At 48.0% G+C, this 72,089-nt stretch overlaps 1 protein-coding gene across 1 annotated transcript; it reads left to right on the forward strand.

Moving 5' to 3' along the window:
• Positions 1-5,221: 5,221 nt before the first annotated feature.
• Positions 5,222-58,347, forward strand: LOC149428602 (dachshund homolog 2-like; the record flags this gene model as incomplete). The annotated part of the gene is made up of 4 exons (XM_089667212.1): positions 5,222-5,369; positions 12,113-12,256; positions 18,669-18,734; positions 57,521-58,347. Coding segments are annotated over 4 exons (396 nt in total), but the record flags the coding sequence as incomplete, so codon positions are not given.
• Positions 58,348-72,089: the final 13,742 nt, after the last annotated feature.

Consider the following 72,089-nt stretch of genomic DNA (forward strand, 5'->3'; position numbering starts at 1 on the left):
TGGTTAATATTTAGGTCATTCTTGGTGAAGGTTTAGGTCATTCTTGGTGATATTTAGGTCATTCTTGGTAAATATTTAGGTCATTCTGGTGAAGGTTTAGGTCATTCTTGGTGAAGGTTTAGGCATTCTTGGTGAATATTTAGGTCATTCTTGGTGAATGTTTAGGTCATTCTTGGTGAAGGTTTAGGTCATTCTTGTAAATTATTTAGGTCATTCTTGGTAAATATTTAGGTCATTCTTGGTGAAGGTTTAGGTCATTCTTGGTGAAGGTTTAGGTCATTCTTGGTGAAGGTTTAGGTCATTCTTGGTGAAGGTTTAGGTCACTCTTGGTAAATATTTAGGTCATTCTTGGTGAAGGTTTAGGTCATTCTTGGTGAAGGTTTAGGTCATTCTTGGTAAATATTTAGGTCATTCTTGGTGAAGGTTTAGGTCATTCTTGGTTAATATTTAGGTCATTCTTGGTTAATATTTAGGTCATTCTTGGTGAAGGTTTAGGTCATTCTTGGTGAATATTTAGGTCATTCTTGGTAAATATTTAGGTCATTCTTGGTGAAGGTTTAGGTCATTCTTGGTGAAGGTTTAGGCCATTCTTGGTGAATATTTAGGTCATTCTTGGTGAATGTTTAGGTCATTCTTGGTGAAGGTTTTAGGTCATTCTTGGTAAATATTTAGGTCATTCTTGGTAAATATTTAGGTCATTCTTGGTGAAGGTTTAGGTCATTCTTGGTGAAGGTTTAGGTCATTCTTGGTGAAGGTTTAGGTCACTCTTGGTGAAGGTTTAGGTCATTCTTGGTGAAGGTTTAGGTCATTCTTGGTAAATATTTAGGTCATTCTTGGTGAAGGTTTAGGTCATTCTTGGTTAATATTTAGGTCATTCTTGGTTAATATTTAGGTCATTCTTGGTGAAGGTTTAGGTCATTCTTGGTGAAGGTTTAGGTCATTCTTGGTGAAGGTTTAGGTCATTCTTGGTGAATGTTTAGGTCATTCTTGGTGAAGGTTTAGGTCATTCTTGGTAAATATTTAGGTCATTCTTGGTAAATATTTAGGTCATTCTTGGTGAAGGTTTAGGTCATTCTTGGTGAAGGTTTAGGTCATTCTTGGTGAAGGTTTAGGTCATTCTTGGTGAAGGTTTAGGTCACTCTTGGTGAAGGTTTAGGTCATTCTTGGTGAAGGTTTAGGTCATTCTTGGTAAATATTTAGGTCATTCTTGTGAAGGTTTAGGTCATTCTTGGTTAATATTTAGGTCATTCTTGGTTAATATTTAGGTCATTCTTGGTGAAGGTTTAGGTCATTCTTGGTGAAGGTTTAGGTCATTCTTGGTGAAGGTTTAGGTCATTCTTGGTGAGGTTTAGGTCATTCTTGGTGAAGGTTTAGGTCACTCTTGGTAAATATTTAGGTCATTCTTGGTGAAGGTTTAGGTCATTCTTGGTGAAGGTTTAGGTCATTCTTGGTAAATATTTAGGTCATTCTTGGTGAAGGTTTAGGTCATTCTTGGTTAATATTTAGGTCATTCTTGGTTAATATTTAGGTCATTCTTGGTGAAGGTTTAGGTCATTCTTGGTGAAGGTTTAGGTCATTCTTGGTGAAGGTTTAGGTCATTCTTGGTGAAGGTTTAGGTCATTCTTGGTGAAGGTTTAGGTCATTCTTGGTGAAGGTTTAGGTCATTCTTGGTGAAGGTTTAGGTCATTCTTGGTGAAGGTTTAGGTCATTCTTGGTGAAGGTTTAGGTCATTCTTGGTGAAGGTTTAGGTCATTCTTGGTAAATATTTAGGTCATTCTTGGTGAAGGTTTAGGTCATTCTTGGTTAATATTTAGGTCATTCTTGGTTAATATTTAGGTCATTCTTGGTGAAGGTTTAGGTCATTCTTGGTGAAGGTTTAGGTCATTCTTGGTGAAGGTTTAGGTCATTCTTGGTGAATGTTTAGGTCATTCTTGGTGAAGGTTTAGGTCATTCTTGGTAAATATTTAGGTCATTCTTGGTAAATATTTAGGTCATTCTTGGTGAAGGTTTAGGTCATTCTTGGTGAAGGTTTAGGTCATTCTTGGTGAAGGTTTAGGTCATTCTTGGTGAAGGTTTAGGTCACTCTTGGTGAAGGTTTAGGTCATTCTTGGTGAAGGTTTAGGTCATTCTTGGTAAATATTTAGGTCATTCTTGGTGAAGGTTTAGGTCATTCTTGGTTAATATTTAGGTCATTCTTGGTTAATATTTAGGTCATTCTTGGTGAAGGTTTAGGTCATTCTTGGTGAAGGTTTAGGTCATTCTTGGTGAAGGTTTAGGTCATTCTTGGTGAAGGTTTAGGTCATTCTTGGTGAAGGTTTAGGTCACTCTTGGTAAATATTTAGGTCATTCTTGGTGAAGGTTTAGGTCATTCTTGGTGAAGGTTTAGGTCATTCTTGGTAAATATTTAGGTCATTCTTGGTGAAGGTTTAGGTCATTCTTGGTTAATATTTAGGTCATTCTTGGTTAATATTTAGGTCATTCTTGGTGAAGGTTTAGGTCATTCTTGGTGAAGGTTTAGGTCATTCTTGGTGAAGGTTTAGGTCATTCTTGGTGAAGGTTTAGGTCATTCTTGGTGAAGGTTTAGGTCATTCTTGGTGAAGGTTTAGGTCATTCTTGGTGAAGGTTTAGGTCATTCTTGGTGAAGGTTTAGGTCATTCTTGGTGAAGGTTTAGGTCATTCTTGGTGAAGGTTTAGGTCATTCTTGGTGAATGTTTAGGTCATTCTTGGTGAATGTTTAGGTCATTCTTGGTAAATGTTTAGGTCATTCTTGGTAAATGTTTAGGTCATCTTGGTGAAGGTTTAGATCATTCTTGGTGAAGGTTTAAGTCATTCTTGGTGAAGGTTTAGGCCATTCTTGGTGAACGTTTAGGCCATTCTTGGTGAACGTTTAGGTCATTCTTGGTGAACGTTTAGGTCATTCTTGTGAAGGTTTAGGTCATTCTTGGTGAAGGTTTAGGTCATTCTTGGTGAATGTTTAGGTAATGTTTGCTGTACAGCTGGAAAATGCAGAGAGCGTCGTGGGGTGCTACACAGAACAAAAGAAAAAAAAAGAAGGAAAAATCCTCCAGCATGTAGGGAGCCGTAGAGGTTAATTATCAGCTGTATTATTTTATCTTTGAACAATTAAAAAGTTTCGGAACGTCTTCCTCGCAATGTACACACTGCAGAATCAGGCGGTAAGGAGGTGAACTACACAATGGGGACCTGTTGTTGTTAGCTGGAGCCTTGAGACCATTCAGGATGATTTTATCAGGGTAAGATGTTCTAAACCTATAAATACACCTCACAGACCAGCAATTCTGAGTTATTACCGGCTTGTGAAAAATGAAATCATGATTGCCGAGTTGTTTCAGTTGTTAAACTTAAAGGGAAGAAAGAAGAGTGAGATCCCACTATACCTGAACTGCTCATGTATCATGGAAGGGGGGGGCATTGCACACCGGGTGATACCAGAAGACCCTTTAAATGAAAACGCTTTGTGTCGTTATCTGGGTTCCCTATCACTGTACACCAGCCTTTCTCAACCATAGAGGAACCCTTGAAATACATTTCTGGTCTCAAGAAACCCCCACTAATAATTACTAGATCTTCAGCTCATTGAGTATTGATGTGATGGTTGGTGGGATTAACACCCCTTATGTTGGCGGCCAATAGGAAGAACGCTACTTACATTGGCCGTCGGTGACAAGAACGCTGTTTACGGTGGCAGTCAGTGGCAAGAACGCTCTTTAGGTTGGTGGCCATTGAGAAAAAGGCCCCTTACATTGGGGGTCGGTGGGAAGAATGCTCTTTACATTGGCGGTTGGTGGCAAGAATGCCCCTTATGTTGGCGGTTGGTGGCAAGAATGCCCCTTACGTTGGCGGTTATAGGGAAGAATGGCACTTATGTTTGGTGGTCGGTGGCAAGGATGACCCTTATGTTGGCGATCAGTGGCAAGGACACCCCTTATGTTGGCGATTGGTGGCAAGGACACCCCTTATGTTGGCGGTTGGTGACAAGGATGCCCCTTATATGCTGGCGTTCGGTCGTAAGGACGCCCCTTATGTTGGTGGTCGGTGGCAAGGATACCCATTATGTTGGCGGTTGGTGACAAGGATGCCCCTTATGTTGGCGGTTGGTGGCAAGGACGCCCTTTATGTTGGTGGTTGGTGGCAAGGAAACCCCTTATGTTGGCAGTCAGTGGCAAGGACACCCCTTATGTTGGCGGTTGGTGGCAAGGACGCCCCTTATGTTTGCAGTTGGTGGCAAGGATGCCCCTTATGTTGGCAGTTGGTGGCAAAGATGCCCCTTATGTTTGCAGTTGGTGGTAAGGACGCACCTTATGTTGGTAGCAAGGATGTCCCTTATGTCGGTGGCAAGGATGCCCCTTATGTTGGCAGTTGGTGGCAAGCACACCCCTAATGTTAGCGGCTGGTGGCAAGCACGCCCCTTATGTTGGCGGTTGGTGGCAAGCACACTCCTAATGTTAGCGGCTGGTGGCAAGCACGCACCTTATGTTGGCGGTCAGTTGCAAGGATTACCCTTATGTTGGTGGTCGGTGGCAAGGATTCCCCTTATGTTGGCGGTTGCTGACCAGGACACCCCTTATTTTGTTAGTTGCTGATCAGTACACTCCTTATGTTGGCGGTCATTGGCAAGGACACCCCTTATGTTGGCAGTCGGTGGCAAGGACGCACCTTACATTGGCTGTCATTAAGAATAATGCCCCTTACATTGGCAGTTAGTGGCAAGAATGCAGCTTACGTTGGTGCTCATCAAGAGGAATGCCCCTTACATTGGTGGCCAATGGGAAATGCCCCGGCACCAGTGCCTAATCATGGACTTCAATGGGAGGAATCGTGCCCCATTGTTGATATCAGTGAGAAGAATGGTGCCCCATTGATGGTGTCAGTGGGGGAATGGTGTTCTATCATTGGTGACAGTTGGTGGAATAGTGCCCCAACCCAAGGGCCAGATAAAGGCAAGCAAAGGGCCACATCTGGCCCCAAAGCCACAGTTTGGAGACCACTGCTCTAGAGGAAACTTTGGTTTCCACTGAACCCTGGTTGAGAGAGGCTGATATCGACTCTTTAAGATCTGCGTATGTGCAGTGTGTGCCAAGCATTGTCAACAATTTGGATCTTCTGTTGACTTGTAGTCTGCAGCTAACTGTTCATCTTCATATCCAGCAATCCTGAGGTCATTGCTAAGTGTCTTTTTTTATTTTTTTATTTTTTTTAGGGCCTTCTAAAAGTTGCCGTGGACAATGCCAGGGTGCAGGAGAAGCAGATCCAACAAGAAAAGAAGGAGCTAAAGCTGGAGCTGTGCCGGGAAAGGGAGTTACGGGAAAATCTAGAAAGGCAACTGACCGCCGAACTTCAGAGCCGAGGTAACCATCAGCATCATATGATCTCACGTACAGGGATGGGTGTGTTGGACAGGCATCACTCTAGTGCATTGAGTTAAAAAATGAAATACAGGCCTGGGACCCCCTATGCTTATGAGCCCTCAAATTGTCCATCTCTATAAAGATCTTTCTTGCTTCTTCATCCTGTATACCGTCAGTCCAATCTGGCTGAAGGCAGGTGCAGACAAATCTCTTGTGCAGCCTGTTTATGTCCGATTGTGGAGCAGAATGAAGCTAGGACCACTATTGTGGTCAGGTAGACCTGGACAGTGCTCATTTCTAGGTCAAGGTGGCAGATCAAATACGGGAGACGCTTGCAATGCCCTAACCATGCTATGAACGGTAGTAAAATGGGGCAATCTACAATGATCTGGAGCAAGGGCACTCTGGTGACCTCTGGCTGAAGGTGCTGGGGAAATGGCCCCTTGGATCCGACCCACAGTTGTGACCATATGGGTTCACCTCTAGTGCAGTGAACTTCACTCATGAGAATGGTACCCTGACTACTGGCAGTACAATGCAGGAACAATGAGACTCTTCCCTTCTACCCACACTGCTGACTTCCTATATGTGCTCAGTAGGCAGTATAGCACCATGACCTTGGCGGGATTGGTAAAGCCATAATGGAAAACAATTTCACCCATCTTATGACACAAATTTTTGTAGTGTTTTTATGTGCTTGTGCTGTGCAGGCAACCCCGTTCACATTGAGAGCCACCCAGCACACCTTTAGGCCATCCAGTACACACAAATGCGCCACCTAGCACAGAATTTTGGGCCACCCAGTATACACTTGTGGACCATCAAGCACATATCTCCCTCCAAGGACTTGTACTGATGTGCGGTATTCAGAGGAAGGAGGATTTGTGCTGGAGAAGATTGGTGTGGGGGGGGGGGGGTTTGGGCAGCGGGATTTGTGTCAGTATAGAGGGGGCATACAACCATAGGCTACCCAATGCACACCTACAGCCCACCCATCACAGAATCACGGTAAACCCAGCATACACTTGCAGGGCACTCAGCACACAGCAAGAGGCATCCCACTACACATGCAACAATCCAGTCCACACCGGGAACCACCCAGTACACCTTCATGCCACCCAGTACATAGGTTTGGACCACCAAGCACATATTCTGCAAGGGTCCTACCACAAAACCATTCCAACCAATAACTGGAAACCCAGCACACACTTGCAGGATACCCAACACACAAACATGGGCATCCCGGTAGACATGCCTTCAACCCAGTTCACACTTGGAGCCACCCAACATGCAGCCATGGGCCACCCAGTACACACCTGTGGACCACCAAGCATGTATTCAACCATGGAACCAGCACACAATCATAGGCTATCCAGCACTCACCCAAAGCCTATCCATCACACATTGAGGGAAACCCAACACACACTTGCAGGGTACTCCGCACACAGACATGGGCATCCCAGTACACATGCTGTCAACCCAGTTCACACTGGAAGCCAACCAGCATGTGCCCATGGGCCACCCAATACACACCTGTGGACCACCAAGCACATATTCAGCCATGGACCTAGCACACAATCATAGGCTATCCATCACTCACCCAAAGCCTATCCATCACACATTGAGATAAACCCAACACACACTTGAATGGTACCCAGAACACAGGCGTGGGCATCCCGGGGCACATGCAGGCAACCCAGTTAACACCAGGAACCACACAGCACATAACCATGGACCCCCTTTTAAGCACCTGTGGACCACCAAGCGCATACAGTGGGGCAAAAAAGTATTTAGTCAGCCTCCAATTGTGCAAGTTCTCCCACTTACAAAGATGAGAGAGGCCTGTAATTGGCATCATAGGTAGACCTCAACTATGAGAGACAAAATGAGAAAACAAATCCAGACAATCTCATTGGCTGATCTGGAAAGAATTTATTTGCAAATTATGGTGGAAAATAAGTATTTGGTCACCTACAAACAAGCAAGATTTCTGGCTCTCCCAGACCTGTACCTTCTTCTTTAAGAGGCTCCTCTGTCCTGCACTCATTACCTGTATCAATGGCACCTGTTTGAACTTGTTATCAGTATAAAAGACACCTGTCCACAACCTCAAACAGTCACACTCCAAACTCCACTATGGTGAAGACCAAAGAGCTGTCGAAGGACACCAGAAACAAAATTGTAGACCTGCACCAGGCTGGGAAGACTGAATCTGCAATAGGCAAGCAGCTTGGTGTGAACAAATCAACTGTGGGAGCAATAATTAGAAAATGGAAGATATACAAGACCACTGATAATCTCCCTCCATCTGGGGCTCCACACAAGATCTCACCCCGTGGGGTCAAAATGATCACAAGAACGGTGAGCAAAAATCCCAGGACCACACGGGGGGACCTAGTGAATGACCTGCAGAGAGCTGGGACCAACGTAACAAAGGCTACCATCAGTAACACACTACACCGCCAGGGTCTCAGATCCTGCAGTGCCAGGCGTGTCCCCCTGCTTAAGCCAGTACATGTCCGGGCCCGTCTGAAGTTTGCTAGAGAGCATTTGGATAATCCAGAAGAGGATTGGGAGAATGTCAAATGGTCAGATGAAACCAAATCAGAACTGTTTGGTAGAAACACAACTCGTCGTGTTTGGAGGAGAGAGAATGCTGAGTTGCATCCAAAGAACACCATACCTACTGTGAAGCATGGGGGTGGTAACATCATGCTTTGGGGCTGTTTCTCCGCAAAGGGACCAGGACGACTGATCCATGTACAGGACAGAATGAATGGGGCCATGTATCGTGAGATTTTGAGTGCAAACCTCCTTCCATCAGCAAGGGCATTGTAGATGAAACGTGGCTGGGTCTTCCAACATGACAATGATCCCAAACATACCGCCCGGGCAACGAAGGAGTGGCTTCGTAAGAAGCATTTCAAGGTCCTGGAGTGGCCTAGCCAGTCTCCAGATCTCAGCCCCATAGAAAACCTTTGGAGGGAGTTGAAAGTCCGTGTTGCCCAGCGACAGCCCCAAAACATCACTGCTGTAGAGGAGATCTGCATGGAGGATGGGCCAACATACCAGCAACAATGTGTGCCAACCTTGTGAAGACTGAAACGTCTGACCTCTGTCATTGCCAACAAAGGATATATAACAAAGTATTGACATGAACTTTTCATATTCACCAAATACTTATTTTCCACCATAATTTGCAAATAAATTCTTTCCAGATCAGCCAATGTGATTGTCTGGATTTGTTTTCTCATTTTGTCTCTCATAGTTGAGGTCTCCCTATGATGCCAATTACAGGCCTCTCTCATCTTTGTAAGTGGGAGAACTTGCACAATTGGTGGCTGACTAAATACTTTTTTGCCCCACTGTATATCCCCCCAGGGACCTAGCAGACATGCACAGCCCACCCATCGCACGGTTACGGGAAACCCATTATTCTCTTGCAGGGTACTCAGCACACAGCTATGGGCATCCCAGTCCACATCATTGAACACCACATCACACACCCACAGCCCACCCAGAATGCACTTGTCCACCCAGCACATGCCAGCCGGCCATCTAACGCACACCAATGGGCCAACCAGTGCACGTCCACCGACCTCCCATCACACACCCACAGCTTACCCAGTATGCACTCATGGGCCACCCAGCACATGCCAGCCGGCCATCTAACGCACACCAGTGGGCCACCCAGTGCATGCCCTCCAACCTCCCAGCACACACCAGTCAGGAGAATGTAAAATAGTGTCCATAATTCCTACAGATCTTTGCATCGGTGTCACTGCTTCTCTCCATTCACAAAAATCTACGAGAGAGAAAAAAAAATAATTGTTGTATAATTCACCCGCGAAGATGAATCCGAATCTCCCATTGATGATAAAACAAAGTCGTTGGATTTATAGCGGGTTGGCGGGCCGGCTCTCTTTTCTGCAAATTAACAAGATTTAAATAGTTCCATTCCGCTCATCAAATCCCGAGGATTAGCTGAATAACGCCGAATATATCATCTGCGAGTTGGCCGGGTGAGTTGGGCTAGTTTGCGGCGGAGCAGGATGAAATATCTGAGCAGCGCGGGCGGGTTTCATCAGGGGAGCATTACTCTTAATTAAGCGCACTTAGTCACCGGGAGAAACCTATTTATATCCGGATAAGGGTGCTGGAGATGGATCAAATACAAATAGATCATCCGCCACCTGCAAAATACCACCACGGCGAATGAACGCCACATACGCAACTTGTGGGTGTAATACGGCGCTGGCAGGGCTTGTACCACCATGAACAATGTTCCATCATCTTCCTGATACACTGCCCTCCCCTATTACATCCACAATCCGCTTCAATGGCCGACTGCAGTGCAAAGCCTGGAAGGCATTTAACCTGTGAACTGAAAAATGAACAAAGAATATCCTTCTGTAGTGTATACTTACCTCAGTCCAAAGCACCTAGTGTGATTTCTGTCTGCCGTCTCCCCCACTCTGCTCCCTGCCAGTGTATGCAAAAACCGGCCAATCCCAGGAAATGGCCCCGTCCCCCCTTCAGCAACACAACGGGTGATTGGCAACCTCCGCTGTGCATGTTTCCCTATGAGACTGTAGAGGAGGGGGGTGGTGTCCATTGCCTCCACTCAGGTCTCAGATTACACTCTGCTCCATGCCAGTGTATGCAGAAACCGGACAATCCCAGGAAATGGCCCCGTCCCCCCATCAGCAACACAACGGGTGATTGGCAACCTCCGCTGTGCATGTTTCCCTATGAGACTGTAGAGGAGGGGGGTGGTGTCCATTGCCTCCACTCAGGTCTCAGATTACACTCTGCTCCATGCCAGTGTATGCAGAAACTGGACAATCCCAGGAAATGGCCCCGTCCCCCCATCAGCAACACAACAGGTGATTGGCAACCTCCGCTATGCATGTTTCCCTATGAGACTGTAGAGAAGAGTGGGTGTCCATTGCCTCCACTCGGGTCTTAGATTACACTCACTCCCTGCTCTATGCTTTGTACTGTGCAACATCAGATTCCTGCCCCCTGCCTTCTGAAGCTCAGAAATGCTGTGTAAATTTTGGACTTTGAACATATGTAGAGGAGAGAGGGCTTCAGATAAACAGGTACAACCTATGTAGGAGGATTTATTTCATCACCTGAGGCCAGTCACTTCACTGGGGATATGGGAAGTTTACATCCATTTTAAGGGCCCTTCTGTTGTAATTTCCTCAGTCTCCCCTCCCCCAGTGATCAGGCTGAACATTGTAACTTTGTAGAAGGAAGAGGAAGCATTTCCTCAGTCTCCCCTTCCCCAGTGATCAGACTGTACATTGTAACTTTGTAGGAGGAGGAGGAGTCATTTCCTCACTCTCCCCTCCCCCAGTGATCAGACTATACAATAATAGTATAAAAAAAAAAAGTTTAAAAATTTTTACTAAAAAGATACGGAATAAATTTTGGCCAAGATTTATGATGAAATATTATTTATTTGCAAAATTTATAAGAAAAACACTTTTTTTCAAAATTTTTGGACTTTTTCATTTACATAGCAAAAAGACGAATAAATACCACCAAAATAAAGCTTTATCTGTCTCAAACAAATGCTAATAAATTCATATGGGTACAGTGTTGCATGACCGCGCAATTGTCATTGAAAGTGTGATAGCGCTGAAAGCTGAAAATTGACCTGGACTGGAAGGGGGGGAAAGTGTCCGGACTGGAAGGGGGGGAAAGTGTCCAGACTGGAAGGGGGGGAAAGTGTCCGGACTGGAAGGGGGGGAAAGTGTCCGGACTGGAAGGGGGGGAAAGTGTCCGGACTGGAAGGGGGGGAAAGTGTCCGGACTGGAAGGGGGTGAAAGTGTCCGGACTGGAAGGGGGTGAAAGTGTCCGGACTGGAAGGGGGTGAAAGTGTCCGGACTGGAAGGGGGGGAAAGTGTCCGGACTGGAAGGGGGGGAAAGTGTCCGGACTGGAAGGGGGTGAAAGTGTCCGGACTGGAAGGGGGTGAAAGTGTCCGGACTGGAAGGGGGTGAAAGTGTCCGGACTGGAAGGGGGTGAAAGTGTCCGGACTGGAAGGGGGTGAAAGCGTCCGGACTGGAAGGGGGGGAAAGCGTCCGGACCGGAAGGGGGTGAAAGCGTCCGGACCGGAAGGGGGTGAAAGCGTCCGGACCGGAAGGGGGTGAAAGCGTCCGGACCGGAAGGGGGTGAAAGCGTCCGGACCGGAAGGGGGTGAAAGCGTCCGGACCGGAAGGGGGGGAAAGCGTCCGGACCGGAAGGGGGTGAAAGTGTCCGGACCGGAAGGGGGCGGGGAGGCCGTTTATAAATGGCCACCCGCCCCTGCACTGCCACCATCTGGCCGTTTATATACATCAGCCGGATGGGAGGTGGTTAACCCTTCTCTATTCATCTACAACAGAAAACAGATTTGACTTTAGATATTCTCTGCGATTTGATCCAAGTAAGTTCTTTTCATCTAACTCTCTCCATATCCACCACCGTGGAAGCATCAGGTTGTTGGGAATAAAATGTTTTCCACCTGTTACATCCGACTCTAAATTTTAAGAAGGATTATAGTTATTTTTTTTTTCTGCCGCACAGCTATTATCCGGGGAAGATTAGAGTTGCCGCTCGGAGTGAAATGAGACGCAGGTCTCTCTGGTGGAGATGCGTGACTCCGAGCAGGAGAGCAATAAAGCCCTTTGTGGGAAGATTTTCCCGGGAGAGCGCCGATGACCGTAACACCGGTAATTTTTGTGTCTTTCAGCTACAATTCAGAAGCGCTTGAAGAAAGAGAAGAAAGCCAAGAGAAAATTACAGGAGGCGCTGGAGTTCGAGTCGAAGCGGCGGGAACAAGTGGAGCAGGCACTTAAGCAAGCCACGTCGGGAGAGGGTCTCCGGATGTTAAACGGTAAGCCGCCTCTCTCGCTCTCGGGGCGGGTGAGATTACAGGCGGAGAGCCTGCTACACACAATATCACAGCCGTAATCGACTCGCTGCAAGAATCACACGAGGTCCCGTCTGTATGGAAATCAGCCGTATTGGGAGACAGCAAATGTGACAAGTGGGGGAAGGCGTAGGGTCCCCGGGGACAAAACCAGTGGAGGCGAGCCCAAAGAGTATATCAGAGATCAAAAAAAGGAAAAGGTTCCATTGAAAGGACCGCTATGGGGAAAATATCCTGTTCTGATACATTTTTGGGGGTTCATTCCTGCAATGACAGTATTTGGTAGATGAATTCCATTTATATTTCTAATTACTTTCTTCAGAGTTTTCTCCATCTTTGCATGCAGGCCAAGCTGTCCAGCAAAAGCAACTATTACAGGGGTTGGGGAAAACCATATAACACTCCCCAGGGGAGCTTATAATGGTCAGCTATTATCCATATGGTTTAACCTTTGTGCTGCTGCCAACCACCATAACTATTATGTCACCAGCGGCACTGGAATACAGTTTTCTCCACCTTTACATGCAGGCCAAGCTGTCCAGCAAAAGTGACCATTACAGGGATTGAAAAAACCATAACTATTACAGTCAGGTCCATAAATATTGGGACATGGACACAATTCTAACATTTTTGGCTCTATACACCACCACAATGGATTTGAAATGAAACGAACAAGATGTGCTTTAACTGCAGACTGTCAGCTTTAATTTGAGGGTATTTACATCCAAATCAGGTGAACGGTGTAGGAATTACAACAGTTTGCATATGTGCCTCCCACTTGTTAAGGGACCAAAAGTAATGGGACAATTGGCTTCTCAGCTGTTCCATGGCCAGGTGTGTGTTATTCCCTCATTATCCCAATTACAATGAGCAGATAAACGGTCCAGAGTTCATTTCAAGTGTGCTATTTGCATTTGGAATCTGTTGCTGTCAACTCTCAAGATGAGGTCCAAAGAGCTGTCACTATCAGTGAAGCCATCATTAGGCTGAAAAAACAAAACAAACCCATCAGAGAGATAGCAAAAACATTAGGCGTGGCCAAAACAACTGTTTGGAACATTCTTAAAAAGAATGTTTCAGCAACATCAAAAGACCCGGAAGACCACGGAAAACAACTGTGGTGGATGAGCGAAGAATTCTTTCCCTGGTGAAGAAAACACCCTTCACAACAGTTGGCCAGATCAAGAACACCCTCCAGGAGGTAGGTGTATGTGTGTCAAAGTCACCAATCAAGAGAAGACTTCACCAGAGTGAATACAGAGGGTTCACCACAAGATGGAAACCATTGGTGAGCCTCAAACACAGGAAGGCCAGATTAGAGTTTGCCAAACGACATGTAAAAAAGCCTTCACAGTTCTGGAACAACATCCTATGGAGAGATGAGACCGACATCAACTTGTACCAGAGTGATGGGAAGAGAAGAGGATGGAGAAGGAACTGCTCATGGTCCTCAGCATACCACCTCATCAGTGATCATGGTGGTGGTAGTGTCATGGCGTGGGCATGTATGGCTGCCAATGGAACTGCTTCTCTTGTATTTATTGATGATGTGACTGCTGACAGAAGCAGCCGGATGAATTGTGAAGTGTTTCGGGAATATTATCGGCTCATATTCAGCCAAATGCTTCACAACTCATTGGACGCTTCACAGTGCAGATGGACAATGACCCAAAGCAGACTGCAAAAGCAACCAAAGAAGTGGAATGTTCTGCAATGGCCAAGTCCATCACCTGACCTGAATCCGATTGAGCATTTCACTTGCTGAAGACAAAACTGAAGGGAAAATGCCCCAAGAACAAGCAGGAACTGAAGACAGTTGCAGTAGAGGCCTGGCAGAGCATCACCAGGGATGACACCCAACGTCTGGGGATGTCTATGCGTTCCACACTTCAGGCTGTCATTGACTGCAAAGGATTTGCAACCAAATATTAAAAAGTGAAAGTTTGAGTTATGATTATTATTCTGTCCCATTACTTTTGGTCCCTTAACAAGTGGGAGGCACATATGCAAACTGTTGTAATTCCTACACCGTTCGCCTGATTTGGATGTAAATACCCTCAAATTAAAGCTGACAGTCTGCAGTTAAAGCACATCTTGTTCGTTTCATTTCAAATCCATTGTGGTGTATAGAGCCAAAAATGTTAGAATTGTGTCCATGTCCCAATATTTATGGACCTGACTGTATGTCCCACCATAACTATTATGTCACCAGCGGCACTGGCATACAGTTTTCTCCACCTTTACATGCAGACCAAGCTGTCCAGCAAAAGTGACCATTACAGAGATTGGGACAAACCATATAACATTGCCGGGGGAATCTTACAATGGTCCGCTTTTATTCATATGGTCTAACACTTTTGCGGCTGCCAACCAGCATAACTGTTATGTCACTGGCAGAACTGGAATACATTTTTCTCCACCTTTACACACAGGCCGGGCCAAGCCGTCTAGCCAGAGTGAGCATTGCAGGGGTTGGGACAAACCATATAACACTATGTGAGGAGCTTTTACTCATATGGGTTAACCCTTTTGCCACCGCTGACAGATGTAACCATTAGGTCAGTGGCAGCACTGGAATACAGTTTTCGCTACGTTTACAGGTGGGCCAAGCTGTCCAGCAAAAGTGACTGCTGCAGTGGATGGTACAAACCATACAACACTTCCGGGGGAGCTTACAATGGTCAGCTTTTTATTCATTCAACCTTTTTGCTGCTGCCGTCTGGCATAGCTATTGCGGCAGAACTGGTATACAGTTTTGTCCATGGGGGCCAAGCTGTCCAGCAAAAGTGACCCTTACAGGGGTTGGGACATACCATATAACACTTCAGGGGATGCTAAGAATGGTCAGCTTTTATCTATAGGGTCTAATCCGGTAATTGTCACTGACCGGCGTATTTATTATGTCAGCAGCAGTATTAACATATGTTTGCACTCCTGCCTGCCAGCTATGTATTCTACTTGTAAATAAAGGCGCTGCCCCCTTTTCTCTCCCCCTCCCCCCACAGTCACGCCTGATCATCTCCCTCTCCCTTTCCACCAAGTGACCCAGGGTCACCTGTTCAACCTGGGTGTCCAGGACTCCCATGAGAGGTGTCAGGATGGACGGCACTGCAAGATCAGTGAACATCCATGCAGTGATATTCCCTGTGTAGTATGAACGTGGAAGTGCTCAGCTTGGAACACCTCCTGGTTCGGCGCTTTCAGACCCTTGACTTTACAGTCAAAGAAGAAGCTGATCAAGCACAGTCTGTGCAGGGATGATATTAGGGGTCTAATATATGGATGCCGTTCCCACCTGATTGCCTCCCCCTCTTCATTATGTGGCCCATGCTTGCCTGTCCAACCTGGGTGTCCACTACCCCCATGACAGGTGTCAGGATGGACGGCACTGCAAGTTCAGTGAGCTTCCATGCAGTGATCTTCCCTGTGTAGTATGAACTTGGAAGTGCTCAGCTCGGAACACTTCCTGGTTCAGCGCTTTCAAACCCTTGACTTTCCAGTCGAGAAAGAAGCTGATGGAGCACATTCTGTGCAGGGATGATATTAGGGGTCTAATATAAGGATGCCTTTCCCACCTGATTGCCTCCCCCTCTCCATTATGTGGCCCATGCTTACCTGTCCAAACTGGGTGTCCATTACCCCCATGACAGGTGTCGGGATGGACGGCACTGCAAGTTCAGTGAGCTTCCATGCAGTGATCTTCCCTGTGTAGTATGAACTTGGAACTGCTCAGCTTGGAACACTTCCTGGTTCAGCGCTTTCAAACCTTTGACTTTACAGTCGAGGAAGAACAGTGAACATTCACTCGCTGGTCTTCCCTGGGTAGTATAAACATGGAAGTGCTCAGCCAAGGCACCACCCATATTGCAAGCACACTTTAATTTCCAAAGTGATATTTTACGAATATTTTATTTTTTACCTAAAATATAACACGTTCTCAATGGCCAATACAAAATTGGTGGGGGTGGGGTGTTGGACTATGGCGGTGGTGGTGGTAACAAAATCTTTTCTCTCGATGTACAAATGCCATATTCTTATGTGGATCAAACCATAAAAATACAGAGGAGGAGCACCAGGCCAAAATAGTTCAAGATAATCGTAATTGTTGATAAAAAAAAAAAAAAAAGTCCTATAAAAACAGTCAATGCGTTTCAGCGGTAACATTGCTCTCTCTTCATCAGGGTTCAACAAAGGATGAAACTGGGAGGTCACTGGAGTCCAACCAAGTTTTATCCTGCGTTGAGCTCTGATGAAGGGAAAGTGGTGTTGCCCCCCAAAACGTGTTGGATGCTTTTATATGACTTTTTATGAGCACTTAACATGATCTTGGACCCTTATCTGATTTTGATCTGGTGATCCTTTCTGTATTTCTATGGTTTGATCTACTATTGGGTTCCCCTTGAAGGAAGCTTGGCTGTGTTGGAGCTGCCTCGCCCGAGCTTTTGAGCTTGTTTTAACTTTTTCCTAGTCTGACTACATTTGGAAGTCTAAGAGTTCCCAGAGCCTCTTTGAGTATGTTGTGCTGGAGTACAGGCGTACCTCGGTTTACAAATTTGATGCGTTCTGCGGGACTTTTCGTATTGCGAAAAATTCGTAAACCGAAATGCGGTTTCCCATAGGATAGCATTGAAAACCAATTTGTAACTTACTTGGTAGGGGAGCCTGACGTGGAGAGGAGGTGTCTTCTTATGACTCTCGCTCGGAGCCCCTGATAGTGGGAACAAAGGGTGCAGAGCCAGGAGTGGCACGAGTGACGGGTAGGTCTGGAGCTGGCAGCATGTAGATGAAGACCCAGGAGATCCGGATGCAGGCCAGGTGCAGATGCAGGAGCGTAGGTGCAGCAGCAGGCAGGTATGGCGGCATTCAGGGTGCAGACTGGGACTGGACACAGGAGCGTGGATGTGGCAGCAGGCAGGTATGGCAGTGACCAGGATGCAGGCTGGGTGCAGGACCATGGGTGCAGCAGCAGGTAAGTATGGCGGTGACCAGGATTGCGGCCAGGTGCAGGACCATGGGTGCAGCAGCAGGTAAGTATGGCGGTGACCAGGATTGCGGCCAGGTGCAGGACCATGGGTGCAGCAGCAGGTAAGTATGGCGGTGACCAGGATTGCGGCCAGGTGCAGGACCATGGGTGCAGCAGCAGGTAAGTATGGCGGTGACCAGGATTGCGGCCAGGTGCAGGACCGTGGGTGCAGCAGCAGGTAAGTATGGCAGCCATCAGGATGCAAGCCAGGTGCAGATACAGGTAAGTATGTGCAGCAGAGTCAGACAAGCCGGGTCAGGGTCAAACGAGCAAATCAAGTACAAGGGAACAGGCAGACGAATAGTCAGGGATAGCCGAGGTCGGTGCAGGTGGAGTTCTTTCTTAGTCAGGTCAGATCAGGATACAGGCAACAGGTAATAGAATGCAGGGACGTTATTGACCAGAAGGCATTGATTTCACTGTATTGTAGGTTTAAATAGCCCGCCTTGCAGTGATGTGTACGCTACTATGCATATGCGTGCTTCTGAGCGTGCGCACTCGCACCTCCACGGCCTGAGGGGATCCGTCGCACGGCTGCTCGGTGACAGGATCCCTCACACAATTAATCTGTTCCGGAGGTCAGAAAAAAGTAAAAAAAAAAAAAAAAGTATTTTATCTGTTCAAAACTCTTTATAAAGTGTACTTTAAAGGCATAGTACTGTACAGGGAAGTGTAATAGTAAACTGAGGCATTCTTTTCAATGGATTTTCTTTTGTAAACTGAAAATTACGTTAACTGGGGCATTTGTAAACCGAGGTACGCCTGTATATTCTTAGCTGTCGCAGGTACATCGATGACATTTTTTTTTTACACGGTCTAGAACAGGTCATGAACTAAAAGAGTTCATACACAAGATGGGAAAGAGCGTCTTGAATATCGACTATGCAATGAGCTACGATTCCCATCAAGCATCTTCCTCGGACATTATGATCACTATAGATAAAGAGGGAAGATGATGTCCAACCTTCTTCCGTAAATCTAATGTATGAAAACACGAATGGTTCTGTGCATCTTTTAACGAAATGTATGAATAAATATTGTAATATTTTACTTCTTGGGAGTCTTGAGGAAATAGAAGCACCTTAAAAAGCCCCATTGAGACATTTGTGGCATTTACATTTGGATTGTATTTGTAACAAATTTAAAGTTGGTTAGAGGAGTCCACTCTGAACTTGTGCCGGGAACACCAAAAACTCCAAAGTGGAGGAGTACAGAGCCAAAGACTATAGTGAGGAGGGGGGGGGGATCTCTTATAGAGATATATAGGTGATCAGCCCACCAGACTCCTTCTATAACTGGAGATAAGTTGGTGTTAATATTCGGCTTACTAACATTTCATTTTGTGTCTTTCAGACGCCTGCATCCCAGAGATGGAACCAGAACACAACGGGTCTCAGCACGACAGCCCTCCCATGCAAGGTAAATTCTTGATGATTCTGATCAGATGCGAACGTGCCGCATCGTCGTTCATGGCGGCCTGGGATTATGCTTTCTTACCATAAAGCCTCCTGGAATTGAACTTGTCATATCGTCTTTTATTGCCTGGGCTCTTCTACGTGTGGACATAAAACACAACATATACTGATTTATAGAAGGGGGGAAAGACTGTGTAGCAGATGTCTGATCTCTGAGACGTAGAATGAAGATAGAAAAAGGAGTGATGGCTGAAAAACAACAAATGGTCCATCGAGTCTGCCCCCCTCCCCTTCTTTTTTTGTTGGTTTTTTTTTTGTGTTTTATGCCTCAGACCTTTCTTAGGTTTACTTGCCCATTTCTGGGCTCATTCTATTGATATCATATTGTAAGTGAGGTCTCCAGAACAAAGTATTCCAAATGGGGTCCAACTAAAGAGCTATATAGAAGAATCAGGACCTCCTTCCTCCCACTAGTGATCCCTCTAGTGATATAAAGATCTATGTAGAGGGATCAGGACCTCCTTCCTCCTGCTGGTGACCCTTCTAGTGATATAAAGATCTATGTAGAGGGATCAGGACCTCCTTCCTGCTGGTGACCCCTCTAGTGATATAAAGATCTATGTAGAGGGATCAGGACCTCCTTCCTCCTGCCGGTGACCCCTCTAGTGATATAAAGATCTATGTAGAGGGATCAGGACCTCCTTCCTCCCACTAGTGATACCGCTAGTAATATAAAGATCTATGTAGAGGGATCAGGACCTCCTTCCTCCTGCGGGTGACCCCTCTAGTGATATAAAGATCTATGTAGAGGGATCAGGACCTCCCTCCTGCTGGTGACCCCTCTAGTGATATAAAGATCTATGTAGAGGGATCAGGACCTCCTTCCTCCTGCCGGTGACCCCTCTAGTGATATAAAGATCTATGTAGAGGGATCAGGACCTCCTTCCTCCCACTAGTGATACCGCTAGTAATATAAAGATCTATGTAGAGGGATCAGGACCTCCTTCCTCCTGCGGGTGACCCCTCTAGTGATATAAAGATCTATATAGAGGGATCAGGACCTCCCTCCTGCTGGTGACCCCTCTAGTGATATAAAGATCTATGTAGAGGGATCAGGACCTCCTTCCTCCCACTAGTGATACCGCTCGTAATATAAAGATCTATGTAGAGCAGTGGTTCTCAACCTTCCTAATGCCGTGACCCTTTAATACAGTTCCTCATGTTGTGGTGACCCCCAACCATAAAATTATTTACCCAGTAATTCCAATTCATGAGTGTCGTTTTACCTCCAATACTGCTGCTTTCAACACAGTAGCTGCTTTTAACAGAGTAGCTGCTTTCTACACAGTAGCTGCTCTTTACACATCGGAAATATGTGTTTTCTGATGGTCTTAGAGGACCCCTGTGAAAGGGTCGTTAGACCCCCAAAGGGGTCGTGACCCACAGGTTGAGAACCACTGATGTGGAGGGATCAGGACCTCCTTCCTCCTGTCGGTGACCCCTCTAGTGATATAAAGATCTATATAGAGGAATCGGGACCTCCTTCCTCCTGCCGGTGACCCCTCTAGTGATATAAAGATCTATATAGAGAAATCAGGACCTCCTTCCTCCTGGCGGTGACCCCTCTAGTGATATAAAGATCTATATAGAGGAATCGGGACCTCCTTCCTCCTGCCGGTGACCCCTCTAGTGATATAAAGATCTATATAGAGGAATCGGGACCTCCTTCCTCCTGCTGGCGACCCCTCTAGTGATATAAAGATCTATATAGAGGAATCAGGACCTCCTTCCTCCTGCCAGGGACCCCTCTAGTTATAGGATCTATATGGAGGAATCGGGACCTCCTTCCTCCTGCCGGTGACCCCTCTAGTGATATAAAGATCTATATAGAGGAATCAGGACCTCCTTCCTCCTGCCGGTGACCCCTCTAGTGATAGATCTATATAGAGGGATCAGGTACTCCTTCCTCCTGCCGGTGACCCCTCTAGTGATAGGATCTATATAGAGGAATCAGGTACTCCTTCCTCCTGCCGGTGACCCCTCTAGTGATATAAAGATCCATATAGAAGAATTGGGTCATACTGCATGTCAGCCCTATTGCACCCCTTCATGTTATAAGCGGAAAGACCTCCAAACCTTCACTTATGTCCCTCAGAAGACTGACCAATCCATGATACTGCCTTTCTCCTGACCTTTCCCGTCCCGAGGGCTCTGTGACTCAGGAGGACGCAGGTCCCTTCACAAGTCCGATGTGAGAATGTGGGAGAGAGAGTCGGCTTAATTATAACCCTGAGCATCAACACTGCCGAGCTATAATTTCCATAGATTTTTTATCTCTCTCTCTGGTTTATTAATCAGTAAAACTTTACAGCAGGACATTACGGTGTCTATTCCGAGGACGATTCCCACTTCTGTAATTAAATTTCTGTGTCTTTTCTGTTGTGCATTTTTTTTGCACTTTTTCGTACATTGCGGTCCATTTTAGGCTCATCGAAGTATCATTTTGCTCGAATCCTCGCAGGGAATCGATAATAGCACATCGCCCGCATGCTGGATGAGTGATAAGTGCTGCTAGTTTTCTGTGGTTTGATATCTCCGAGGACTCCAAATACATCGTGTTTGTATAGAGCTCCATTGTGTGGGTTTCCTCCGGGGGCTTCTGTTTCCTCCAACTATCCAAACAATGATAATGTAAGAAAAGCTATCTTCTATTAAAATAGGCTGTAGTATCTGCATGCTGTATAACTATTGGGAGAACATTAGAGTGTAAGCTCCTCTGGTACAGAGACTGATGGGACTGTGGGGGAGGGGACATTAGAGTGTAAGCTCCTCTGGTACAGAGACTGATGGGACTGTGGGGGAGGGGACAGAGTGTAAGCTCCTCTGGTACAGAGACTGATGGGACTGTGGGGGAGGGGGCATTACAGTGTAAGCTCCTCTGGTACAAAGACTGATGGGACTGTGGGGGAGGGGACATTAGAGTGTAAGCTCCTCTGGTACAGAGACTGATGGGACTGTGGGGGAGGGGACATTAGAGTGTAAGCTCCTCTGGTACAGAGACTGATGGGACTGTGGGGGAGGGAACATTAGAGTGTAAGCTCCTCTGGTACAGAGACTGATGGGACTGTGGGGGAGGGGACAGAGTGTAAGCTCCTCTGGTACAGAGACTGATGGGACTGTGGGGGAGGGGGCATTACAGTGTAAGCTCCTCTGGTACAAAGACTGATGGGACTGTGGGGGAGGGGACATTAGAGTGTAAGCTCCTCTGGTACAGAGACTGATGGAACTGTGGGGGAGGGGACATCCGAGTGTAAGCTCCTCTGGTACAGAGACTGATGTGACTGTGGGGGAGGGGACATTAGAGTGTAAGCTCCTCTGGTACAGAGACTGATGGGACTGTGGGGGAGGGGGCATTAGAGTGTAAGCTCCTCTGGTACAAAGACTGATGGGACTGTGAGGGAGGGGACATTAGAGTGTCTGATGGGACTGGCTCAGTGTTCTCTGTACAATGCTGCGGTATATGTCAGAGCTATATACAGTCAGGTCCATAAATATTGGGACATGGACACAATTCTAACATTTTTGGCTCTATACACCACAATGGATTTGAAATGAAACAAACAAGATGTGCTTTATCTGCAGACTGTCAGCTTTAATTGGAGGGTATTTACATCCAAATCAGGTGAACGGTGTAGGAATTACATCTTGTTCCTTTCATTTCAAATCCATTGCGGTGGTGTACAGAGCCAAAAATGTTAGAATTGTGTCCATGTCCCAATATTTATGGACCTGACTGTAAATGTATAATAGTGTGTGACTGTGGGGGAGGGGACATTAGAGTGTAAGCTCCCCTGGTACAGAGACTGATGTGACTGTGGGGGGGGGGGCATGAGAGTGTAAGCTCCTCTGGTACAGAGACTGCTGTGATTGGCTCAGTGTTCTCTGTACAGCGCTGCGGTATATGTCTGAGCTCTATAAATGTATGATAATAATAGTGTATGACTGTGGGGGAGGGGACATTAGAGTGTAAGCTCCTCTGGTACAGAGACTGATGTGACTGTGGGGGAGGAGACATTAGAGTGTAAGCTCCTCTGGTACAGAGACTGATGGGACTGTGGGGGAGGGGACATCCGAGTGTAAGCTCCTCTGGTACAGAGACTGATGGGACTGTGGGGGGGGACATGAGAGTGTAAGCTCCTCTGGTACAGAGACTGATGTGACTGTGGGGGGAGGGGACATTAGATTGCAAGCTCCTCTGATACAAACACTGATGTGACTGTGGGGGGGACATGAGAGTGTAAGCTCCTCTGGTTCAGAGACTGATGTGACTGTGGGGGAGGGGCACTAGAGTGTAAGCTCCTCTGGTTCAGAGACTGATGTGATTGGCTCAGTGATCTCTGTACAGCACTGCGGTATATGTCAGAGCTATGTAAATGTATAATAATAATAGTGTGTGATTGTGGCGGAGGGGCCATTAGAGTGTAAGCTCCTCTGGTACAAAGGCTGATGTGACTGTGGGGGAGGGGACATTAGAGCGTAAGCTCCTCTGGTACAGAGACTGATGTGACTGTGGGGGAGGGGACATTAGAGCGTAAGCTCCTCTGGTACAAAGGCTGATGTGACTGTGGGGGAGGGGACATTAGAGTGTAAGCTCCTCTGGTACAGAGACTGATGGGACTGTGGGGGAGGGGACATTAGAGCGTAAGCTCCTCTGGTACAGAGACTGATGTGACTGTGGGGGAGGGGACATTAGAGTGTAAGCTCCTCTGGTACAGAGATGGATGTGACTGTGGGGGAGGGAACATTAGAGCGTAAGCTCCTCTGGTACAAAGGCTGATGTGACTGTGGGGGAGGGGACATTAGAGTGTAAGCTCCTCTGGTACAGAGACTGATGTGACTGTGGGGGAGGGGACATTAGAGCGTAAGCTCCTCTGGTACAGAGACTGATGTGACTGTGGGGGAGGGGACATTAGAGCGTAAGCTCCTCTGGTACAGAGATGGATGTGACTGTGGGGGAGGGGATATTAGATCCCAATGCACAATGCCGCTAACCAGAACACATAAGTCGCTGCATGGCCATGCGTGTCTTTTTTTTTTTTTTTTCCGTCCACTGAAGTGCATCGGCAGCCCGTTCATAAAGAATAGGTTGCCCTAACACAGCGCACATTTCCCCGCGTATATCACGCATTAACGCATCGCGATGCATATTCCCCCCCTACCTCTCCCCTCCAATCCACCAATTGTTGGACAGACGGAGCTCTGCACCCCAAACGTCGGCCGTTTTGCATAAAATAAACATTGGCCGTCTCTAAAAGCACCTTGGAATCAATGATTTTTGCAAATGACATTCAAGTGCGATTGAAGGAGCGCTGATACTTTTTTTTTTTTCGCTGGTAAAAGCAAATTAAATTAGCACCGCTTACAAGAGCGCGGAAAGAAAAAAATTTCTCTAAACGAAGGCGATCGGCAGCAGCCATTAGCCAACAACATAATATTTTCTCTTTACTGCTCTCTGCCATTCAGTTATTATCCTATTGAAAATCTAATTACAATCCTTCTACTCCCCAGTCAAACTTCACGGTTTTTGCAAGCTTAGCACTGACACGCGATTTCATTACATTTGATTGCTGGCGCCCGGATTGACTCCGCATCTCCCGGAGATCTAAAAAGCCTTTCCAGTTTCGCCGAGTCCCTGTTTGCACATTACAGAAACAGCTCCTTTAATTAATTAGTAAGAACAGCGGTAACGCGAACTGCTGAACAGAAGATAACGGCGTTTACGATCGCGGCGAGACCCCCCCGACTCTTCCTCTGCATGTTTATACCTTAGTTAAGTTTTGGGTATGATATGACGGCGGGAGGTTGTTTGCATAAATGGCGCCCTTCACAAGGTGCATGAAAAAAAACAAAAAAAAAAGCAAGCGATCGCTTGGAGGTGTTCGGCGGGTGCCGACGCCTGCAGAGGTGCGATGAAACGGTATTGGGGGAGGACATTTTCTTTCCAGCAAGGGTTAACGCGGAATTAAACCCGGTCCAAAAAAAAAGTGTAAAAATGGCGGTCATTAGACATTAGAGTGTAAGCTCCTCTGGTACAGAGACTGATGTGACTGTGGGGGGAGGGGATATTAGATTGTAAGCTCCTCTGGTACAGAGACTGATGTGACTGTGGGGGGAGGGGATATTAGATTGTAAGCTCCTCTGGTACAGAGACTGATGTGACTGTGGGGGGAGGGGACATTAGAGTGTAAGCTCCTCTGGTACAGAGACTGATGTGACTGTGGGGGAGGGGACATTAGAGTGTAAGCTCCTCTGGTACAGAGACTGATGTGACTGTGGGGGGAGGGGATATTAGATTGTAAGCTCCTCTGGTACAGAGACTGATGTGACTGTGGGGGAGGGGACATTAGAGTGTAAGCTCCTCTGGTACAGAGACTGATGTGACTGTGGGGGAGGGACATTAGAGTGTAAGCTCCTCTGGTACAGAGACTGATGTGACTGTGGGGGAGGGGACATTAGAGTGTAAGCTCCTCTGGTACAGAGACTGATGTGACTGTGGGGGAGGGGATATTAGAGTGTAAGCTCCTCTGGTACAGAGACTGATGTGACTGGGGGGGGAGGGGATATTAGATTGTAAGCTCCTCTGGTACAGAGACTGATGTGACTGTGGGGGGAGGGGATATTAGATTGTAAGCTCCTCTGGTACAGAGACTGATGTGACTGTGGGGGAGGGGACATTAGAGTGTAAGCTCCTCTGGTACAGAGACTGATGTGACTGTGGGGGGAGGGGATATTAGATTGTAAGCTCCTCTGGTACAGAGACTGATGTGACTGTGGGGGAGGGGACATTAGAGTGTAAGCTCCTCTGGTACAGAGACTGATGTGACTGTGGGGGAGGGGACTTTAGAGTGTAAGCTCCTCTGGTACACAGACTGATGGGACTGTGGGGGAGGGGACATTAGATTGTAAGCTCCTCTGGTACAGAGACTGATGTGACTGTGGGGGAGGGGACATTAGAGTGTAAGCTCCTCTGGTACAGAGACTGATGTGACTGGGGGGGAGGGGATATTAGATTGTAAGCTCCTCTGGTACAGAGACTGATGGGACTGTGGGGGAGGGGACATTAGAGTGTGGGCTCCTCTGGTACAGAGACTGATGTGACTGTGGGGGAGGGGACATTAGATTGTAAGCTCCTCTGGTACAGAGACTGATGTGACTGTGGGGGAGGGGATATTAGATTGTAAGCTCCTCTGGTACAGAGACTGATGTGACTGGGGGGGAGGGGATATTAGATTGTAAGCTCCTCTGGTACAGAGACTGATGTGACTGTGGGGGGAGGGGATATTAGATTGTAAGCTCCTCTGGTACAGAGACTGATGTGATTGGCTCAGCGATCTCTGTACAGCGCTGTGGTATATGTCAGAGCTATATAAATGTATAGTAACAATAGTGTGTAACTGTGGGGGAGGGGACATTAGAGCGTAAGCTCCTCTGGTACAGAGACTGATGTGACTGTGGGGGAGGGGAGGCATTATAGGGCCCTTCACAAGGCGAGACCCCCCCGACCCTTCCTCTGCATGTTTATACCTTAGTTAAGTTCTGGGTATGATATGACGGCGGGAGGTTGTTTGCATAAATGGCGCCCTTCACAAGGTGCATGAAAAAAAAAAAAAAAAAACCAAGCGATCGCTTGGAGGCGTTTGGCGGGTGCCGACGCCTGCAGAGGTGCGATGAAACGGTATTGATGGAGGATATTTTGTTTCCAGCAAGGGTTAACACGGAATGAAACCCGGTCCGAAAAAAAGTGTAAAAATGGCGGCCGGGCCCTTGATGTCATAATATCCTAGTAGGCACCACATATTGCAAATTAGGGCAGACCAGGGGAGGACTGACAACTCATGGGGCCCCTGGGCAATAGGGGATCATGGGGCCCCCGTGTCATCACCCACACTTAAAACCACACCCAAAAAAAGCCTATGAAAGGTACTAGGGGCATCTCATGGGGCCCCCCTACTGACCCCAGGCCCTCGGGCAGTGCCAGAGTACTCGAATGGTCAGTCCGCCCCTGGGGCAGACCTACCTGCCAAGTGATCCCCTCTAGCGCTGCAGTCCCGGTGATCTCGGCTATCATGGGCGCTTCCATCCTCTCCTGGTCTTCCTCTGGGATTCAGACTCCTTGGCCACCTGATTGGCCAGGCCACGAGGGCCTAACTCTTGTACATGCACTTGGGAGTTACATCATCTAACAGCCGAACCGTGCCATAAATGTACACTGAGCTGCTCTTTGGGTATCCTGATATATAGGGGGACTCTGGCATGTAGGGGTACCTTTGATATGAAGTAGGGACTTCAATGTAAAGGAGGGACTCTAATGTATAGAAGAGCCTCTGATGTAAAGGAGGGCTCTGCGATGGGGTGGCTCTGATGTGATGGAGGGAGGCTCTGATATGATGTGGGGGATCTCTGATGTAAAGGGGGAACTCTGATGTATTGGGGGGGGGAGGGTTAAGTATAGGGGAGCCTCTTTTGTAAACAGGAAGCTCTGATGTATAGGGGAACCTCTGCTGTAAAGGGGGGGGGGGGCTCTGATGTAAAGGGGAGCCTCTGATGTGATATGGGAGGACTTCTGATGTAAAGAGAGGACTTTGATGTATTGCAGGGGGGCTCTGATGTATAGCGGAGCCTTTTTGTAAAGGAGAAGCTCTGACGTATAGGGGGGCCTCTGCTGTAAAGGGGGGGGGGGCTCTGATGTATAGGGGAGCCTCTGATATGATGGGCTTACTCTGATGTGATATGGGGGGACCTCTGATGTAAAGAGAGGACTTTGATGTATTGGGGGGGGGGGCTCTGATGTATAGGGTAGCCTTTTTGTAAAGGATAAGCTCTGATGTATAGGGGAGTCTCTACTGTAAAGAGAGGGATGTTTATGGGAGCATTTGATGTGATGGGGGGACCTCTGATGTAAAGGGGGGATGCTGATGTATGGGGGGGGGGGGGGCTCTGATGTATAGGGAGCCTCTGCTGGAAATGGGAGGGCATCTAATGTGATGGGTGGACTCTGATGTGATTGGGGGGGGGGTATTGATGTTTATGGGAAAGCAACTCTAATATGGGGATCCTCTTATGTATAGGGGGGCTCTGATGTATAGGGGAGCCTCTGCTGTAAATCATGGGGGCTCTGATGTATAGGGAAGCCTCTGATGTGATATGAGAGGGACCTCTGATGTGAAGAGGGGATTCTGATGTATAGGCAGGCCTCTGATATAAAGGGGAGTGGAGCCTCTGCAGTAAAGGAGGAGGGCTCTGATTTGTAGGGGAGCCTCTGATGTAAAGAGGGGGGGGGGCTGGAGTGATGGGGAACCTCTGATGTATAGGCGGGGCTCTGATATATAGGGGAGCCTCTGCTGCAAAGCTGGGGTCTCTCTGATGTATTGGGGAGCCTTTGATGTACAGGAGGGTGCTGGCTCTGATGTATAGGGGAGCCTCTGATGTAAAGGGGGGGCCCTGAAGTGATGGGGGACCTCTGACGTGACGGGGAGACTCTGATGTGAAGTTGATTCCATCGAGTGGCTGTGTGCTCCGGCGCAGGCTCAGGTTTCCCATTGATCGGTAACATTTACCTTAATTCTAGGAATGATATTTTTGCTGCCTGGACCTTCCTGACAACCAGTCTCCCTATTCTTGTATGGGGGGTCACAGTGGCAGAAATGAAAACGTGACAAACTTTATTTTTATCCAGAAACAAAGACGCGATATATTCGGCTGGTGTTCGTCTTTCATGCCCATTTATTCATGCTTGTTAGTCTGTATCAGATTATGTGTCTGAAGGTTTCCCGTGTCGGCAGCACGCTGAAGAGTCGGACCGCCGATCTGAAGCTGAGAGCAATCCTTCCGGGCTCCAGCAGCCTGACACGCCCCCAGCACAGCGCTCCAATCAACAGTGCTGCTCAGGGAATGAAGGCTGTTGATTGGAGAACTGTACAGGGGGCGTGTCGGACCTGGAACACTGCTCTCTGGGTGAAAGTGGTTGTCTTGGCTCTCCAGTGTGCAGCCAGCTCAGGTTTAACTCTGAACAGGTGATAACAAATGAAAACAAAAACATTCTGTTTCTGGGATATAACCTGACTAGATGTACTGGGAGCATGTGGGTGCAGGAGTATAACTTTCTTTTTTTTTTAATGGTTGGACTTGATGGACTTTTGTCTTTTTTCAGCCAGACTAACTATGTAACTATACAACCGTGTACTAGGGATGTACCTGGAGCTATACAATATTGCCAAAAGTATTCGGCCAGCCCTTCAAATCATGTGATTCAGGTGTTCCAATCCCCTCCCAATCATGTGATTCAGGTGTTCCAATCCCCTCCCAATCATGTGATTCAGGTGTTCCAATCCCCTCCCAATCATGTGATTCAGGTGTTCCAATCCCCTCCCAATCATGTGATTCAGGTGTTCCAATCCCCTCCCAATCATGTGATTCAGGTGTTCCAATCCCCTCCAAATCATGTGATTCAGGTGTTCCAATCCCCTCCCAATCATGTGATTCAGGTGTTCCAATCCCCTCCCAATCATGTGATTCAGGTGTTCCAATCCCCTCCCAATCATGTGATTCAGGTGTTCCAATCCCCTCCAAATCATGTGATTCAGGTGTTCCAATCCCCTCCCAATCATGTGATTCAGGTGTTCCAATCCCCTCCCAATCAGGTGATTTAGGTGTTCCAATCCCCTCCCAATCATGTGATTCAGGTGTTCCAATCCCCTCCCAATCATGTGATTCAGGTGTTCCAATCCCCTCCCAATCATGTGATTAAGGTGTTACAATCCCCTCCCAATCAGGTGATTCAGGTGTTCCAATCCCCTCCCAATCAGGTGATTCAGGTGTTCCAATCCCCTCCCAATCAGGTGATTCAGGTGTTCCAATCCCCTCCCAATTATGTGATTCAGGTGTTCCAATCCCCTCCAAATCATGTGATTCAGGTGTTCCAATCCCCTCCTAATCATGTGATTTAGGTGTTTCAATCCCCTCCATATCATGTGATTCAGGTGTTCCAATCCCCTCCCAATCATGTGATTCAGGTGTTCCAATCCCGTCCATGGACACAGGTGTATACAATCAAGCCCCTAGGCATGCAGACGGCTTCTACAAACATTGGTGAAAGAATGGGTCGCTCTCAGGAGCTCAGTGACTCCAAGCGTGGTCCCGTGATAGGTGGCCACCTGTGCAATAAGTCCATCCGGGACATTTCCTGGCTACTAAATATTCCACGCTCAACTGTTAGTGGGATTATAACAAAGTGGAAGCCACTGGGAACAACAGCCACTCAGCCACCAAGTGGTAGGCCACGTCACATGACAGGGCGGGGTCAGCGCATGCTGAAGCGCACAGTGCACAGAAGTCACCAACTGTCTGCAGAGTCAATAGCTAAAGACCTCCAAACTTGGTGTGGCCTTCAGATGAGCCCAACAACAGTGCGTAGAGAGCTTCATGGAATGGGTTTCCATGGCCGAGCAGCTGCATCCTTCCATCACCAAGTGCAATGCAAAGCGGCGGATGCCGTGGTGTAAAGTATGCCACCACTGGACTCTAGAGCAGTGGAGACGTGTTCTATGGAGTGACTAATCATGCTTCTCTGTCTGGCAATCCGATGGACGTGTCTGGATTTGGCGGTTGCCAGAACGGTACTTACCTGACTGCATTGTGCCAAGTGCAAAGTTTCGTGGATCGGGGATTATGGTGGGGGGCTGTTTTTCAGGGGTTGGGCTTGGCCCCCTAGTTACAGTGAAGGGAACTCTTAAGGCGTCAACATACCAAGACATTTTGGACAATTTCATGCTCCCAACTTTGTGGGAGGAGTTTTGGGATGGCCCCTTCCTGTTCCAACATGACTGCCCACCAGTGCACAAAGCAAGGTCCATAAAGACATGGAGGAGCCAGTTTGGGGTGGAGGAACTTGACTGTCCTGCACAGAGTCCTGACCTCAACCCCATAGAACACCTTTGGGATGAATTAGAGCGGAGACTGCGAGCCAGGCCTCCTCCCCCGACATCAGTGCCTGACCTGACAAATGTGCTTCTGGAAGAATGGTCCAACCTTCCCATAGACACCCTCCTAAACCTTGTGGACGGCCTTCCCAGAAGAGTTGAAGCTGTTATAGCTGCAAAGGGCGGGGCCAACTCAATATTGAACCCTACGGACTAAGACTGGGAGGTCATTAAAGGTCATGTGTGTGGAAAGGGTGGGGCCAACCCAATATTGAACCTTACGGACTAAGACTGGGAGGCCATTAAAGGTCATGTGCGTGGAAAGGCCGGTGGCCCAATACTTTTGGCAATATAGTGTATGTCTCTGTACTAGCATTGTTCCATGAGGTAAGTGTACATATATCCCTACCTGTAGCGTTCTGGATCCGGCGACTCTCCATCCCGCCATGCAGCTGTCACTGACTTTCTTCTGGAAGGCAGAATGCTGATGCAGAGATAAGTAGATTAAACTTCTCATCTTCTGCCGCCTTGTGATGACACCCCATCTCCCGGCTTTGATTGAGTTAGTGCTTTAAAACATGTTTAAAGCGGCATTTACATCTTCTTCACATAATGGATTCACTTGTAGGTTTAGCGTACACCGCTCCCGAGACTTGTACGCTTAAAGAGCCTGTTTTGCCAGTCAGCATCTCGGAGACAGGCGGCCTGGTGAATTATTGAGCACCCTCTGCCACTCCGCTCTGCAATGGCATTAAATTCGTGTCTTTGCACTCCGGCCTGTTGTCATGCATTATATTTAGTCGGCATTGTTAACCTGTTTGTGTCTGAGGCTTCGGCTGCCGGCTGTTAGGGAACATTGACATGTTCCTTAAAGGGTGACTAACTCTAAAAACATACACCGATCGGCCATAGCATCATGACCACCCATCTAATATTGGGTAGGTCCCCCTTTCCTGATGCAATCGAGCCATGGACTCCACTAGAACTCTGGAGGTATGCTGTGATTTCTGGCACCAAGCTGTCAGCAGCAGATTCTTTAAGTCCTGTAAGTTGGGAGGTGGGGCCACCATGGATTGGATTTGGTTTTTCCAGCACATCCCACAGATGCTTGAGTGGACTGAAATCTAGAGAATTTGGAGGCCAAGTGAAAACCTCAAACTCATTGTGGTGTTCTCTAACCATTCTTGGATTCATCAGACCAGGCCACCTTCTTCCATTGTTCTGTGGTCCAGCTCTGATGCTCATGTGACCATTGTAGGTACTTGGCTGTGGACACAGGTCAGCATGGGGAACCTGACCGGTCTGCGGCTGCCCAGCCCCATACACAACAAACTGCAATGCTCTGTGTGTTCTGACAGCATCTATCAGAACCAGCATTATTTTTTTCAACAATTTGACCTCCAGTAGCTCTTCAGTTGGATCAGACTACATGGTCCAGCCTTCCTTCCCCACCCCATCTATGAGCCCCCATCTCAATCTGAGCCCCCCACCTCCATCAATGACCCCCCCACCTCCATCAATGTCCACGACCTCCATCATTGAGCGTTCCCCCCCCACCACCTCCATCAATGAGCCCCCCCCACCTCCATCAATGATCCCCCTCCTTCCATAATGACCCCCCCACCTCCATCATTGAGCATTCCCCCACCACCTCCATCAATGAGCCTCCCCCCACCACCATCAATGATCCTCCTCCTTCATTAATGACCCCCCTTACTTTCGTTAATGAGCCTCCCCCCACACTGCCATCAATGAGCCTCCCCTCACACTGCCATCAATGAGACTACCCCCACACTCCTTCCCACTCCATCCTCCTCCCTCCCCGCCACCCTCCTTCCCATTCCATCCCCTCCCTCCCCGCCACCCTCCTTCCCACTCCATCCTCGTCCCTCCCCTCCACCCTCCTTCCCACTCCGTCCTCCTCCCTCCCCCGCCACCCTCCTTCCCACTCCGTCCTCCTCCCTCCCCGCCACCCTCCTTCCCACTCCGTCCTCCTCCCTCCCCGCCATCCTCCTTCCCACTCCGTCCTCGTCCCTCCCCGCCACCCTCTTTCCCACTCCGTCCTCGTCCCACTCCGTCCTCGTCCCTCCCCGCCACCCTCCTTCCCTCTCCGTCCTCGTCCCTCCCCGCCACCCTCCTTCCCTCTCCGTCCTCGTCCCTCCCCGCCTCCCTCCTTCCCTCTCCGTCCTCGTCCCTCCCCGCCACCCTCCTTCCCTCTCCGTCCTCGTCCCTCCCCGCCACCCTCCTTCCCTCTCCGTCCTCGTCCCTCCCCGCCACCCTCCTTCCCTCTCCGTCCTCGTCCCTCCCCGCCACCCTCCTTCCCTCTCCGTCCTCGTCCCTCCCCGCCACCCTCCTTCCCTCTCCGTCCTCGTCCCTCCCCGCCACCCTCCTTCCCTCTCCGTCCTCGTCCCTCCCCGCCACCCTCCTTCCCTCTCCGTCCTCGTCCCTCCCCGCCTCCCTCCTTCCCTCTCCGTCCTCGTCCCTCCCCGCCACCCTCCTTCCCTCTCCGTCCTCGTCCCTCCCCGCCACCCTCCTTCACTCTCCGTCCTCCGTCCCTCCCCTCCACCCTCCTTCACACTCCGTCCTCCTTCCTCCCCTCCACCCTCCTTCACACTCCGTCCTCCTTCCTCCCCTCCACCCTCCTTCACACTCCGTCCTCCTTCTCCCCTCCACCCTCCTTCACACTCCGTCCTCCTTCCTCCCCTCCACCCTCCTTCACACTCCGTCCTCCTTCCTCCCCTCCACCCTCCTTCACACTCCGTCCTCCTCCCTCCCCGCCACCCTCCTTCCCACTCCGTCTCCTCCTCCCCTCCCCGCCATCCTCCTTCCCACTCCGTCCTCGTTCCTCCCCGCCACCCTCTTTCCCACTCCGTCCTCGTCCCACTCCGTCCTCGTCCCTCCCCGCCACCCTCCTTCCCTCTCCGTCCTCGTCCCTCCCCGCCACCCTCCTTCCCACTCCATCATCCTCCCTCCCCGCCACCCTCCTTCCCACTCCATCCTCCTCCCTCCCCGCCACCCTCCTTCCCAACTCCATCCTCCTCCCTTCCCGCCACCCTCCTTCCCTCTCCATTCTCGTCCCACCCCGCCACCCTCCTTCCCTCTCCATTCTCGTCCCACCCCGCCACCCTCCTTCCCTCTCCATTCTCGTCCCACCCCACCACCCTCCTACTCTCTCCATCCTCACCCCTCTGCGACCCCATTTCTTCCTTCGTCTCTGTCCCTTCTTGACGCCCTCCTTCCCTCTCCGTCCTTGTTCCTCTCCATCGCCCTCCTTTCCTCTCCATTCTTTCCCCTCCCCCAACGCCCTCCTTCCTCTCCATTCTTGCCCCTCCCCGATGCTCTCCTTCCCTCTCAGTCCCCGCCCCTCCTCGATGCCCTTTTTCCCTCTCCGTCCCCGCCCCTCCTCGATGCCCTTTTTCCCTCTCCGTCCCCGTCCTTGTCCTTCCCCGACACCCTCCTGCCTTCTCAGTCCCCGTCCCTCCCCAACGCCCTCCTGCTCTCTCAGTCCCTGTCCCTCCCCAACGCCCTCCTGCTCTCTCAGTCCCTGTCCCTCCCCAACGCCCTTCTGCTCTCTCAGTCCCCATCCCTCCCCGACGCCCTCCTGATCTCTCAGTCCCCGCCCCTCCCTGACGCCCTCCTTCCCTCTCCATCCTTGTCCCTCCCTGACGCCCTCCTTCCCTCCCTCCCGCCACCCCTGCTCTTTGTCCCAATCCTTTCCTGATGCCCTCCTTCCCTCCCTCCTGCCACCCCCGTTCTTTTTGCAAATTCCCTCCCTGCTGCCCTCCTTCCCTCTCCATCTCCATCCCTCCCCGTCATCCTCCTTACACCCTCTCCATCCATGGCTTGTAGAACTCTGGAAATAACAAACTCCGGATAATTCCGCGTCGGCCGCGTTCCCCATTTTCTTTAGCAATGATTTAGCCAGAATTTGAGCTGTAAACCGCAAGTCCTGGGGGAGAAGGACTATTACTGAAGGATTTTCAGCTGTCGGAGAATTTGCGAGATCTGTACTCTGCGCGGAGCCCTCCTCGAACGCCTTTGCTTATTAAGCCAGTCAGGCATTTCACTGCCAGTTATAAAGCAGCAAATGTGCGCAGGAGGGCCATAAGCATATTTTACTGTTACCGAGAATCATTTATACCGGTTTTTATATAGTCGATATTCCCTCCAGAGGCCCGGATTAGACTTTAAACTAAATCTACAGTTTTGCTCACCTTTGTGTAATACTCTCCGTAATGGAATGAAACTCCAGCAAATGAATATTTGATTAGACTGAAAACCCAATAAATGAATACATTTACTGCCTGCCAGCTCCTACAAATCCTCTGCGCATGGGATGCTGAATTGCTGAAAAAAAGCCATAGATATCGCTTGCACTCGACTGTTCCCCGCCGCTAACTGGTCTCCTGAGCTGGGGATCTTGTAGATGTTGGGACACGTAACTCAGAGGGGAGCCGTGCCGCTCCTGCTTACCCACAGAAAATACGGCCTTGAGAAATTCCAAAGAGGGGCCATTACTGCGAGGATGATTGCAGATTGCACTGCACTGCCTGCCATGATGATGGCGAAGGATATTCCCCATGTATTAAAAATATTCAAGAACGACTACTTCTTTGTAATAAGAAAAATAAAAGAAATAATATTCAGCAATTTTCAGTCCTGTAGCACACATGGGAGTGCCGGTGGTCACTGGAGACGTGGGAGCGCCGGTGGTCACTGGAGACGCGGGAGCGCCGGTGGTCACTGGAGACGCGGGAGCGCCGGTGGTCACTGGAGACGCGGGAGCGCCGGTGGTCACTGGTGACGCGGGAGCGCCGGTGGTCACTGGTGACGTGGGAAAAGAAATAAAAGAAATAATATTCAGCAATTTTCAGTCCTGTAGCACACATGGGAGTGCCAGTGGTCACTGGAGACGTGGGAGCGCCGGTGGTCACTGGAGACGCGGGAGCGCCGGTGGTCACTGGAGACGCGGGAGCGCCGGTGGTCACTGGAGACGCGGGAGCGCCGGTGGTCACTGGTGACGTGGGAGCGCCGGTGGTCACTGGAGACGCGGGAGCGCCGGTGGTCACTGGAGACACGGGAGCACCAGTGGTCACTGGAGATACAGGAGTGCCGGTGGTCACTGGAACACAAGATTGTTAAAAGTCCTTGGAAACACAGGACGGCTGGGGTCACTGTAGATAAGGGAGTGCGGGGGGTCCTCGTTAGTACTGGAGTATGGGGGTCCCTGGAGACATGAGTGCAGGAGTCACTAGGGAAACAGGAGTGCTGGGGTCACTGGACACATGGGAATGCTGGGGGTCACTGAAGACGGGAGTGCAGAGGTTCTTGGAAACATGGGAGGGAGGGGTCACTGGAGACATGGGGATGCTGGGGTCCTTGACGGGCATGGGATTGCTGGGATAACTGGAGACACAGGAGTCCCTGGAAGCACGTGAGGGCTGGGGGTCACTGGACACAAGGGAGGGAAGAGGTCCCTGGAAACACGTGAGGGCTGAGGTCACTGGAGACACAGGAAGGCTGAGGTCACTGGACATATGGGAGGGCTGGGGTCACTGGAGACACAGGAGTCACTGAAGATACAGGAGGCCAGGGGTCACTGGACACAAGGGAGGGCAGAAGTCCTTGGAAACACGTGAGGGCTGGGGTCACTGGAGACACGGGAATCACTGGAGATACAGGAGGGCTGGGATCACTGGAGACACAGGAAGGCTGAGGTCACTGGATATATGGGAGGGCTGGGATCACTGGAGACACAGGAGTCACTGGAGATACAGGAGGCCGGGGGTCACTGGACACAAGGGAGGGAAGAGGTCCCTGGAAACACGTGAGGGCTGAGGTCACTGGAGACATGGGAGGGCTGGGATCACTGAAGACAAAGGAGTCACTGGAGACCAGGGGCGGACTGACCATTTGGAAACTCGGGCACTGCCCGAGGGCCCGGGGTCAGTAGGGGGCCTCATGAGATGCCCCTGGTACCTTTTTCATAGGCTTTTTTGAGTTTGGGCAAGGACACAGGGGCCCCATGATCCCCTATTGCCGGGGGACACCATGAGTTGTCAGTCCGCCCCTGCTGGAGACACGGGAGGACTGGGATCACTGGAGACTTGGACAGGCTGAGGTCACTGGTCATATGGGAAGGCTGGGGTCACTGGGGACACAGGATTGTCAAAAGTCACTGGAAACACAGGAGGGCTGGGGATTTCTGGAGCACACAGGAGTCTGGGGATCATGGCAGTGCAGGGGGTATCTGGAGTGCACAGGGGTCACTGGCAGAACAGGGAACACAGAAGCAAATGATATGGGAATGGTATGGGGTATGGGAAGCTCGGCTTAGTAATAGTGACTCCTGAAAACTGGGCCAATCGCTGTTTAAGGTAGCACCGGGTAGAACCCAGAAGTGTCGTCAGACACATTCTAGATAGAAAACCCAGCGCTGGACCGAGGATAAGCCGAGAGTGACGTTTTTATTCTTGGGTTTGGTAAAGGAACAAAATGCACCTAAACAGGCAGAGCAGCCCTCAACCACACCACGCAGCTCATACAGGAGCAGAGCAAGGAATGCTACGGGAGGTTTTTTTTTCTCTTGCCTGGCCAAGTTTTGTGATCCTCAGAAGAGAAGTGGCCACACGCGGCACCTAAAATGAACCTTTCTGCACATGTACACGCCAAGGACACCATCGATATTGTTGCTCCATATTTCAATACAAGCCTGCAGCTTCCTCAGCACAAAAACTTTAGAGAAAGCGTAAAAGAGCAGACCGCCATCCGCCATGTTTGAGGGATGCGTCTAGATGGAAAAATCTTAAATAATGAATTATTTCCTTTTTTTTTTTTTTACATCTTCATAAATAAACCAGAAATGTCAGAGCTGAAGAAGCCGAACCCAAATCTGTTTACTGGAGCACTAAATAAAACATGAACGACACTATTGTTATTTACAGTGGAACAATGTATCGACTTTTCACAGAAGAATGTCATCTAAACTTTTCAGCTGAAAAACCAACATTTTTCATTATGGATAGTGTAAGGGAGGATTATGACCCCTGTCAGTTTTTGCCATCTGTGGCCCATTGGGGAGATTTACCTTTACATGGGGTGGTACTTGGAGGTGGGTAGGCGGTAGAACCAAGGGACGATGCTCGGAGGTGGGTGGGGAGGTGGATCCAAGAGACGATGCCTGGAGGTGGGTGGGGGGGTGAAATCAAGGGACGATGCTTGGAGGGGGTAGGAGGTGGAACCAAGAGACAATGCTTGGAGGGGGTAGGAGGTGGAACCAAGAGACGATGCTTGGAAGGGGTAGGAGGTGGAACCAAGAGACGATGCTCAGAGGTGGGTAGGGGGTGGAACCAAGGGATGATGCCCGAAGGTGGGTAGGGGGTGGAACCAAGGGACGATGCTCGGAGGTGGGTAGGGGGTGGAACCAAGGGACGATGCTCGGAGGTGGGTAGGGGGTGGAACCAAGGGACGATGCTCGGAGGTGGGTAGGGGGTGGAACCAAGGGACGATGCTCGGAGTTGGGCAGGGGGTGGAACCAAGGGACGATGCTTGGAGGTGGGTAGGGGGTGGAACCCAGGGACGATGCTTGGAGGTAAGTAGGGGGTGGAACCAAGGGACGATGCTCGGAGGTGCGTAGGGGGTGGAACCAAGGGGCGATGCTTGGTGTTGGGTAGGAGGTGGAACCAAGGGACGACGCTCGGAGTTGGGTAGGGGGTGAAACCAAGGGATGATCTTCGGAGGTGGGTAGGGGGTGCAACCAAGGGACGATGCTCGGAGGTGGGTAGGGGGTGCAACCAAGGGATGATGCTCGGAGGTGGGTAGGGGGTGCAACCAAGGGATGATGCTCGGAGGTGGGTAGGGGGTGGAACCAAGGGATGATGCTCGGAGGTGGGTAGGGGGTGGAACCAAGGGACGATGCTCGGAGGTGCGTAGGGGGTGGAACCAAGGGGCAATGCTCGGAGTTGGGTAGGAGGTGGAACCAAGGGACGATCTTCAGAGGTGGGTAGGGGGTGCAACCAAGGGACGATGCTCGGAGGTGGGTAGGGGGCAGAGAAAAGGGGTGATTTGGAGGGGGCAGCACCTATTCTCAGAGAAGAAAAGCCCTGCATCTAAGTAAACATCACACTAATATATTTTGAGATGATAGCAGAGGTACTCCGGGTCTGGAAAGGTTTTTCAAGGGTTAAAGGGTTCCTTGTTACAAAGGCTGAGAGAGGCAATTTTAATATATTATAAATAAAACAAATATATTTTATTAGGTTTGATTACACTTTGAGTACCTTTTGAAGTCCCAAAAAGTGTTCTTTAAGATTGTATACAACTCAATATTAAGGGATGGGGGTGCTTTTTTGAAATGTGCAGAGACCTCTCCACGTATCGAGGTGTAGCTAGAACCTTCAGGACCCCAATGCAAGAAACCATGAAGGGGCCCCACCCCCCCCCGCCCCTCAGCTGGGCCCTTTCCGTTAAGCCCGAGGGCCCTTCACTCTATTTGTAAAGCCCTTTCTTCCTCCTCCATTTTCCCCAAATTCCCCCTCCCAGCACAATCCCACCTTCTTCTCCATCCCAGCACTTCTCTCTACCACCCTCAGTTCACCCTCCCATCACAAATCTCCCCTCCCAGAATAAATCCTCTCCCACCCCTCCCAAATCCTCATTCCCAATACAGCCCCAATTCCATTACAAATTTCCCCCTCCCCCCACCTAATTTCTCTTTCCACATCCCCCCCAATATAAATCCTCCCCCGCCATATTCCCCTTTACAAATCCTCCAAGCACAAATCATCCCGCCCCTCCAATATACCTTTCCAGAGTGAATCCTCTTCCACCCCCCAAATCCCCCCTCCCAGCACAACCCCCATATTCCAGTCAACTCCCCCCCCCCCCCCCCACCACCACCACCCAATTCCTCTTTCCGCATTCCCCCCCAGTATAAATCCTCTCCAACCCAATTCCCCTTTCTAAATCCCCCCAGCACAAATCCTCCTTCCCTTCCAATCTTCCCTTCCGGAACAAATCCTCTTCCACCCCCCCAAATCCTCCCTCCCAGCACAACTCCTCTTCCCACTTCTAGCACAACCTCCCCTCCATCCTGGAACAAATCATTCTTCTAAGCAGGGATTTTTTTCAGAGGGAACTCGGGGGCACCTCCAGCAGCGTATGTAATGGCGAGGGGTGCTGGGTGCGCTGGAGGATCTATTGATGCTGGCTGCTGGGGAATCTGTTGTCGCTGAGGGGATCTATTGTTCCAGAGGAGGTTTTATTGTTGCTGGGGAGGACTATTGTTGCTGGTGGGGGGGGGGTCTTATGATTCAGGATTTCAGTTGTTGCTGAGAGACATTTACTGTTGAAGGAGGGGTCTTTTATTGCTGGTTGCTGGAGGTTATATTGATTCTGGCTGCTAGGGAATCTATTGACACTGAGGGGATTGTTCCATAGGTGGAGGTCTGTTGTTGCTGGGGAGGACTGTTTTTGCTGGTGGGGGGTCTTATGTTGCTAGGGGGTATGTTGTTGCTGGGAGGGATCTTATGTTCTTGGAGGGGTTTGTTGTTTCTGGGGTGTGTGTTGTGTTGCTGGGGGCTCAATAATTGTTGGGAGGGATCTACAGTTGAAGAAACTATTGTTGCTGGCTGCTGGAGGGTCTATCAATTCTGGCTGCTGGGGAATCTATCGTCGCTGAGGGGGATCTATTGCTTTGGAGGGGGGTTGACGGTTGCTGGAGATGACTATTGTTGCTGTGTGGGATTTGTTCTTGTTGTGGAGGGTTTTATGTTGCTTGAGGGCCAATTGTTGCTGCAGGGATTCTTCTGTTGAGTGATGGGGTATATTGTTGCTGTGGGGGTCTTATGTTCCTCAAAGGATCTGTTGTTCTCAAGGGAGGTGTCTATTGTTGCTGGGGGAGATTTTATGTTACTGGGGAGGTCACTTGTTGCTGGGAGGGATCTACTGTTGAGGGAGAAGTCTATCGTTGCTTTAGGGGTCAATTGTTGCTGGGAGGGATCTACTGTTGAGGGAGCAGTCTATTGTTGCTGGGGGGTAAATTATCATTGAGAGGAATCTACAGTCAAGGAAGGGGGTCTATTGTTGCTGGCTGCTGGAGGGTCTATTGATTCTGGCTGCTGTGGAATCTATTGTTACTGAGGGCTATCTGTTCTTGAGGGGGGTCTACTGTTGCTGGGGAGGACTGTTGTTGTGTGGGATCTCTTGCTTCTGGGGGGGGTCTTATGTTTTTTGGTGGTCAATTGTTGCTGCAAGGATTCTTCTGTTGAGGGATGGTGTATATTGTTGCTGTGGGGGTCTTATGTTGCTGAGGGGATCTGTTCTGGAGGGGGGGGGGGTCTACTGTTGCTGGGGGGACTATTGTTGTGGGGTGTCTTATGTTGCTGGGGGAGATTTTATGATTTTGGGGAAGTCACTTGTTGCTGTGAGGGATCTACTGTTGAGGGAGGGGTCTAATGTTGCTGGCTGGTGGAGGTTCTGTTGATTCTGGCTGCTGGGGAATCTATTGTTGCTGAGGGGCATCTGTTGTTCTGGAGGGGAGTCTACTGTTGCTGGGGGGGACTTTTGTGGGTGGGGGTGTTATGTTGCTTGGGGGTAATTTGTGACCGGGATGGATCAACTGCTAAGGGAAGGGTCTGTTGTTGCTTGCTGATGTGGAATTTTTTGTTGCTTTGGGGACTATTGTTGTGGGGGGTCTTATGTTTCTTGGGGATCATTTGTGGCTGGGATGGAGCAATTGCTAAGGAAAGGGTCTATTGTTGCTGGCTGATGGGGATTTTGTTGTTGCTGGGGGATCTATTGTTGTGGGGGGGTCTTTTACTTTTTGTGGGTAATTTGTGGCTGGGATGGATCAACTTCTGAGGGAAGGGTCTATTGTTGCTGGCTGATGGGGAATGTATTGTTGTTGAGGGGATCTATTGTTCTGGAGGGGAGTCTACTGTTGTTGAGGAGGACTGTTGCTGCTGCTGGGGATCTATTGTTGCTGGGGGTGGTCTTATGTTTCTTGGGGGTCTATTGATGCTGGCTGCTGGCAGATCTATTGTTGCAGCCTGGGGGTCTATTTTACTTCTTGTATTGATATCCTTAGTAAATTATGGTGATTACCAAAAAAAAAAAATGTCAGTTAGGGGAGGGGCACCAAACACCTCAATGGGAACGGGCATGGCGTTCTTCCATTTGTGCGCTCTCCAAGTCACGTGACCCCATATTTCCGACTCCAGATAAATATTTTTGTTGTCTCTCGGCGGAGGTTCTCAGGCTCCGAGCTTCCCTCCCGAGGGGCCCCGTGACATCTCCGAGACTTTCTTCTTCTTTATTTCCTTCTGAATGGGAAAAAAAAAAAAAAAGCATCCGCTGATCTGCGTTGGGAGCGTGCGTGCGAGATCTCGACGTTCATTCAGTTGTTAATTAGCCGCTTCCCGCCCCTAATGAAGCGAGCGCGCCGGCTGCGGATTAACATTCAGCCGCCGCGACGTCTTGTTTACGCTTCCAGATGTTTTCTCTTTATCTGCGAGTTCCCGCTGACAGCTCCGGCGAAATGATAAATCGCTCGTATTATGGCCGAAACGCATTTCGAAATTGAAATGTGCCAACGCTTGAAACCGCTCCAAGGATGGAGCGTCACTTAGCGGGTCAATAATCGGATCGTTGCGGCGGCGGCGTATTAGAAGACGAGGGGCGGAATTGATGTCCATATTACATACGTTGTTACATGAGATGATGAGTGTTTGTACCGCGCAGGACTAGCGTGAACTGCGCCCGCAAGACGGGGGAATGGCAGCTGCTCGATTGGTTTGGCACTGGCTAGGGAGATGCATGTGGGGGGGCTCATTACTGAAAAAAAAAAATTCCACTCAAGCGTAGGATGCATATGTTTGCGAATGTGGATGTAGCATCACCGCGCCGATGCGCGTAAAAACTGCATCATTTACATGTAGAATCAACCTTAAGGCACCTGTAGCGTTGTGTGAACACACTTTATTTGCGCATTTTCGCATCGCACGCATAGGGCGTTGCATGTTTTGGCGCGATTTCAAAATGTGAGATCTGAATGAGGCTTATTAAGAGTCCATGGGTAGCGCGGCAAAAAAACACGCAGAAAAACTGCATCACTTACATGTAGAATGAGCCTTAAGGCACCTGTAGCGCCGCGAGAACGCGCTTTATTTGCGCATTTTCGCATCGCACGCATAGGGCGTTGCATGTTTTGCTGCGATTTCAAATCGTGAGATCTGAATGGGGCCTATTAAGAGTCCATGGGTAGCGCGGCAAAAAGCACGTGTAAAACACGCAGAAAAACTGCATCACTGACATGTAGAATCAGCCTTAAGGCACCTGTAGCGCCGCGTGAAGGCGCTTTATTTGCGCATTTTCGCATCACACGCATAGGACAGCTCATTTGAGTGTTGAACTTAACGCGTTTTAGCACACGTGAAAATGTTAATGGAACCCCAAGCTCCACAAGCAGATGCGCATTTTCACGCGTGTTAAAACGTGTTAAGCTCAACCCCCAAAAGAAGGTGTTGGAGCGTCTTTGTCGCGTGAAGGGCAGCCCATCCAAACGAATGAGCTGCCCTATGCGTAAATGCGCGAATAAAGCACGTTCACGCGGCGCTACGGGTGCCTTAAGGATGGAGCGTCACTTAGCGGGTCAATAATCGGATCGTTGCGGCGGCGGCGTCGTATTAGAAAGCGAGGGGCGGAATTGATGTCCATATTACATACGTTGTTACATGAGATGATGAGTGTTTGTACCGCGCAGGACTAGCGTGAACTGCGCCCGCAAGACGGGGAATAGCAGCTGCTCGATCGGTTTGTCACTGGCTAGGGAGATGCATGTGGGGGGTTGGGGGGCTCATTACTGAAAAAAAATAAAAATTCCGCTCGGCCGTAGGATCCATACGTTTGCGAATGTGGATGTGGCGTCACCACGCCGATGCGTATAAAAACTGCATCACTTACATGTAGAATCAACCTTAAGGCACCTGTAATGCCGCGTGAACGCGCTTTATTTGCTCATTTTCGCATCGCACGCATAGGGCGTTGCATGTTTTGCTGCGATTTCAAATCGTGAGATCTGAATGGGTCTTAAGAGTCCATGGGTAGCGTGGCAAAAAACACGTGTAAAACGCGCAGAAAAACTGCATCACTTACATGTAGAATCAGCCTTAAGGCACTTGTAACGCCACGTGAACGCGCTTTATTTTTGCATCGCACGCATAGGGCGTTGCATGTTTTGCCGCGATTTCAAATCGTGAGATCTGAATGGGTCTTATTAAGAGTCCATGGGTAGTGTGGCAAAAAACACGTGTAAAACGCAGAAAAACTGCAGCACTTACATGTAGAATCAGCCTTAAAGCACCTATAGCGCCACGTGAACGCGCTTTATTTTTGCATCGCACGCATAGGGCGCTGCATGTTTTGCCGCGATTTCAAATCGTGAGATCTGAATTGGGTCTATTAAAAGTCAATGGGTAGCGCAGCAAAAAACACGTGTAAAACACGCATAAAAACTGCATCACTTGTGTTGCGTGTTTTGCCGCGATTTCAAATCAGGAGATCTGAATGGGGCCTATTAAGAGTCCATGGGTAGCGCGGCATAAAACACGCATAAAAACTGCATCACATACATGTAGAATCAGCCTTAAGGCACCTGTAGCGCCGCGTGAACGCGCTTTATTCGTTGCACGCATAGGGCAGCTCATTCGTTTGGATGGGCTGCCCTTCGCGCGCCAAAGAAGCTCCAGCACCTTTTTTTGGGCGTTGAGCTTAACGCGCTTTAAACACGCATGAAAATATGGATGTGGCGTCACCACGCCGATGCGCATAAAAACTGCATCACTTACATGTAGAATCAACCTTAAGGGACCTGTAGCGCCGCGTGAACGCGCTTTATTTGCGCATTTTCACATCGCACGCATAGGGCGTTGCATGTTTCGCCGCGATTTCAAATCGTGAGATCTGAATGGGGCCTATTAAGAGTCCATGGGTAGCGCGGCAAAAAGCACGTGTAAAACACGCAGAAAAACTGCATCACTTACATGTAGAATCAGCCTTAAGGCACCTGTAGCGCCGCGTGAAGGCGCTTTATTTGCGCATTTTCGCATCACACGCATAGGACAGCTCATTTGAGTGTTGAACTTAACGCGTTTTAGCACACGTGAAAATGTTAATGGAACCCCAAGCTCGGCAAGCAGATGCGCATTTTCACGCGTGTTAAAACGTGTTAAGCTCAACCCCCAAAAGAAGGTGTTGGAGCGTCTTTGTCGCGTGAAGGGCAGCCCATCCAAACGAATGAGCTGCCCTATGCGTAAATGCGCGAATAAAGCACGTTCACGCAGCGCTACGGGTGCCTTAAGGATGGAGCGTCACTTAGCGGGTCAATAATCGGATCGCGGCGGCGGCGGCGTCGTATTAGAAAGCGAGGGGCGGAATTGATGTCCATATTACATACGTTGTTACATGAGATGATGAGTGTTTGTACCGCGCAGGACTAGCGTGAACTGCGCCCGCAAGACGGGGAATAGCAGCTGCTCGATCGGTTTGTCACTGGCTAGGGAGATGCATGTGGGGGGTTGGGGGGCTCATTACTGAAAAAAAATAAAAATTCCGCTCGGCCGTAGGATCCATACGTTTGCGAATGTGGATGTGGCGTCACCACGCCGATGCGCATAACTGCATCACTTACATGTAGAATCAACCTTAAGGCACCTGTAATGCCGCGTGAACGCGCTTTATTTGCTCATTTTCGCATCGCACGCATAGGGCGTTGCATGTTTTGCTGCGATTTCAAATCGTGAGATCTGAATGGGTCTTAAGAGTCCATGGGTAGCGTGGCAAAAAACACGTGTAAAACACGCAGAAAAACTGCATCACTTACATGTAGAATCAGCCTTAAGGCACTTGTAACGCCACGTGAACGCGCTTTATTTTTGCATCGCACGCATAGGGCGTTGCATGTTTTGCCGCGATTTCAAATCGTGAGATCTGAATTGGGTCTATTAAAAGTCAATGGGTAGCGCAGCAAAAAACACGTGTAAAACACGCATAAAAACTGCATCACTTGTGTTGCGTGTTTTGCCGCGATTTCAAATCAGGAGATCTGAATGGGGCCTATTAAGAGTCCATGGGTAGCGCGGCATAAAACACGCATAAAAACTGCATCACATACATGTAGAATCAGCCTTAAGGCACCTGTAGCGCCGCGTGAACGCGCTTTATTCGTTGCACGCATAGGGCAGCTCATTCGTTTGGATAGGCTGCCCTTCGCGCGCCAAAGAAGCTCCAACACCTTTTTTTGGGCGTTGAGCTTAACACGCTTTAAACACGCATGAAAATATGGATGTGGCGTCACCACGCCGATGCGCATAAAAACTGCATCACTTACATGTAGAATCAACCTTAAGGCACCTGTAGCGCCGCGTGAACGCGCTTTATTTGCGCATTTTCACATCGCACGCATAGGGCGTTGCATGTTTTGCCGCGGTTTCAAATCGTGAGATCTGAATGGGGCCTATTAAGAGTCCATGGGTAGCGCGGCAAAAAGCACGTGTAAAACACGCAGAAAAACTGCATCACTTACATGTAGAATCAGCCTTAAGGCACCTGTAGCGCCGCGTGAACGCGCTTTATTTGCGTATTTTCGCATCACACGCATAGGACAGCTCATTCGTTTGAGGGTTGAACTTAACGCGTTTTAGCACACGTGAAAATGTTAATGGCACCCCAAGCTCCACAAGCAGATGCGCATTTTCACGCGTGTTAAAACGCGTTGAGCGCAACGCCCCAAAAAGGTGCTGGAGCGTCTTTGTCGCGCGAAGGGCAGCCCATCCAAACGAATGAGCTGCCCTATGTGTAAATGCGCGAATAAAGCACGTTCACGCAGCGCTACGGGTGCCTTAAGGATGGAGCGTCACTTAGCGGGTCAATATTCGGATCGTTGCGGCGGTGGCGACGTTCGCGTATTAGAAAGCGAGGGGCGGAATTGATGTCCATATTACATACGTTGTTACATGAGATGATGAGTGTTTGTACCGCGCAGGACTAGCGTGAACTGCGCCCGCAAGACGGGGGAATAGCAGCTGCTCGATCGGTTTGTCACTGGCTAGGGAGATGCATGTGGGGGGGCTCATTACTGAAAAAAAATAAAAATTCCGCTCGGCCGTAGGATCCATACGTTTGCGAATGTGGATGTGGCGTCACCACGCCGATGCGCATAACTGCATCACTTACATGTAGAATCAACCTTAAGGTACCTGTAGCACCGCGTGAACACGCTTTATTTGCTCATTTTCGCATCACACGCATAGGGCGTTGCATGTTTTGCCGCGATTTCAAATCGTGATATCTGAATGGGTCTTATTAAGAGTCCATGGGTAGCGTGGCAAAAAACACGTGTAAAACGCAGAAAAACTGCAGCACTTACATGTAGAATCAGCCTTAAAGCACCTGTAGCGCCGCGTGAACGCACTTTAGTCGCGTATTTTTGCATAGGGCAGCTCATTCCTTTGCATGGGCTGCCCTTCGCGCGCCAAACAAGCTCCAACACCTTTTTTCAGGCGCTGAGCTTAATGCGTTTTAGCACGCGTGAAAATGTTAACGGCACCCCAAAATCAGCAAGCAGATGCGCATTTTCATGCGTGTTAAAACGCGTTAAGCGCAATGCCCAAAAAAGGTGCTGGAGCTTTTTTGGCGCGCAAAGGGCAGCCCATCCAAACAGTGTGGTGCGGTTGCGACGCGGTCCCATAGAACAGCATTTGTTGCGTTCGGTGGTGGCGCACCCAACAAAAAATTTTCCTGTGAAACGCAGCATAGTGGCTGTGGCATGAGCAGTTCTGTTAGTGCTTAGGCAGGCGGTCAAGGGGTGATAAAACTGCAGCTCAGCCATCTGGTTTAACCCTCCCAGCTGCACATGTAACCGAAGCCTTACATGCAGCTGCAGGACGTGGCTGCAGCTGATTGGACCAAACCTTACCTCAGCCCTATTGCCCACCTTGTGGTGTCTCTTGATCTGCAGCCTAGGGGTGCGAAGGCCATCATCAGCAATGCAAGTGTGAAAAAGGCCTCATTCACAGCGGTGTACCGATCCTCGGGGGCCGTCCTTACCCACACCAGATGCAGAGGTGTTCCTACAGCAGGGGCGCACTGACCATTCAGGAACTCGGGCACTGCCCAAGGGCCCGGGGTCAGTAGGGGGCCTCATGAGATGCCCCTGGTACCTTTCATAGGCTTTTTTTGTGTGGTTTGAGTGTGGGCAAGGACACAGGGGCCCCATGATCCCCTATTGCCCAGGGGCCCCATGAGATGTTAGTCCGCCCCTGTCCTACAGGCAGCCTGCTGCCCAGATCTCCATGCTCCATGTGGGCCCAATGGAGAAGGCAGTCTGTCTGTGTCCTGATGAGTGATTGGGAATGAGACCCAACCGGATGCCATTTTTTTTTTTTAATGAAATACTTGTTTTCTCCTTTTTTTCCGCCCTTTGTTGCATCTCAAGCAGCCTTTTTTGCAGCCACTTCCCGCCTAGAAAAAGAAACAAGGGTGGGTGGCACCGTAATGCGTGATGAAACGACTCCACTAGGGGGCGCAGGTGACACGGTGACAACCCAGGAGCACAGTCGGGAGACGGGGACAGAGGGTTGTCACCGTGTCACAGGAAGCGCTTGGGCAAGGGCCTTCATGGCAGGATCTCTGAAAATGGGCCGAACATGAGATTGGATTCACTGTAACATTCTTTTAAAGTTTCTTAGTGTGAACAATTCACCGGCGATTCACCGGAGGCCAATGTGTAGAACCCCTTGTCCTGGTCCCTAGTGTGTGAAGATGAAATTCACCTCCTTTCTATTCTCTTCCATCCGTCTCTACCCGGCTGTAAACCTTCCCTCCCCCCCCCACCATTTTATTGTGGTTTGCAGCAGTGAACACAATTTAATGCCTCGCATTAGAGTTGATTAATCATTTCATCTTTTGTTTTTATCCCGGACTGAAGTGCAGCTGTCGGAGCGTCCCGTATTTCAGGGTTATAGGGAGGATATAATTGATTGTCTGCGCTCTCCGCCTGGCGGCCCCCAAGGACTGCGCAGCTTCGGCTGGATTACACGTTACAGGCGATTGTTTGGAATATCTTGCGGGCAGAGAGCAGACGCACATCCTCCGGGGCCGGGCCCTGCTGTGAAGATGACTCACGGTAAACCTTTTAAAAAAAAAAAAAAAAAAAAAAAGACTTATCGGTCACTGTTGGTGAAAGGCCGATTTCACAAAAAGCGTTTTTTTTTGCGGCGAAATAGATTGCGCCTTTTTGCAAACATTTTATATAAATGTTCTAATTTCATCACGTGGCACCGCTAAGCCAATTTAGCTGGAATAAAAAAAAATATCCTTTTTGAAGCATGCAGTGCCAACTAGCTGCTTAACGTGGCTTTGTTTATAAACAAAGCCACGTCACTAATGCAGATTACGCCTTTGCAAAAATGGAACAAGAACTATTGATACCAAAAAGCACCTTCATTGTTGTCTCCCTCTTGACTGCATCTGAGGCGCTGAACTGGTTAGCCAAATAAAAGTTCCTCTTTGAAGCCAAGAGTGTTCAGTGCCAATTAGCTGCTTAACGTGGCTTTGTTTCTAAACAAAGCAAGGTCACTAATGCAGATTACACCTTTGCAGAAACACAATATTAACTGTCCTTTAATTTCATCATGTGGCGCTCCGACGCCAAATTATCAAAAAAAAGTTCCCTTTTGAACCCAAGAGTGTTCAGTGCCAACTAGCTGCTTAATGTGGCTTTGTTTATAAACAAAGCCACGTCACTAATGCAGATTTTGCCTTTTCAGAAACGTAATATTAATTGTCCTCTAGTTTCATCATGTGGCGCTCCTAAGCCAAATTATCAAAAAAAAAAAGTTCCCTTTTGAAACCAAGAGTGTTCAGTGCCAACTAGCTACTTAACATGGCTTTGTTTATAAACTAAGCCAGGTCATTAATGCAGATTATGCTTTTGCAGAAACACAATATTAACTGTCCTTTAATTTCATCATGTGGCGCTCCTATGCCAAATTATCAAAAAAAAAGTTCCCTTTTGAACCCAAGAGTGTTCAGTGCCAACTAGCTGCTTAATGTGGCTTTGTTTATAAACAAAGCCAGGTCAGTAATGCAGATTACGCCTTTGCAGAAACGGAATAAGAACGATTAATACCAAAAATCACCTTCATTTTTGTCTCCCACTTTGACTGCATCTGAAGTGCTGGACTGGTTTAACTGGTGACTGGTTACTGATAGGTTTCACCATGGAGAGTATGGAGGGAATCACTTCCTGTAGGTTGTCTCCTAACTAGCTGTGTATCATGTCTTTGTTTATAAATAAAGCCACATCACCAATACAGATTTTGCCTTTGCAGAAACGCTATATTAACTGTTCTCAAGTTTTGTCATGTGGCACTCCTAAGCCAAATTGACAAAAAAAAGTTCCCCTTTAAAGCCGAGTGTGCAGTTTCAACTAGACGTGTAACATGGCTTTGTTTATAAACAAAGCCATGTCATTAATACAGATTTTGCCATTGCAGAAACGTTTTGTCATGTGGCACTCCTATGCCAAATCAGCAAAAAAAAGTTCCCTTTTGAAGCCAAGAGTGTTTAGTGCTAACTAGCTGTGTAACATGTCTTTGTTTATAAATAAAGCCACATCACCAATACAGATTTTGCCTTTACAGAAACGCTATATTAACTGTTCTCAAGTTTTGTCATGTGGCGCTCCTAAGCCAAATTGACAAAAAAAAGTTCCCTTTTTGAAGCAGAGAGTGTTCAGTGCCAACTAGCTGTGTAACGTGGCTTTGTTTATAAACAAAGCCAGGTCACTAATGCAGATTACGCCTTTGCAGAAACGGAATAAGAAATATTAATGCCAAAAATCACCTTCATTTTTGTCTCCCGCTTTGCATCTGAAGTGCTGGACTGGTTTAACTGGTGACTGGTTACAGATAGGTTTCACCATGGAGAGTATGGAGGGAATCACTTCCTGTAGGTTGTCGCCTAACTAGCTGTCTAACATGGCTTTGTTTATAAATAAAGCCACGTCACGAATAACAGATTTTGCCTTTGCAGAAATGTTATATTAACAGTTTTCTAGTTTTGTCATGTGGCGCTCCTAAGCCCAATTAGCCAAAAAAAAGTTCCCCTTTGAAGCCAAGAGTGTGCAATTTCAACTAGATGTGTAACATGGTTTTGTTTATAAACGAAGCCACGTCACTAATACAGATTTTGCCTTTTCAGAAACATAATATTAACCGTCCTCTAGTTTCGTCGTGTGGCACTCCTAAGCTAAATTATGCAAAAACAGTTCCCTTTTGAAGCCAAGAGTGTTCAGTGCCAACTAGCTGTGTAACATGGCTTTGTTTATAAACAAAGCCAGGTCACTAATGCAGATTACGCTTTTGCAGAAATGGAATAACTATTAATACCAAAAATCACCTTAATTTTTTTCTCCTCCTTTGACTGCATCTGAAGTGCTGGACTGGTTTAACTGGTGACTGGTTACTGATAGGTTTCATTATGGAGAGTATGGAGGGAATCACTTCCTGTAGGTTGTTGCCTAACTAGCTGTCTAACATGGCTTTGTTTATAAATAAAGCCACTTCACCAATACAGATTTTGCTTTTGCAGAAACATAATATTAACTGTTCTATAGTTTTTGTCATGCGGCACTCCTAAGCCAAATTAGCCAAAAAAAAAGTTCCCCTTTGAAGCCAAAAGTGTGAAGTTTCAACTAGATGTGTAACATGGCTTTGTTTATAAACAAAGCCATGTCATTAATACAGATGTTGCCTTTTCAGAAACATAAAATTAACTGTCCTCCTAGTTTCATCATGTGGCGCTCCTACGCCAAATTATAAAAAAAAAGTTCCCTTTTGAAGCCAAGAGTGTTCGGTGCCAACTAGCTGTGTAACATGGCTTTGTTTATAAACAAAGCCAGGTCACTAATGCAGATTACGTATTTGCAGAAACGGAATGATAACTATTAATACCAAAAATCGCCTTCATTTTTTTTTTCCTCCTTTGACTGCATCTGAAGTGCTGGACTGGTTTGACTGGTTACTGGTAGGTTTCACCATGGAGAGTATGGAGGGAATCACTTCCTGTAGGTTGTTGCCCAACAAGCTACATAATATAGCTTTGTTTATAAACAAAGCCAGGCCACTGCTCCATATTTTGCCTTGGCAGAAATGTAACATTAACCGTTCTCTAGTTTCGTCATATGGCACTCCTAAGCCAAATAATGCCAAAAAAAAAACCTTCCCTTTTGATTCGAAGAGTGTGCCATGCCAACTAGCCGCATAGCATGGCTTTGTTTATAAACAAAGCCAGGCCACTGCTCTTAATTTTGCCTTTGCAGAAATGTAATATTAACCATCCTCTGGTTTTGTCATGTGGCACTCCTAAGCCAAGTAATACAAAAAAACTTCCCTTTTGAATCCAAGAGTGTGCCGCGCCAACTAGCCGCATTGCATGACTTTGTTTATAAACAAAGCCAGGTCACTGATACAGATTTATTTTTCAAGAAACCTTGACATAGCAATCACATGACTTTGTTTAGCAACAAAGGGTTCAGGTTTTTTGACACGAGACCAGGCTAAAGCTAGTAGAAAGCCGCTTCTGTAACCCTCAGGAGCCAACTAAAATGTCCAAAATACCAAAAATCGCCTTCATTTGGTCTTCCCTTTTGACTGCATCTGAAGCGCTGGACTGGTGTAACTGGTGGCTGGTAGGTTTCACCATGGAGAGTATGGAGGGAATCACTTCTTGTAGGGGACCCTTTCAGCTTCTAAATTTTTTTTTTTTTTTTAAGACTCTTGATACCCCCCTTCCCGCCCAACAAACTCGTTAACCACTTGAGAAAAGTTGTGTCAATAAATCTAAAGACGTATATGTATGTGTATACACATAGATACAGTGATGGAAATACGTATTTGCCCCCCCTGATGCTGAATGTTCGCCCCTCACACAGAAACGATCGGTCTAACAATGGAATGTTCGCCCCTCACACAGAAACGATCGGTCTAACAATGGAATGTTCGCCACTCACACAGAAATGATCGGTCTGACAATGGAATGTTCGGTGTAACACTGAGAGACAGAATACAACAACAAATTCAGCAGAAATGCGTCTAACAAATGATGACTGATCTGCATGTTCATGAGGGAAAGAAGGATTGGATCCCCTTCACAAAACATGACTTAGTACTTGGTGGCCAATCCCTTGTTGGTAATCAGAGGTCAGACGTTTTCTGGAGTTGGCCCCCAGGTTCGCACACATCTCAGGAGGGATTTTGGCCCACTCCTCTCGGCAGATCCTCTCCAAGTCATTAAGGTTCGGTGGCTGTTGTTTGGCAACTCGAACTTTCAGCTCCCTCCACAGATTTTCAATCGGATGAAGGTCTGGAGACTGGCTAGGCCACTCCAGGACCTTAATGTGCTTCTTCTTGAGCCGCTCCTTTGTTGCCTTGGCCGTGTGTTTTGGGTCATTGTCATGCTGGAACACCCATCCACCACCCATTTTCAATGCCCTGGCTGAGGGAAGAAGGTTCTCACCCAAGATTTGATGGTACATTGCCCCGTCCATCGTCCCTTTGATGCGGTGCAGTTGTCCTGTCCCCTTAGCAGAAAAACACCCCCAAAGCAGAATGTTTCCACCACCATGTTTCACAGTTGGGATGGTGTTCTTGGGGTCATAGGCAGCATTCCTCCTCCTCCAGACACGGCGAGTTGAGTTGATGCTAAAGAGCTGGATTTTGGTCTCATCTGACCACAACACTTCCCACCAGTCGTCCTCTGCATCATTCAGATGTTCAGTGGCAGACTTCAGATGGGCCTGGACATGGGCTTTCTTGAGCAGAGGGACCTTGCGGGCACTGCAGGATTTCAGTCCTTGTCGGCGTAGTGTGTTACCAATTGTTCTCTTGGTGACTGTGGTCCCAGCTGCCTGGAGATCATTGACAAGATCCTCACGTGTAGTTCTGGGATGATTCCTCACTGTTCTCATGATCATTGACACTCCACGAGGTGAGATCTTGCATGGTGCACCAGACCTAGGGAGACTGACACTTGTTTTGTGTTTCTTCCATTTGTGAATGATTGCACCAACTGTTGTCACCTTCTCACCAAGCTGCTTGGCCATAGTTTGGTAGCCCAGTCCAGCCTTGTGTAGGTCTACCATCTTGTCCCTGACCTCCTTGGACAGCTCTTTGGTCTTTGCCATGGTGGAGAGTTTGGAATCTGATGGTTTGATGGCTCCTGTGGACAGGTGTCTTTTATACAGGTAACACAATGAGATTAGCAGCACTCCCTTTAAGAGACTGCTTCTAATCTCAGCTTGTTACCTGTATGAGAGACACCAGGGAGCCAGAAATCCTGCTGAATGATAGGGGATCAAATCCTTCTTTCCCTCATGAATATGCAGATCAGTCATCATTTGTTAGGCATATATTTTTCTTCCATGTGGATATCTCCAACGTTTCACCATTTCTGCCGGGGGATACAAACCTTTGAGCACAAGTGTGTATATATATATATTGGGACTCGCACTGTATGGAGATCTCTGCATGCTGCTCCTCTCGTACTGCACAGTGAGTGTCGATCGTTGCTCGATCACCCGAGAACGCAGACATCATGTACGATGAAAGCCATCAGACCGGCGTGTTACGACGCAATACGTTGCAGAAATGAAGGGAATGAGTCTCGGCACACACGACGTCTCTGCCGTTCGGTTCTGGCGCCGTGCCGGGAACGGCCAAAATCAATAGCAGCAGAAAATGGAACTTCAGATCGTCGTGCTGAATATTGACTCGCCTTTCTGCCGCCTCTGCAACTTGTTCTAAAAAGGTGACCTGTAGTGAAGGGAGTACGGGGGGGGGGGCTGCTCTTGCTGACCTCTCCAGAAAATGCCGTTTCCCTGGCTGCCACGAGGCTCGGATATGGCTTTAGTGCTGTCTAAACAGAACCGATCCAAGGTTCTGATGTCTCAATGTCGTTTTCTGATTTGTTACAGGTTACTGTCTCCAAGTACTGAGGCCAGAGCTGGCCGGATAAACACTTCGGAAGCAAACTAGATCCAGGGAATTGCCACAACAATGCAATAAAGGAAAAAAAGGGGGCGGGTATAATAATATGGGGGCAGCAAATGGGCAATCGCGATAATACATAGACAAGAAACAGGGAAGGGTAACAGTACATTGACTACAAACCAGCACTCAGAATGATAAGTGAATGAAAACTTACATTTTAGTTGTCAAGAAAAAAAAATACACAAGTTCCCACTTCAATTCTCCCCTAGGCATGCGCGCTTAGGCATGCTCCTCCCCCCCACCTGCTGAGAAATGTCACACGGAGGGGGGGGCAGGTTAATAAGCAGGTAACCCCTTTCACACGCAAACATTATCCACTATGCTGTTCAAAGTATCTTCTGTAAGAAATCTGAGACTCGCCGTCACGCCCAGACAGGAATGTAACAGAGTTTACAGTATGATAGCTTCCTTCAGAGGAGCGATGTGTTCCTTCATTTCAGGTTCGAGCATTCCGAGGTTTAGCTTAATCACTTTAAAATATTATTTGAATAAAAGAAAAGAAAACCAGGAAAATATCTACAGAAAAAGATGTTTGAAAAACAGATCCTCCGCAGCAGTAACATTGAAAGGGAATAAAAGGGAAAAGTATTTAAAGTTCACCCGGCCCCCCCTGAGGAGTCAGATTTGTGTTTAGAGCGATCCAGTGTGATACATAAAGAGTTCCCCTTCTCTCATCACAGACTCCTCCCATTCATCTGTACTCGTGATGGGGACCAGAGCTGATCAGCTGCAAATCAGTCGACTTTTGTGGCCCCTGAAGGGGGAATTTACATAGTGAACATAGCCAAAGGGTCAGCGTGAAGTGTGCAATGATGTTCAGCATTATATATAGAGAGAGAGAGGGGGAGAGAGAGAGGGGGAGAGAGAGAGAGAGGGGGGGGAGAGAGAGAGAGGGGGGGGAGAGAGGAGGAGAAAGAGATGGGGAGAGAGATATGTGGAGAGAGAGAGAGGAGGGAGTGATATGCGGAGAGAGATATGTGGAGAGAGGAGGGATAGATATGTGGAGAGAGAAGAGAGAGATATGCGGAGAGAGAGAGAAGAGAGAGATATGCGGAGAGAGAGAGGGGAGAGAGATATGCGGAGAGAGAGGGGAGAAAGAGAGAGGAGAAAGAGATATGCGGAGAGAGAAGGGAGAGAGATATGCGGAGAGAGAAGGGAGAGAGATATGCGGAGAGAGAGGGGAGAGAGATATGCAAGGAGAGAGAGGGGAGAGAGATATGCAAGGAGAGAGAGAGAGAGGAGAGAGAGGGGAGAGAGATATGCAAGGAGAGAGAGAGAGAGGAGAGAGAGATATGCGAGGAGAGAGAGAGAGAGGAGAGAGATATGAGAGGAGAGAGAGATATGCGGAGAGAGAGAGATGCAGAGCGAGAGAGAGAGGAGAGATATGTGGAGAGAGAGGAGAGAGATATGCGAGGAGAGAGATATGCGGAGAGAGAGGGGGGAGAGAGATATGCGGGGAGAGACAGAGAGGAGAGAGAGAGATATGCAGAGCGAGAGAGAGAGAGAGAGATGCGAAGAGAGGGGGGGAGAGAGATATGCGGGGAGAGATAGAGAGAGATGTGGAGAGAGAGATGAGGGGAGAGATATGCGGGGGGAGAGATGCGGAGAGAGATATGCGGAGAAAGAGATATGCAGAGAGAGAGAGAGGAGAGAGATATACAGAGAAAGAGAGGAGAGAGAGATGAGAGAGAAAGAAGAGAGAGGAGAGATATGTGGGGGGAGAGATGCGGGGAGAGAGAGAGGAGAGAGAGATATGCGGAGATAGAGAGATAGAGGAGAGAGAGATATGCGAAGAGAGAGATATGAGAAGAGAGGAGAGAGAGAGGAGAGATATGCGGGGGGGGGGGGGGGAGATGCGGGGAGAGAGAGATGGAGAGAGAGGGGGGAGAGAGAGAGGAGGAGAGGGGGAGGGAGAGCGATTGAGAGAGAGGTGGAGAGAGAGAGAGATGCAGAGAGAGGAGAGATATGCAGAGAGAGATATGAGAAGAGAGGAGAGAGAGAGAGGAGAGATATGCGGGGAGAGAGAGAGGTGGGGGGAGAGGGGGGGGAGACGCAGAGAGAGAGGGGGAGGGGAGCGATTGAGAGAGAGGTGGAGAGAGAGAGGTGGAGAGAGAGATGTGGGGAGAGAGATGCAGAGAGAGAGAATGAGAGGGGGAGGGAGAGTGATGGAGAGAGACGGGGAGAGAGAGAGAGAGAGAGAGAGGTGGAGAGAGAGAGAGAGATACATGCGGAGAGAGATATGCAGAGAGAGTGAGGTGGGGGGAAAGAGAGAGAGAGAGGAGAGAGAGAGAGGCGGAGAGAGAGAGAGAGGCGCAGTACTGTGGAAAAGTCTTAGGCAGGTGAGAAAAAATACTATAAATGAAAAGTGCTTTCAGAACTCGAAGTGTTAAGTTTATTTTTTTTTAAATAACAAAATAGAAAGTCACTGAAGAGAAGAGAAATCCAATTCCAGTCAATATTACAAAACATATGATATGAAATTTGTTAAATTTAAAAAAATATGAAATTACATTTATTCAAAAAAAAAATATGAAATGTCTTACATTAAAAAAAGTGAAATTTTGTTACATTTATTTGCAAAACAAAAATCTGAAATGAAGTTTGTTACTTTTAATTTACAAAAAGTACTTCATGAAATTTGTTACATTTAAAAAAAAACTCATTTGTATCCTTTTCTCTTTTTTTTTTGTTTTTTTTTGTTTCAGAAAACAGAGCATACATTAAACCTCCGATCATGTACTGAGGACGGGGGTGGGAGGCCAGCGTGTGCATGGAACACTGCTCAAGAGAGAGGAGACCGGGGCCCCTGCTGCCTTCAGTATGAAGTAACGGATCATCGTAAACCGGCACACAGAACGGGAAGGACTTTTATGGACCGTTCTGTCAGTTGCTGCATCACCGACTACCCCGCCATTCCGGCACTACAGAGCGGGATCCAGCCACTCCCCCCAACCCCATGACACCTCCATCCTCAAACATCATTTTAAGCACATCTATAATTACCACCCCCCCCCATCTGGATTTTCGCTTTTCCGACAGAAGCAATTTTACAGTCTACAGCGCCATTGTATCTAACCCAATTACAGACAGCGCCCCCTGGCTGGAGGGAGTCCTTTTTTTTTTTTTTTTTAATCACAAACAACTTCTGGTATCATTACGTAAAAACAAAAACTTCAGCTTTGTTTACCGAAGCGGACCTACCCGCTCTTTACGACATTTTCCAAACAAACTTGTGTACATTTTTTAAAAGGCGAAAAACTACAATGCTGTAAAAAGTTAATAAAAAAAAACAAAAAAACATTCATCGGACGACCGTCGCAGAGCCACAATGCCGAGGATTGGTGACGCCTCTCGAAAGGCCGTTGCTCGCGGTTTTGGGCCTTTCGAACGTACGGTAGAGATGTTAGGTCGATGAAGAGTTCTGAGTAAACGGTTCCTCTGTTGTACTATATTAAGTTAAAAGTATAAGTTTGTTAAAATGTTCTTGCTAAGATGCAGTATTAAAAAGAAAAAAAATGTTTGACTTTTGAAACGTGTTTTTTATTTTTGTGATGTAACCTGTACACCGCCTGTGAATCCCCCTCCCCCCCCCCTACAATCATGGAGACCAAAGGCCCATGCCTATATTCTATTCTTTTCAAAATTCGAATTTCAGAATATTTCCAAATATTCTGTTCTATTTCTTTTATATTCTATTCTTTTCTATTATATTCCTTTGTTTTCTATTCTATTTTATTCCGTTCTTGTTTTCCAATTTGAATTTCGGGTAAAATTTTGTTTAATTATTTCGGATAAAATTTAGTTTCATTATTTCGGGTAAAATTTTGTTTCATTATTTCAGATACAATTTAGTTTCATTATTTTGGATACAATTTTGTTTCATTATTTCGGATACAATTTTGTTTCATTATTTCGGATACAATTTTGTTTCATTATTTCGGATACAATTTTGTTTCATTATTTCAGATAACATTTTGTTTCATTATTTCGGATACAATTTTGTTTCATTATTTCAGATAACATTTTGTTTCATTATTTCGGGTAAAATTTTGATTCATTATTTCGGATACAATTTTGTTTCATTATTTCGGATAAAATTTAGTTTCATTATTTTGGATAAAATTTAGTTTCATTATTTCGGATAAAAGTTTGTTTCGTTATTTCGGATAAAAGTTTGTTTCGTTATTTCGGATAGAATTTTGTTTCATTATTTCAGATACAATTTTGTTTCATTATTTCAGATACAATTTTGTTTCATTATTTCAGATAACATTTTGTTTCATTATTTCGGGTAAAATTTTGATTCATTATTTCGGATACAATTTTGTTTCATTATTTCGGATAGAAGTTTGTTTCATTATTTTGGATAAAATTTTGTTTCATTATTTTGGATACAATTTTGTTTCATTATTTCGGATAACATTTTGTTTCATTATTTCGGATACAATTTTGTTTCATTATTTCAGATACAATTTTGTTTCATTATTTCGGATACAATTTTGTTTCATTATTTCAGATTTGTTACTATTGTAATTCGGATCCATCCAAATAACGAAAATTTTGTCCGACATTAGTGGTTATCAGTTGATCCCCAAACGCTCCCGCGTGTAGTGCTGCCCCCGAGGGAGCCGTTGTTAATGTTCTCAAGTTCTTCCCAAAATCGGAGCAAGGCAGCCAGGCACACCATTGTCATCCATCCACTCTGGCTTAGTAAACTGTCTAAGGGTGCTTTTTGTTCATTTATTTGTTGGCGAACTGGGGGAGGGGGTCTCTGAATGAAGCAGGATACCCCAAAATGAAACTTAGTACTGACCAGGGGCAGACTGACCATTCAGGTGCTTGGGCACTGCCCAAGGGCCTGGGGTTAGTAGGAGGCCCCATAAGATTCCCCTGGTACCTTTCACAGGATTTTTTGGGTGTGGATTGAGTGTGGGTGAGGACACAGGGGCCCTATCATCCCCTATTGCCTGGGGGCCCCATGAGTTGTCAGTCCACCCCTGGTGCTAACAGAGGACCCTTCTATCTGGATGGTAGGGTGAGTAATTCCCAAGGAAATGAGTCAACTGAGACAGTCTATATCTATACACAAGTCATGGAGGACTGAGGTGGTCCACATTTCAAGGCCCGAGACCAAAAGAACTCCATCTTGGGAGAGGAGGCTTTATTCACAGGGTCCCAAAGTGTACACAACCCATAGCACGACCTCAACAAAAGCCTAGCGTCCAGCCCAGGAGTGCCCCAAGGCAAGCAGCCCCTGGAGCTCATAGATCCATTCCCACACCACGAAAAAGGCCTCCTCTGGGCTTCAGCCTATTTAAGAGGAACCAATCCACCATCTGGGTACACCTTCCCAGGGATTGGATAGGCCCTACTAGGCTGGGAATTTGAATCCTCCTGCCCTACCCTTCAGAAGCATCTTCTAGAGTCAGGGGGAGGTAATCAACCTTCCAGCCTGTGAAGTCGACTATACTAAACAATTCTGGCTCCTGTGGCTACAGCAGAAGCCCCATACTGAAATTTACCTAACAGCCTATGCATGAGGGCGCTACACTCACAACGCCACCTACTGTCAAAGAGCGAGTATTGCTGAGGTCACTGAAAAGGTCACATGACCCCAATACTAACTTGAAAGTCGCCGTTACACAAAACGCGAGGAGATGGGACATGCTAGGCTTCCTGTGTATGCCAAGAGCATGGAGAGATGGAACACAGGGCTGGGACAAAGGGTGGCCAGGAGGGGCAGCTGATCTGGGTTCAGAGAAGCAAGGGTGGTACACCCATTCTACAGCATGCATTTACAGTGGGGGAAGGGGGTGCCATTCTGGATCCTTGTACTGGTGGTACGTCAAGTGTTATCCCGGTTTGGAATGACCTGTAGGGGTGGCTACGCTTGGGGTCCATACAGGGCAGCGTAGCCACCCCAAAAGGTGGAAATGCAGGACAGAGAAGATTCAATGGACAATCTGCAGAGGAACAGCAGGGAAGAAAAATCAATGAAGTATGCTACTAGGTTGTCTTTTATCCAACGATGGGATAATTGCTTTCTCTTGGAGGTCTATACGTCAGACCATAAAAGAGAGAAGGATTTGGTTTCAAAAGAGGAACAGTTAAGATACACTCAAGGCCACGTACAATATACGTTGTAAATGGAACATGATCACCCTTGGGGCCCCACATTTTACGTTCTGAAGGAAACGCTTACTTGAAGGATGTCCAAACTCTTTTTTTTTTTTTTTCCAACTGGTGGATAGAGTAGGGAAGAATTAAAAATCCCCACTGACAACTGAATGTAAAAAGAATGGCCCAGCAATTAAAAAAAAAAAAAAAAAAAAAAAAAGCATGCCCCCCCATCTATGCCCAAACCATTCGGGTCTGGTATGGATTCTGAGGGTAACCCATGCCAAACATTTTTTAAAAATGGCTTGGGGGGTTCCCCCAAAATCCATACCAGACCCTTTATCCGAGCATGCATCCTGGCTGAGCGTGCCCCCCCCCCTCCTGAACCATGCCAGGTCATATGCCCTCAACATATGGGGGGTGCTTTGGAGCAGGGGGGCTCCACCCCAAAGCACCTTGTCCCCATGTTGATGGGCACAAGGGCCTCTACCCCACAACCGTGGCCAGTGGTTGTAGGGGTTTGCGGGCGGGGGGCTTATTGGAATCTGGAAGCCATCTTTAAAAGGCAGCCCCCATTTCCTGCCCACTCCCCATGTGAATGAGTATGGGGTACATGGTACCGCTACTCATTCACAAAAAAAAAAGTGTAGTGTAAAAAAATGACTGGAGACAGTTTCTGACAAGTCCTTCTCAAAAACAAATTTAAAAAATGTCCCCCGAAGTAGATCCAACGTCAGTCATGCCGCCAACCTGAAAAAAAAGTTTCACGCGCGACGCTGACTCCCGCCGCCCGACAGCTGCGCGGTGAAGACAGTTCTAGAATAGTGTGATTATGTCACAAGGGGGCAGGGTCACCCTGGCCCCTTGTGACGTCGTCATGCGCTGTGATTGGCCCATGGTCAGGTGCATTGCTTTGTCCAATCACAATGCACTGTCAGGGAGCAGTGCATTGTGGGGTGCGGTGAAACAGCCCACCAAACGCCCTTGCCATTCATGTGTTCACCGAACACAAGAACGGCCGATATTCGAATCGAACATACACCACACCTCTACTCATGAATTTTCACAAAAAGTACACTCATCCTCGGGGCATGGGGGGTGCCAGTTAGTATTTCCAGATGTGGGTGCTGGGGGAGGGGTCATTTCTTCCCCAGTTGAATTTGGCATGGTGCAGTAGACTTGTCCCCAGTTGAATCTGGCATGGTGCAGTAGACTTGTCCCCAGTTGAATCTGGCATGGTGCAGTAGACTTGTCCCCAGTTGAATCTGGCATGGTGCAGTAGACTTGTCCCCAGTTGTAGACAGGTTCTACTTTTGGTAGGGATGGGGCTGGGGGTTGGGAGATGAAAGAAGTTCTTGGTGATGTGCCAGAAAAACACTGTGGATATGGAACACCACCGAGTTTCCACTGGCACAAGGACACGTGATCTATGCTGTTCGCTTCCTAGGCCGGTCTTTTGGCTTACCTGGAGCAATTTCTATACCGAGAAAAAAACACTGTCATGGTACCTCAATTTCTTAAATTATTTGTTTGCACGAGCAATTGCACTACATGTGCGCTTTGTTGAGTTTTTTGTTGCACAGAGAAGAAGGGTGCAGATTTACAGGGCCCTGCCCTGATGTCGGGGAGAGGATCTGTGGCTTTTGGGTCTTTTTCCTCTCCACAGTTGGAGGTCTCTTTAGGAGAGCCACTACCAAATACTTGGTGGACCAGCTTCAGCAGGTCCCTGAGAAGCGGAGTCTGCCTGGTTTCAGCCAAGTGGACTACAGTACCTTGCACCATTGAGGTTTTAAGGATTGAGGACCTTCCTCTTCAGAGGTTGGCCAAAGCACTCTCATGCACTTTTTCGTATGTGATGTACCTTGCACTGTGGGAGTTTTAGGGATTGAGGACCTTCCTCTTCAGAGGTTGGCCAAAGCACTCTCATGCACTTTTTCGTATGTGATGTACCTTGCACTGTGGGAGTTTTAGGGATTGAGGCCCTTCCTCTTCAGAGGTTGGCCAAAGCACTCTCCTGCACTTTTTCGTATGTGATGTACCTTGCACCGTGGGGATTTTAGGGATTGAGGACCTTCCTCTTCAGAGGTTGTCCAAAGCACTCTCATGCACTTTTTCGTATGTGATGTACCTTGCACCGTGGGAGTTTTAGGGATTGAGGCCCTTCCTCTTCAGAACTTGTGCAAAGTACTCTCATGCACTTTTTCGTATTTGATGCATCTTGCACCATGGAGGTTTTAGGTTTTGAGGACCTTCCTGTTTAGAAGTTATCCAAAGCACTCTCATGTACTTTTTCATATGTGATGTACCTTGCACCGTGGGAGTTTTAGGGATTGAGGCTCTTCCTCTTCAGAAGTTGTCCAAAGTACTCTCATGCACTTTTTCGTATGTGATGTACCTTGCACCGTGGGGATTTTAGGGATTGAGGACCTTCCTCTTCAGAGGTTGGCCAAAGCACTCTCATGCACTTTTTCGTATGTGATGTACCTTGCACTGTGGGAGTTTTAGGGATTGAGAACCTTCCTCTTCAGAGGTTGGCCAAAGCACTCTCCTGCACTTTTTTGTATGTGATGTACCTTGCACCGTGGGGATTTTAGGGATTGAGGACCTTCCTCTTCAGAGGTTGTCCAAAGCACTCTCATGCACTTTTTCGTATGTGATGTACCTTGCAACGTGGGAGTCAGGGGCGGACTGACCATTTGGAAACTCGGGCACTGCCCGAGGGCCCAGGTTCACTAGGGGGCCCCATGAGATGCCCCTGATACCTTTTTCATAGGCTTTTTTGAGTTTGGGCAAGGACACGGGCCCCATGATCCCCTATTGCCCGGGGGCCCCATGCGTTGTCAGTCCGCCCCTGTTGGGAGTTTTAGGGATTGAGGCCCTTCATCTTCAGAAGTTGTCCAAAGCACTCTCATGCACTTTTTCGTATGTGACGACTTTACTGTTCACTTTCTTTGCTCACAGGGGATTGATAATGATGCATTGCAATGCTCTGTATAAAAAGTGAAAAAAAAATTGAAGAAACTTTATTGCAAGTTGGAAACATTTACAAAGCCAAAGCACATAGCTCTCCATCAGTCCCTGTTTCTTCTCTACTAATGCATTTAACCTCAACAAGGGTTTCGTCATAAAAGTGTGGCTAGGTCATATTCTACGACTCCACTCCTGTTGATGTGGCACTTACGTTAACTTGTGGCTAGTTATGTTAGGAAAATTAAATTTTTTTGTAACCAGTGGAGCAGCTTGTGATTATTTTGGGCTGTTCTTGGTTTTACTGGTTGCAAGTTTGCTTCCCTCTGCCTTCTGGAGGATTCTGGAAAGTAGCAAGCTGGGAGAGTCAAATAGACAGCCTGAATATTTATATGGTCCCAGCCAGGGGCGGACTGACAACTCATGGGGCCCCCGGGCAATAGGGGATCATGGGGCCCCTGTGTCCTTGCCCAAACTCAAAAAAGCCTATGAAAAAGGTTCCAGAGGCATCTCATGGGGCCCCCTACTGACTCCAGGCCCTCGGGCAGTGCCCGAGTTTCCAAATGGTCAGTCCGCCCCTGGTCCCAGCCAATCCCTGAGGGGGAGTGTGTCCAGTAGGTGGCTTGGGAGTGCATAAATAGTCTGAGGCCTGGGGCAGTAGGGCTCTTGTCCAGGAGGAGGAGATGTTTCCAGCCTGAATGGCTAATGATCTTCTGGGAAGTCCAGCTGTACATATTCCTTTGCTCATGGAGGTCCCAGCTATGCTAAACTTGGGCGTGCTGTTCTAGTGCTCAAATAGGTCCCAGCCGGGTTAGAGCTAGGGGGGCTATTCTACTGGACCTTGCTGGAACTGAGGATCTTGTCTGTAGACTTCATGGGAGGAATATCTGGCTGATATTGGAAGGAGACATCCAAGTATCAAGGGCCATGTGTGACTACAGACATGTGTAAGATCCTAGTGACTGAGTGGTGTCTTAGTGTAGCTCAGTCCCTTTATTGCTGCTACAAGACTGTTCTAAGAAGCGTTGAGAAAGTAGAGAAGTGCCCTTGTGTCACTACTTTGTACTACTGGAGTATCCCATAGCTTCCTGATACCCTATCCAAGTTCAACTTGTAATAAAGCATCATTGAGCCAGAAGAGTGATTGAAGCTGTGTGCCTGGCTGCTAACACACCAATTTGGGAAAAGAACCTTGGGACTTTCCGGGGTGAGTGCTACATTGAGGTGAAACATGTTGAAGGAGAAGAAGCAGGGTCTGACAGAGAGCTATGTGCTTTGGCTTGGTTTGGTGAAGGTTTCCAAGTTCCTTTGATACGGAAGAAAAAAACGAGCAGACCTTTGGATTCCTGGTTTTGAATTCAGCAAGTTGGGGATGAATGGACTCCATCAAGTCAGCATCCACAGCTGGTGAGTGAACCAAAAGTCCACCAGAAGGGCAAGTGTAGGTCAACTGCAACTGTCAAGGAACTGTAAATAATTTCAGAAACATCTCAAGTACAAGCAGAATGCACTTGATACCAAGCTGGCGTTGTCCTTTAATACAAGTCCAAAGCCCATCAACACAAGAACTAAGGGAAATCCCACCTAGCACAGTTCTTACTGGAACAAGTGTCTCCGTTGGAAGATTTTCCCTCTATTTGTCTTGCAGTGAAATATCGAAATGTTGGATTTTACCTCAATTTGAGTCCGGGTGACAACGGTCATCAGAACAAGTAAAGGGAATCTCCCCAGCAGAGACATGGACAGCTACAAAAACCTTGGGGTACATGTGTTAGAGGTTCTGGATCTCTTATAGTAATAGCCACCATTGTGAATGGCCATCTCATTGATCAACCTGACCCCCTTGTTCGAGGCTGCTCCTGTGTACCAGAGTACTCCCAAGAAAGGGGGGGGGGGGGGGGTTCATGAGACAAGTCCAAATATGTAATAAGCAGTAAAGCACCACAAACTGCCTGTGGAGTTCATGCATACAAGTATTATAAAAATTCCCATCACATATAAATTAAGCACTAATGAATAGGAGCGTATGGCTTTTTATTAAAATCCAAAACCCCAGGCTCTATGACCATTGGTATGACACCATTATTGCTTCTTACAGCCTCCCTAACAGGGGTTCTAACCCCTCACTTGTCCATCTGAAAGTAAAAAAAAAAGTTTTGCCATTTGCCAGAAGATGGGGACGCTGGAGTCATAAAGGGATGGACATGGTCAGCAACAATACTCAGGTAGGCCGTGGCATTTAAACAATGCTTAGTTGGTACTAAGCGACATAAAGTGTGACAAGAAAATCTCCCCCACACAATGACACCACCACCAGCCTGAACCGTTGATACAAGGCAGGATGGATCCACCACACCATGACACCACCAGCCTGAACCATTGATACAAGGCAGGATGGATCCACCACACCATGACACCACCAGCCTGAACCATTGATACAAGGCAGGATGGATCCACCACACCATGACACCACCAGCCTGAACCATTGATACAAGGCAGGATGGTTCCACCACACCATGACACCACCACCAGCCTGAACCATTGATACAAGGCAGGATGGATCCTCCACACCATGACACCACCACCACCACCAGCCCGAACCGTTGATACAAGGCAGGATGGATCCACCACACCATGACACCACCACCACCAGCCTGAACCGTTGATACAAGGCAGGATGGATCCTCCACACCATGACACCACCACCAGCCTGAACCGTTGATACAAGGCAGGATGGATCCACCACACCATGACACCACCACCAGCCTGAACCGTTGATACAAGGCAGGATGGATCCACCACACCATGACACCACCACCAGCCTGAACCGTTGATACAAGGCAGGATGGATCCTCCACACCATGACACCACCACCACCAGCCTGAACCGTTGATACAAGGCAGGATGGATCCACCACACCATGACACCACCACCCTGAACCATTGATACAAGGCAGGATGGATCCACCACACCATGACACCACCACCCTGAACCATTGATACAAGGCAGGATGGATCCATGCTTTCATGCTGTTTATGCCAAATTCTGTCCCTACCATCTGAATGTCGCAGCTGAAATCCAGACTCATCAGACCAGGCAACGTTTTTCCAATCTTCTATTGTCCAATTTTTGGTGAGCTTGTGCGAATTGTAGTCCCCGTTTCCTGTTCTTAGCTGACAGGAGTAGCACCTGGTGTGGTCTTCTCCTCCTCCTACAAAGCTACAATGTGCAGTCTGATCACTGGGGGAGGGGAGACTGAGGAAATGCCTCCTCCTCCTTCTACAAAGTTACAATGTACAGTCTGATCACTGGGGGAGGGGAGACTGAGGAAATGCTTCCTCCTCCTACAAAGTTACAATGTACAGTCTGATCACTGGGGGAGGGGAGACTGAGGAAATGCCTCCTCCTCCTTCTACAAAGTTACAATGTACAGTCTGATCACTGGGGGAGGGGAGACTGAGGAAATGCTTCCTCATCCTACAAAGTTACAATGTACAGGCTGATCACTGGGGGAGGGGAGACTGAGGAAACGCTTCCTCCTCCCTCTTCTACAAAGTTACAATGTACAGTCTGATCACTGGGGGAGGGGAGACTGAGGAAACGCTTCCTCCTCCTTCTACAAAGTTACAACGTGCAGTCTGATCCAGGGGCGGTCTGACCATTCAAGCACTAGGGCACTGCCCGAAGGCCCGGGGTCAGTAGGGGGGGCCCATGAGATGGCTTTTTCATAGGCTTTTTGGGTATGGGCAAGGACACAGGGGCCCCTAATGCCCGGGGGCCCCATGAGTTGTCAGTCCACCCCTGGTCTGATCACTGGGGGAGGGGAGACTGAGGAAATTCTTCCACCTCCATCTAAAAAGTTACAATATACAGTCTGATCACTGGGGGGAGGGGAGACTGAGGAAATGCTTCCTCCTGCCTGCAGTAAACTGATGACATCATCTCAGCCTAGGCAAAGTCACTAACTGGAGCGCAAAGATACCTAAATGATAAAAATTGGGTGAATGGGTATGTACATTGTTGGTTGAACCGGACGGACTAGTGTGTGTTTTTTTTTTTTCAACCAGATTAGCTACGTAACTATTTATATTGTGATGTGTGGGAAATGTATTCACCGAGATCGGCAAAGTTGATGTGTGGGAAATGAATTCACCGAGATCGGCAATGTTGAAGTGTGGGAAATGTATTCACCGAGATCGGCAAAGTTGATATGTGGGAAATGTATTCACCGAGATCGGCAAAGTTGATGTGTGGGAAATGTATTCACCGAGATCGGCAAAGTTGATGTGTGGGAAATGTATTCACCGAGATCGGCAAAGTTGATATGTGGGAAATGAATTCACCGAGATTGGCAATGTTGAAGTGTGGGAAATGAATTCACCGAGATTGGCAATGTTGAAGTGTGGGAAATGAATTCACCGAGATCGGCAAAGTTGATGTGTGGGAAATGAATTCACCGAGATCGGCAATGTTGAAGTGTGGGAAATGAATTCACCGAGATCGGCAATGTTGAAGTGTGGGAAATGTATTCACCGAGATCGGCAAAGTTGATATGTGGGAAATGTATTCACCGAGATCGGCAAAGTTGATGTGTGGGAAATGTATTCACCGAGATCGGCAAAGTTGATGTGTGGGAAATGTATTCACTGAGATCGGCAAAGTTGATATGTGGGAAATGAATTCACCGAGATTGGCAATGTTGAAGTGTGGGAAATGAATTCACCGAGATTGGCAATGTTGAAGTGTGGGAAATGAATTCACCGAGATCGGCAAAGTTGATGTGTGGGAAATGTATTCACCGAGATCGGCGAAGTTCCTGAAAGGCCGGCTTCAATCTACGTCCACTTTAATAAATAAGCAGGTATACATTTGCTGTTTATTTAAAGCCATCGACCTTCGGGCTCATTACGGCCCATTTACAGACTTCTTTGTGATGAATCGGCATCCTCTCCGTTCTCCGGGAATAATCTGCGCGCCGCAAGCTGCCCGGCCCGCGATCATTATTCCAAAACGGAAAAATTAATTGTAAATAACCAGCAGTCAATTAAGCCGAAGGTTTCTGCCGGCTAATGCAAATCTTTCCTAGTTTTGTTTTCAGTTAACCGGCTCATTAATGATTTATAGATGTGTATACAGCTGTGGGGACGGCGGTATTATCTAATGCACTCCGAGAATAATTACACATGAAAAGACGTCCGTGGTCTGGGGAGAGACTCAAAAATTACTTACTCCTTTTACTTTGGCTGTATTAAAATGTAAAATGTTCGAGAGAGACAGAGAAAAAAAAAATGCTTTCGTTGGTTGCAGCAAATTTTTTGTTTTTACGGCTTTCAAAGGGGGGAAAAAAAAAATCCCTTTTTATGATTTTGTTAAGTGCTGATACTTCGCCGAGCTCTAAGATGCTTCTGTAAACAAAACATCAAGGCAAATGCAACAAAGACAGTAAGGAGCGCATTCATAATTTAAAAACTCGATTCATAAAACATTCGCCTCCCCCGTGCTCAACCTTTATTGCATTAATATCTAATCCCTTTCCGCGCAAAACAATTGAAAAAGCTAAAAACGCAACTTGCTTAAATTTTGTTTCGTTTTTCTTTTTTTTTTAACGGTTTCCCGTCCGATGTGTTTTCAAAAAACTGCACAATGTTGGTCCGTGGCCTGGAAGGGCTTGGTGGTTGGCTACAACTCGAGTTGCCCTCTGCTCCTTAGGCTAATGTAGCACAGGCCCTTAACGGGCCATGAAGATTTGTCCCTGGTTCTGTTCAAGTGAGTCCACGGCCGACAGGTACACAGCAGCTGTGGACTCCCCAAGAAAATAGGCCCCCCTGGCTCTAGCACAGCTGGGACCTCAATGAAATCTCTGCAGGCTTTCAGTTGACTTGTCAAGAAGGGCATCAACCCTTCCAGGTTGGGGTATCTTCCTCCAGGACATCAAACCCACTATTTATGGGCTCTCTCTACACCTTCTGGGCGCACCTCCCCAGGGATTGGCTAGAGTTCCAAAAATATTCAAGCTCAGGGTCTGCCTCTTCCAGCCCACTACATTCTAGAACCTACCAAAAGAAAGGGAGAAGTAGTGGAGCCCATGAAACAAAGAACAGACAAAAATAGTCAAATGGCTCCCTGGTTCTGTTCAAGTGAGTCCACGGCCAACAGGTACACAGCAGCTGTGGACTCCCCAAGAAAATAGGCCCCCCTGGCTCTAGCACAGCTGGGACCTCAATGAAATCTCTGCAGGCTTTCAGTTGACTTGTCAAGAAGAGCAGCAACCCTTCCAGGTTGGGGTATCTTCCTCCAGGACATCAAACCCACTATTTATGGGCTCTCTCTACACCTTCTGGGCGCACCTCCCCAGGGATTGGCTAGAGTTCCAAAAATATTCAAGCTCGGGGTCTGCCTCTTCCAGCCCACTACATTCTAGAACCTACCAGAAGAAAGGGAGAAGTAGTGGAGCCCATGAAACAAAGAACAGACAAAAATAGTCAAATGGCTCCCTGGTTCTGTTCAAGTGAGTCCACGGCCAACAGGTACACAGCAGCTGTGGACTCCCCAAGAAAATAGGCCCCCCTGGCTCTAGCACAGCTGGGACCTCAATGAAATCTCTGCAGGCTTTCAGTTGACTTGTCAAGAAGGGCAGCAGCCCTTCCACGTTGGGATCTCTTCCTCCAGAACGTCAAACCCGCTATTTATGGGCTCTCTATCCACCTTCTGGGCACACCTCCCCAGAGATTGGCTATAGTCACACGCCTCCCCCCATGCTCAACCTTTATTGCATTAATATCTAATCCCTTTCCGCGCAAAACAATTGAAAAAGCTAAAAACTTTATTTTTTTAACGGTTTCCCGTCCGACGTGTTTTCAAACAAACTGCACAATGTTTGTCCGTGGCCCGTGGCCTGGAGGCGCTTGGTGGTTGGCTACAACCCGAGTTGCCCTCTGCTCCTCCTGAGTAGATAAAGTCTTAGGCTAATGTAGCACAGGCCCTTTACGGGCCATGCAGATTTGTCCCTGGTTCTGTTCAAGTGAGTCCACGGCCGACAGGTACACAGCAGATATGGACTCCCCAAGAAAATAGGCCCCCCTGGCTCTAGCACAGCTGGGACCTCAATGAAATCTCTGCAGGCTTTTAGCTGACTTGTCAAGAAGGGCAGCAACCCTTCCAGGTTGGAATATCTTCCTCTAGGACATCAAACCCACTATTTATGGGCTCTCTCTCCACCTTCTGGGCACACCTCCCCAGGGATTTGCTAGAGTTCCAAAAATATTCAAGCTCAGGGTCTGCCTCTTCCAGCCCACTACATTCTAGAACCTACCAGAAGAAAGGGAGCCCATGAGACCCAGAACAGACAAAAATAGTCAAATAGCTCCCTGGTTCTGTTCAAGTGAGTCCACGGCCAACATGTACACAGCAGCTATGGACTCCCCAAGAAAATAGGCCCCCCTGGCTCTAGCACAGCTGGGACCTCAATGAAATCTCTGCAGGCTTTCAGTTGACTTGTCAAGAAGGGCATCAACCCTTCCAGGTTGGGGTATCTTCCTCCAGGACATCAAACCCACTATTTATGGGCTCTCTCTACACCTTCTGGGCGCACCTCCCCAGGGATTGGCTAGAGTTCCAAAAATATTCAAGCTCGGGGTCTGCCTCTTCCAGCCCACTACATTCTAGAACCTACCAGAAGAAAGGGAGAAGTAGTGGAGCCCATGAAACAAAGAACAGACAAAAATAGTCAAATGGCTCCCTGGTTCTGTTCAAGTGAGTCCACGGCCGACAGGTACACAGCAGCTATGGACTCCCCAAGAAAATAGGCCCCCCTGGCTCTAGCACAGCTGGGACCTCAATGAAATCTCTGCAGGCTTTCAGTTGACTTGTCAAGAAGGGCAGCAACCCTTCCACATTGGGATCTCTTCCTCCAGGACGTCAAATCCGCTATTTATGGGCTCTCTCTCCACCTTCTGGGCACACGTCCCCAGAGATTGGCTATAGTCACACGCCTCCCCCCGGTGCTCAACCTTTATTGCATTAATATCTAATCCCTTTCCACACAAAACAATTGAAAAAGCTAAAAACGCAACTTGCTTAATTTTTTTTTTTTTTTTTTTTTTTTTTTTTTAACGGTTTCCCATCCAATGTGTTTTCAAACAAATTGCACAATGTTTGTCCGTGGCCCGTGGTCTGGAGGCGCTTGATGGT

Source organism: Staurois parvus, unplaced genomic scaffold (assembly GCF_062004578.1).
Source record: "Staurois parvus isolate SC_StPar_1 unplaced genomic scaffold, SC_StPar_1.0 ptg003100l, whole genome shotgun sequence".
Lineage (NCBI taxonomy): Eukaryota > Metazoa > Chordata > Amphibia > Anura > Ranidae > Staurois > Staurois parvus.